Source organism: Leuciscus leuciscus, assembly GCF_965113295.1.
Source record: "Leuciscus leuciscus genome assembly, chromosome: 3".
Taxonomy (NCBI): Eukaryota; Metazoa; Chordata; class Actinopteri; order Cypriniformes; family Leuciscidae; genus Leuciscus; species Leuciscus leuciscus.
The window spans coordinates 17,223,548-17,278,612 of NC_138727.1; the positions used below are offsets into that span (position 1 = coordinate 17,223,548).

The 55,065-nt window shown below is 37.5% G+C and overlaps 1 protein-coding gene across 4 annotated transcripts; it reads right to left on the reverse strand.

Annotated features, from left to right (window-relative positions):
- Window positions 1-378: 378 nt before the first annotated feature.
- On the reverse strand, window positions 379-48,955 carry tll1 (tolloid-like 1). 4 transcript variants are annotated; one of them, XM_082164660.1, is made up of 22 exons: window positions 48,538-48,951; window positions 46,939-47,357; window positions 32,840-32,950; window positions 30,489-30,569; window positions 28,678-28,848; window positions 28,488-28,605; window positions 23,594-23,772; window positions 21,882-21,987; window positions 21,666-21,790; window positions 18,596-18,711; window positions 18,294-18,396; window positions 18,046-18,162; window positions 17,025-17,170; window positions 15,454-15,649; window positions 15,234-15,359; window positions 14,702-14,862; window positions 14,413-14,593; window positions 10,822-10,947; window positions 6,360-6,487; window positions 3,904-4,117; window positions 3,282-3,532; window positions 379-3,191 (listed from the first exon to the last, which is right to left on the reverse strand). In XM_082164660.1, exons 2-22 carry the CDS (start codon window positions 47,114-47,116, stop codon window positions 3,057-3,059), a joined length of 3,069 nt encoding a protein of 1,022 aa, XP_082020786.1. In that variant the 5' UTR covers window positions 47,117-47,357; window positions 48,538-48,951; the 3' UTR covers window positions 379-3,056. The 4 variants fall into 4 exon arrangements, with proteins under 4 accessions (XP_082020786.1, XP_082020785.1, XP_082020784.1 ...); XM_082164659.1 differs by having other exon boundaries at window positions 14,413-14,862; window positions 46,939-47,326; window positions 48,538-48,955; XM_082164658.1 differs by having other exon boundaries at window positions 14,413-14,862; window positions 46,939-47,340; window positions 48,538-48,955.
- Window positions 48,956-55,065: the final 6,110 nt, after the last annotated feature.

The window sequence follows — 55,065 nt, forward strand, 5'->3', positions numbered from 1 at the left end:
CAAGGGGATTAAATAGGGAGAAACTAATGAGGGAAACAGGTGACGGCGATGATACAATAATGATAACAAGATGAGATAACAAGGGGGCGGGGTTACATGACGAGACAACGCAAGCACACAGCCAAACAAATGGCCATGTGCTTACACACAAAACATGGGCCTGTCATGATCCTGCCTCAAGACCAGGGAAAATCAGAGACAAGGCAGAATCATGACACATACAAACATTATACTATATTATCCATCAGCCTTTGAAATAATAATAATAATAATTGTTATCCACGTAAGCACCCACATAAGAACAGAGCAAAGAACACACTAATGTGTCTAATGTACAAGTAGAGAGGAGGAGAGATAAAGAACAAATGAGACAGCACATTTAATTGACCTGACATGAGTTTAATCACTGTTGAGAGTGAAGAGTCCTCCATCATTAGGCTGATGATGAAACATTTTTTCACATTATCATACGTCATAGTTCATCAAGAGTGGAATCAACAGGAGCTTGGCACATACAGAAATACTCACATGAGTCAGAACAGTCACATGACCTGTGACCAATAGATGCACACATACATATGTCACAGTTCACACAGTCTTACTGCCGACTTTAAAGCATTAAGATTAATGTAAGATTATTTTGTGTGTGTGTGTGTGTGTGTGTGTGTGTGTTTGCACATGATCATATATAAGCATATATGCAGATATGTGTGCACGTGTTAGTGTAACTGAACAGAATGGGACGGCTTCAGGTCAGTCCATTTAAATTTCTTTTTTTAACATAAAGGTTCAAGTTCTTTAAACTTAATATCAAATAAAATATAATAATAATAATTTGAGGGGAAAAAAACAATTATCTACAGAAACATCATCATGTGCAAGAATGTACATTTTGGTTCTAAGGCAATAATCGTTCCTCCACAACACTAGTGCTGTCAATGCTGTGAGTTTATGTTCTGTGTTGATAAGCAACATAATTTTAACGTTGCCTCTCCGTTGCACCAACACATTCACTGAATGGCAGGAGCATTGCCTCATGGGACCTGTCGTTTTTTTGAGACATTGAATAGCACCTTAAGAATTCCCTTCAACAGCGATTTTTCTTTTTTTCCAAGCAGGGAAAACTCATCATTGGGGGTATAGCAACTGAGAACGTTCCCTTGCGATGAGTCTAGTTTCCGTTGAGATTACGTGAGTTTTTCAGCTTCATTGGTACTGCTCATGGGTTCATTTCCACGACTGGAGAGCACACAGTTCCATACAGTCTCTTGTGTTAAGTGCATATAAAGCGCACAGGGTGAAGGTGGTTGTAGTCAGTTGTCACAGCTGTAACAGACATATTATGCAAGGCTTTATGACATCGTTTCCTGTTCACATTATGTTCACTGTTCACTTCTTCAGGAGGCGTTACTGGAAGAGTGAGAAAACCACTGGTTTCTTCAACAGGCAAATAATAGAATTATATATCCTATCAGTTTTCTCTCTCACACACACAAAAACAATTCAAACTCAAACAACTTCACATGGTTTCTGCAACTCATGAGAAGGCCCAAATGAAATCTGCAGACAATTTTTTTTAACATTTTAAGAAAAAGATCTATAAAAATCTTCAGAATAGATATGGTATTCAGTAAATGAACACAAGAGGTGTGGAGGATCTTTGTAAATGACAATTGCACGCAGATTCCTTGTGGGCCTGCTCACGAATGAAGCACAACTGGGTCTCATTCACTAACAAATTGTGTGGATTATTTTGAATTTGTACGCACAAGAGAACTTCTCATGAAAAATGAATGCCTAATTCACAACGTGCACACTCATGCGTACACAACCTCATTGTAATGTTAATGAATTTGGAATATTTTAAATGAGCGGCAGCCCAAGGTTAGTCGTTTGCATAAAACATGCCAAAACTCCATATAAAGGTGTTCCAATCAAAACCAGTTCAAACACAATAAACACCTTTAAGACATGCATATCTGTGTTGTTATACAGGGAAACCTTGCAGCCCAAACTATAATGGAGTTTTTCACTGTATGATGAAATAGATGAGATATCTATGTATAAAATCTAATCTTAACACAATTACAGTATAAGGCCACCCAGAGCATGTGATTTCTGTGTATGTGTGGTTTAAGTTGTTCCAAATTTCGCAGATTTGTTCGCAGATTTCAGACACAAACTCGTGTGTGCAAGCTTATTGAATGAGACCCACTGTCTTAAAACGTCTTTGTAGTCATAAACGCTTGTGTTGAATTGCTATGTCTGTCACAGCAGACATAAGCAATGGGCTACATATACTGTATTTAAGTAAGCTTATTGTTGAATAGGGCTACATATTTACTTTTGCACTTTTGATGGAAAGAAAATAGGTTTTACCATAAAGCTAACAGAATAAATGTAAAATTACAAACACATAATTGTAAAAACATTTGAATGAGTTCAGGCTGGTATTTGAAGGCCTCACTCTCTCTCAAACACATACATCCACACACACACACACACACACACACACACACACACACACACACACACACACACACACACACACACACACACACACACACATTTTAGCTGAGGTACAGTGTGGTGTGGCATCAGCAGCCAAACTGTCCATGCTGTCCAGAGCGACATGCACACACACACTCAAGTTCAATAGCAGTTACTTAATTGTCTTATTGTCATTGTCTCTTCGTTTCAGTTATTTTACATGACTATCACTGTCTTATCTGAACAACAGAGAGCCAACAAAACGTTTTTGTGTGTGAGTGTGTGTGTTTGTCCAGGGGTCCAGTCAAAGAGCGCAGGACAGCACTCCAGTGGGCAGAGCTTTCCCACACATAAGAGCAGCTGATCAGTGTCAAAGGTCAATATGACAGCACTTCCACAGTGGCTGAACATAAAGAGGCAAATCCAATGCAGGAAACCCATCTCCACAGGGTCTTTGATTGAAATAAATCAATCTCAATCTTTTTCTGGAGTCCGTTTCTCCTTGTTGTAGCATTTCATCCCTGTGCTCAGTCTCTCTGGAGTCTCTCTCACCTCTAGGGGAGACGTTACTTGCGTGTGTGTAGCGCCTCCTGGAACTTTGTACTAGTGTAGTGGATGTGGAAGCCTTTCTTACTGATCGTGTCATCAGAGTGGAAATGGATCAACACGGCATCGCCAGCAGAGTAAAGCTCCTCACGAGGCTAAACACAGGAGAGAGGGGTCAGTAGAAGAAATACAACAAGCTGTATAACATAAGAATATATTAAGCTCATAGCACACACAGCTCGTACCCCAGATCCACAAAAGCGTCCGAGTTTGTGCGCTCCGGTGTCGTAGCCATCGTAAAGTTCGATGTAGTCATACCCGCAATCGGCCTCCTCCTCTACCTCAAAGGTGGTGAAAGTGAGCTCGATGCCATAACCCGACTCTGCTGTTATGAGCCACTCGCAGTCGGTGTGGCCGGGGTAGTTATTATCCCCAAACTGAGCATGAGAATACAGGTTCTTCTGACGCACCTCTGCTTTCAGCCTCCCACCACACTCTACAGACAAACACACATATATACTGTTAATAATGATCATCATTGATTTACTTAAAAATTCTTTACCCCATCAGAAATGGTTCTGTTCACTTCCACTAATGTTATTATACTAATGTCATAATGTTGTAGGCTGTAATAGCTAACAAGTGTCTTTTCTCTTTTCTGTTGACTGTAATAAGCAACAGTAAGAGCTTAGCAGCAAGTCAAATGATGGAAGGCAACACTTCAGGGACTCTAATCAACATGTAATGCAGGATTGATACACTAGAGGGCTCTGTTAAACTGTAAGCATGAAATGAGAATGGCTTCTATGAACACTTGAATCACATCAGATCCAAGTGCTATACATGCAAATAATCAATGGTAGTTACCAGTGGAGTGAGTGGCCTGAAAGCCTTTCCGCTGCACTGAGGCGTCAGAGATGAATCGCAGGTACATCTTGTTGCCTGTGGAGATGAGCGGTTCTGGAATCTTACTGCCGCACAGACGGCTCAGGATGGGCGTCTTGTCCGAGTCACCGTCAAAGGCCTCCAGGTGATCATACGCGCATTCCTGGTGCTGCTCAATCTCAAACTCATTAAAAGACTAGAAACAGAAGGAGACAACACAGAAAAAATTAAGTCAGACACAATCATTCTAGCCGAACAACAGTGATAAAAGATTTCTCTTCTTTAACCTCCTGAGCTAAAAGTTGAACACGTCTGGCATAAACATTTTTGGCTGTGACAACCCAATTGTTTACAGAGGGGTGCAGGGATGACATCAAAACCTCACCCCCTTGTTCTCTTGAGATTTTCCTATGGGACCCGCTGTTGAAGGGTTTTTCAATTTATGAGTAAAATAAAGCCTAGGGTAAACATAACTTGACGATACTTCGTTTTGTTCTACAACGTAAATTACACACACCCATACCAAAAACATGAATTTTTAAGCAGTTATGTTCATTTATTAAATAAGTAACTAGAGAAGACAGTTTGGGGTGTGAGTGTGCAGCCAGTTTACGCTGTAGAACAAAACGTCAATTTTGTTTGACATCATTTTACTAAAAAATTGAAAACCCCCATTATAAAACCCAATAGGAAAATCTTGAGGGAACCAGTGGTGAATTAGTCTTCAGGGTTCTGACGTCATCCCTGCACCACTCTATGTGGTGGCTATAGGAATGGAAATCTCAACTGTCAGTTAAAAGACACAATTGCCCTTTTTTTTTATTCTAAATTATTCATGCACATTAGCAGGACCATCCTAAAAAATATATTTTTAGTGTGATTTGAGCTAAAGACGGAAAATTTTAATAAAATGAATAAATGTTAAACAATACTTTAATTGCAGTCAGACTGTAACTGTTACTGAAACTAAAACATTACTGATAATGATACAATACTGTACAAAAGTGTTGTAAAATTAATACTTAAATTCAGCAAAGATGCAATAAATTGGTCAAAATTGAAAGTAAAGATGACATTTACATTGTTACAAATATTTATATTTCAAATAAATGCTTTTCATTAAAGAATCCTGAAAAATACTTCACTAAGCAGCACAACTTTTTTTTTACATTGCTAAATGTTTTTTGAGATTATTAGAATGATTTCTGAAGGATCATGTGACACTGAAGAGTAATGGCTGCTGGAAATTCAGCTTTGACAAAACATGAATAAATGTTGTTTTAAAATATATCAAAAATAGAAAACTGTTATTTTCAGTTGTTAAAATATTTCACACTATTAATGTTTTACTGTAATTGTAATCAAATAAATGCCGCCTTAGTGAGCATAAGATACTTCTTTAAGCAAAATATTTAATAAACAAATATACAATATATGAATGATTGGTGTTTCAATTCTACATCTGCAGAGCTTTCTGTAAGTGGAGGTTCCTTTCCTACATGGAAAATTGCTGCTTGAGGGTGTTGCCTAGATGACCACTGAGTGGCCTGCCTTAATAAAATTTAAAACTGGGTTATGTATGTTGAACCATCCGCAAATCCCTGAACCATTGCATGAGATTGAATTACATGTTTTTAAGTCATTGTACCTTTTGTGCTCACAACATTAGCATTGCGTAAAAAGCCAGCTGTTGCCGCTACACACAGAGACAGCAATGAAAGCAAAGCCGTGGTGATAAAGTTACTCTACAAATGTATTATGAGAACTTCAAACGTTAATGTCGAAATGATATATTAATTCTAATGGACCCTAAAACGATCAATCCCCCAAAACACTTGTACCTCATCCAAACAAACAATAAAATTCTCCTTTTTGTGACATCACTTGTGTTCTGAGAGATCAGGGCCATTTAGAATCACTTTAGGTCTAAAACGAAACACTTAGATGTCCGATCCAGACAGCAGTGGGAGACACTGAGGTCATCCTTTAAACCCCTTGCATAGCGGTCTGCTAACATATTTGCTTTCACACACTAGTATGTTAAAATCCTAACTGAATTGAAATATGAGCAAGAGGACACAACTGCTCAAGCCTTATTTATTATGAATTATTAAATATCTTGGGTTACTTTTATCTTGTGCTTGTTTGTGAGAGTGTGTATAGGTCTACGTGCTGGGGCAGAGAGGTATTTGCATGGCCACGTGTTTGTTTAAGAGGAGATTATACATGTGTGCATTTTAATGTGAGCATGTGTGAGTGGGAATGTGTGTGATGTGAGATTGTCTTTAAACGTGAGAGGACCACAATAGGATTACATGTATGTTTGTGTCTCTGCTCAGGTCAATGAAATCTGTGTGCTTGTTTTATAATGTAAAGGTGTGTTTAACAGAAGCAAACGTATAGTATTATAGTATTACAGATGTATTATAAAAACTCACAATTTTGACCCGGTGGCCGGGTGTGGCGCTGATGTCCCACGTGCACTCCTTTCTGCTGGGGTACTTGTCAGGCCAGTTGGGACTGCTGATGGTTCCACTCGTGCTGTGGATCTTGTGCTCACACTCAGCTGATAAACAGGTATGGGGTGAAGAGGGTAAAGATCATTAGAAACACTGATGCGGCACAATAATAACATGTGAGTAATAAAGTTTAGATAACAATGACCCATGAGTACTCCCAGGCAGAATATTGAGGGAACAGTTTTGGAATTCTGTGGAATGGATTTTAATAAACCTATCTTTGAAGCTTTTTGCTACATCATTTTAGTGTCAAAACCCACAATCTTTTAGCAGCACTGATTGACACTTTTCACATTTCCGGGGTTCTCAGAAGCGGAAGTCGTCATAGTTGGGTAAACTACTATAGTGGTGAATGGAAACTACAACAAATATATTTTGCATTCTCTCATTTGCTCCAACAGCAAACGAAATATCCATGATAGTATTTCTATGACTTTCCAAAAGAGGAAAAAAAATATCATTTTAGAAGAAAAAAAGATGTCAAATTTGCTGTCACTCCCAAACACCCACAAAGCAGCGTTAACTATACAAAGTATAGTTATAAATGTACATAATATTTTTAAATATAAAAACTGCTAAATTTATAATGTTAGTAATAGTTAACAAGGGTCGACTGTAAGTCAAAACACTGTTATGTCACATAACAGTAAACCAAAAGCAATACAATTCTCATTTATGTGACTTCACTTGCTTTCTGAGAGAAGTCTGACATCACTTTTCTCCAAATGAAGAGTAGCAACTCAAACTTTGAACTTTGCCCTGGTTGTGAGGTGTGCACATCCCAGAAAAACTATTACAGAATGCTTAACCTTTAGTATGTTCACCTGATACTTCCCTTTCTAATGAACAAGAGTAAATATCTCTTACAAAAGACTAGCCTTCTTTAACCTATACTCGACCATCCTCACTAGAAAATATTCAAAATATTCCTTTGAAATTTTTTGCCAAACCCTGTCTGTGAGTGTGCTTATGTGTGTGCACAAGGTCAAGTGATTACAGCTAGATCCACGCCGTCAGTTAACCTGCTGTGACCCGGAGAAACCAGGTCAGAAAAACAGTTTCACCAAAACCCTGCTGAGTGTGTATATGTGTGTTGGAGTGGGTGTTATCCAATACTGTATGAAAGAATGAGAACAATCCGACCTGCTGTGTCTTTCTCTGTATTCAAATAAGAGTGGGGGCCGAAAGTTTGAGACCACTAGTGAAAATTCTTTTATTTTACATGACACATTGTGTAGATTGTGAAAAGTTGAATTGATGAATGTGCATGAGTATATTTGAGCCTTTTGTCTTTTTTGGCTCATATTTAGTTAAATGTATACTGTTCTTTTAATTTATTTATTCATTCTTTTCTGTTTAACCTTTTTTATCACCATTTTTCGTTACTATTTTTTTATTTTTATGTAAAGCACTTTGTGTATGAAATATTACTATATAAATGAACTTGCCTTGCCTTATGTCTCCCTTCTGCTTCAGTGACAGAACCACTTGAGCTGCATGAACTTTACAAATTTGTGTAAAACCTGATGATCATCTTATCAAGCATGATTTGAGAATGTTCCAAAATATTGTGCTTCAATAGAAGCTGACAATTTGACCTTTTGTACAAAGGTGTTCACATGGTCAGTCACACAAATATGCTTATTTGAAGATGTTCTGAACTCTACTTGAATTCTTCTTCACTTTATATCATAACTGATATTTTTTTATTTTTCTAATCTAATGTGGCATTAGACTTTTGGACCCCACTGTATCATCTACAGTATTACCAGTTACCACTATCACACTACACACACACACACACACACACACACACGCGCGCACACACACACACACACACACACACACACACACACACACACACACACACACACACACACACACACACACACACACACACACACACACACACACACACACACACACACACACTAAGTCTGGATAAGCCTCTATTAATACATAAGGTGACTTGAAAGGAGTTTGAGTGTGTTTCTAGGTCAAACTTTAAGTGTGTTATATCATTCCATAGGCTACACACATGCTCTCTCTCTACACATGACAAAATAATACATTTTACAGTACCATAATTAAAGGCACAATATACCAGACAGCCCTCTTGACTTTGTTATGATAATATTCTTGTGTAAATGGTAATACACAAGTAATACTTGTATAAGCAACTAGTAAAGCTGGTCTAGTGTTTCTACTTATAAGAGATACACATCTTACACACATACATGCACATGCACAAAGGAAAATGAAAACAGAAGCAGGATTAAGACTTTGAAGCTTTGTGAAACTCCAGATGTTTAAAATCAGAGTCAGTGATCTAGCCTTGAAGAGACAGTAAAGACTGAGTGTGTGTGTGTGTGAGTGTGTGTGTGTGTGTGTGTGTGTGTGCGTGCGTGCGTGTGTGTGTGTGTGTGTGTGTGTGTGTGTGTGTGTGTGTATTCCAGGATGCCGCTGGTTTAACTTCTTGACCCTGACTCTGGAGCTTAAAGGGTAATATCTCTATCCTCCTCTCCTCAGGTCTAACTGTTTTTCTTTTCAAAGAGAAACACACACACTGCTTTAAACTTTCCAAAGCCCACAAAAATGTTAAAAGGCCTGCAGGGCAGAGCTGCACTGGAGGTTGACAGTGCTTGTATGAAAGGCGAGGTTTAGTGGGAGACACTGTTTGACTATAACAGACCATCTAAATGCTTCAACATGTGTGGAGATCTGGAGGATAACTGTTTCAACGTTTACTTTAATGCTTTAAGTTCAGTCACCTCATTTATTGTATTTATAATGTAGCTCTAACTATTAATAGCACATTTGTTATTTTATTTACACTGCTTTATTATTAGATTATTTAATTATCAAATGGTTTTAAAAGTTTTGTCTGTCATCATTTTATCTGACCTCACTCTCACTGTATTAACAGGGTAGTTTTGCTTCTATGCCTTTAAGACATGGCCTCTTCGCATGTGAAATGATCATCCATGCTTTGTTGTGTACTCCATTGTATTGGCTTCAGTGGAGTTTTTATTTATACAATAACTACCCCATCCTTCATAACAAAGTTACTTTAAAGCCTGCAAAGAATCCATGCTGAAATGTGCTACAACTGTTAAAGCTACAGTCCGTATCTTTTTCCCTCTTTGTCGCCATCTCTGTTCGAAATCTGCAATTGCAGTTATTCGCGGAATTATCAACTTTACGTGGGTTGTGCCTCGGCATGGCACAGCGCGGATGAATCCAATGTTTTGAGGAGTTGCGGCTGTCAGTCACCGCGCCGGTGTGGATACTGTCATTTGGAATCACAAATTCTGCTTTTTGGAAGTATGACCAACATAATAATTTTCACCGGAAAATGTCATCTGAACAAGTAAGTAACATCCACTTTTGTTCTGACCAACTAAGGGAAAAAAAGCATTGCAGTAAATCATGCTGATTAAATCTAACGATCGCTCATCATATCATGTCAAACCGTGCAAATTATACTTTGTTCTCAAATTGTTAATGTTAACAACATCAGCATTGCGTGACTACATTTAATACCTTTCCGATATTTATCCTTGTTTTCGCATGGGCCGGTTGCTGTCTCTTTTTTTCTGTAGCCACTCCGAAGTCTGAAGTCTTTTGCATTTTACAACGGGTGAATCTCCAGTTGTCACTGGTGATTGTCGTTTAAACCTTTCTGGATCCGCCATCAAATTGATAAGTTTAATTATATCAAGTGCTGTGAGAAAAGACTATAAATCTCCACCTCCAACATCCTCACACGCAACATAGCCTACTAGCCGAGACACCTTCTTTATGTGTACAGATGTGACGCAATGATGCAAAGACATGCTCGAATTTCCCACGGAAATCCACCAGTACCACTGGAATTAAAAACATTATTACAAGCTTACCGTTTTGAATCGAGTTAAGGCAAGCACATAATTTTGAACACTGGCTGGTTATGTACTTGCTCAAAAAATTTAGTTTGGATCATTTTTAACCCAAAAAAGTTACGGAATGCAGCTTTAAGGTCAGATTGAAATTGAAATCAGACTCCTCATAATACGGCCCCACTGAAAAATATGAAAAACATTGGATTGTTTATAAGTGGAATCTTAATTGTAATTTATATTTAAAAGCCTGAATACAGGCAAAAAGAAAAAAAGAAGAAAAAAAAACGGGCAGAAAACCAGCAGGAAAATGATTTAATCTGCGTCTTAAATGCTGAGAAGAAGTTTTTTTTTTCTTTGTCGTTTGTGGGTTTTTGCTCGTCTTCAGCAGAATGTAGTATAAACCAACATGCTTACACATGCTAGATGTGACACTGCCAGATGAATACCCTCACTTATCCTCTTCTAGCCACTATTATTCTTTTGCGAGTGCCTGTACATACCTTCCTTGCAGTCGTGTTTGTTCTCATGCAGAATAAAGCCGTTGCGGCACTGGCACACATAGCTGCCAATAGTGTTGATACACTCATGCTGGCATCCACCGTTATCCTTTGAACATTCATCTTTATCTGTAACAGAAAAAGAAGAGAGTGACGAACAGTGAAGAGAGTGAGATCCAACCAGATCCTTTTGATTTCTCATCTTATTTTTATATCCTTTGATTGAGACATTTTGAAATCTGCATGAGAGATGATGGCCTGCAATTGTTGAGAGAAATACAACACTTCAGCGTAATAAATTCTGACATCAGGAGTTAGATTTTTCTGTAAAGAGTAATTGCATTGCATTGTGATGAATAATAAATAAATGTCTATACTAGTTAAATAACCAAAGGAGATGGAAGCAAATCTTAAAAATAACAGGGAGAAGAAAACTAAATAATGGGTAAATTCACAGTAATGTCACTTTTATCTGTGATATTTCAATACAGAAATCGGCATCTTATTCGCTAACCACCCAAAATCAATTTAACCACATTCTAAATGCACTGAAACAAGGCAGCACCATATTTAAATTAAGCCACTGGCATTTTTTCTAGCACAAACACACCTTCATTCTATGTAAATTAGGCTAATTATAAATGCATATATTATAGATGTACCATTTTCTGATTTGCATAATCCTTTAGTTAACTGGGCACGAAAACAACTCTTTTGCAAATAAACTGATATATAATTGTGCACAAATGCCCCCTTTAAAACAGAGAAGACAGGAGAGATCATACTGTATGCTGTTGAGGAAGTGCTAAGCGATTAAGAAAAACTGATGGCATATTTAGTCTGTGTATCTGATAGGTGTAAACTAAATGTGTCACTTAAAGGGTTAGTTCACCCAAAAATTAAAATGCTGTCATCAATTGCTCACCCTTATGTCATTCCAAACCCTTAAGAGTTTCGTTCATCTTCGGAACACAAATGAAGATCTTTTTAATGAAATCTGAGAGATTTTTGACCAATTTGACTCTTCAAAAAAATCCATTAAAAGATCGTAAAATGAATCCATATGAATTGAGCGGTTTAGTAAAAATTTTCTGAAGAGACATGGTTAAGATAGATTCCTTTTACGATCTCTTTACGAACATTTTAAAGTGACAAAGTGGTAGTTGCGTAGCTGTCAATGGAAGGACAGGAACCTCTCAGATTTCATTTAAAATATCTTTATTTGTGTATCAAAGATTAACGAAAGTCTTAAGGGTTTGGAACGACATGAGGATGAGTAATTGGTGCAAATTTTTTTTTTTTCATTTTTGGGTCAATGATTCCTTATGTTTTTTTCCGCCCATTGTGCATCTATACGCCGCAGCGTCCCATGAGTCAAAAGCTGTTATTTCCATGGAAGTCTCAGGTTTAGCTAATTATCACACTTCAACCACGGCTCAAAACCACCAGCAAAATCATCAAACCCAATGCATAACAGATGGAGAGAGAGCTAAAGAGACCCAAGTCTTTGTGGGTCACCACACATTTTTCATAATTAATGCTGTTTTCAAGCATGTATTTTGTCTTGAACATTTTCCTGTTGTTTTATTGTGCGAAGCGAGTATAGTTCCCTTTCTGGACAAAAGATCCGTATTTTTCCAATGAAATTAATACTTAATCATAAAATGCCACAGCGGAAGAGATAAGAGTGTGCTGTATTTGTGTCTCACAAAAATCAACCCTACTCTAAAAAATCATTTTACAGGTCAAGCGTATCAGAATCTTGCTTTCTTTCCTGTGCATATACAAGAAATGAATCCCCTCTTTCACTGTTTCCAGTCCGGCGCTCTCGTTCGGCTCAGTACACACTCACACAGATCAGGAGCGTGAGGGAGAGCTCTGGGGACCTCCCTAAGCCTCGCGGCACTGGGCCAGCAAAAATCCAACCTCAGGGACTTCCAGACAATGAGAATGATGCTATTATAACTCATTGAGAATTGAGATTATTCTCTCTCCCACACACACACATTACATATACAGTGGGACTCATTTGCCATGTGTTCGCCCAAAACATTCATTTGAGCATTCCATTTATACACTACAAATCCACCAAGAAGAGCCAAATACAAACAGATGACTCATAAAGTGGCAGACCCTGCTTATGCTTCAGCTTAAAGTAATAAGCTGTGTAATTTTTTTAAACATGAAAATTAGCCAGTCAGAAAAAATGTATATTTCTTATGCATTCGGGTTTATTAGATTGACTGGGTTTCAGAAAAGGTTGTATGGTTGGAAGTAGGCATGAGGGCAAAATGAATAAAATCCCTTACAGCACCTTTAACTATACATAGAATCTAAAATTAATCCTAATAAAATGTAAATAATAAACAAATTATTAAAATGTCAAAAAAGTGGGTTGATTTGAAAAAGGAGGAACACACATTACGGATCTAGTTTGTTTATCTGGTTCATCTTCTTGAATCAGAAAATCTCTCTTTCTCTTTGTAACTTTGCCAACCAATTCGAGTCCTTTCATATCTTCTAGTTCTCATGGGTGTGAGATTATGAAATAATAATAAAAACAGGGATTCACTGCATGGGGGAGGAAATGAACACAACTGATATTCTTGTTTCATGAAGCTGACTAGACTATTCATCTATTATCAGCAGATATTAAAAGTATATTTGTACACAACTCACATCTCATTTTCTCCTGTACAGTCTATAATGCATTATAAGCATTATGAGATTATAATACTGTCATTTGAATCTTCTGCATATATTACCTGCTTTATTTATAATTAGTTTGTTAGCTCTAGTCAGACAAACTGAATCATGTTAATAGTAGAGTACAAATGGATGCAAATAATATTTAACCATTTGTAAAAGTTGCACCATCTTCTTCTTATCATGCGTATTGCATGAACATGCATGTTCAACAAATGCTGCTGACCCAAAAGGCTGGGACATTTGTTGCCATAGAGACAGAGCCCAGTGTCCAATAACATGAATGGATTCTTAAAGGCACCTCAGACATGAGGGTAAATCCATTCCCAATCAGGGGAGAGAAGGCTGTACCTGAAACACGCCTTGACATGACCTGCTGACCAATCATATCTGGCACATCATTATCAATGTCCTGGCAGGACAAAAATATAAAGAGTCTCTCTTTGCAGTGAGCAGGCCTGTCTGTGGAAAAGAATGCCCTGTTTCACACACATTTGAAGTTTTCATTTTACAAATTACATTGTCAGCGCACATTAAATGTCTAAGATTACAGACATTTCCAGATGTTACTCCAAAATGTCTACATTTCACATTTACAAGTGGCAATCGAACATCCAAACAGGTCAGAAACACAATTATGCTAAAGTCCAGGTTTCAGTGTTTGGAGTAATACTTTTGTACAGTCTGTTCCAACAATGAAATTTTTCTAACCAAACCCAGAGAACTTCTCACGATACAGTCACATGAGAGAGAGGGTCTTTCAAAAGCTTTCGAAATTTACACTATGAAATTCATATATACAAGCGAGCTTGGATAAAGGTGTCAAAACATAGCTAAAGACTTCCAAATCTCAATTTCAAATGAAAAGCACTGGCATGGTGGTCTTACCGGAGAAGAAATGAGCTTTGAAGCCTTTCTTGGAGACTGTGTTGTCTGATTTGAACTCGATTCGCATGTTGTTGTACTGGGAGGTGATGACCTCTGGAACCTCTGTTCCGCAGTATTTCCCATGAAGCTTTGAGTCAGAAGACAAGCCGCTCCGCACCTCAACATAGTCATACTTACACACCTGCACATATAAAACAGAGAAATAATACACCGATAAACATCCATCCTTCTTTCTATCTACATAAAACAATACGCACTCTGACACACTGGCACACACACAGTCTCTCACCTCATTTCCCTCAAGTTCAAAGGCTTCAAACTGCATGGATATGCGGTACTGAGTGGGGGCAACCACTTGCCACACACAGTTCTTATTGGGAGGATATTCCTTAGGCCAACCTGGGGTGGTGATTGTGCCGTTCAACTTAGTCAGCAAGCCACCACATGCAGCTGAAAGAGAAAAAGAGTGAGAACAAAGTTTTAAAAACACAAAAGTGAAATATTCTGTCTTCAGTTCTCTCGCAGTAAACAGACTAATAAGCATTTAATTAAATACAAACTAAAGCACAGGTCTTTGATGGTTTGTGTTATTTTAGTGTTGTTGCCGCAACACTTTGTACTTTTTTAATGACAGAAATCATGTGGTTTCTGAGCAGAGTGAGTGTAGCCAAATTGCGGTTTGTTCTTGTTGTTTTCCTGTTGACTGCGGATGTTTTCCTGAACTGTTTAGTTTGGCATGAACATCCGCTGAGCATGTTTGAGTCAAGCAGACGGAAGCACCTGTGTGCAGTGCGTGGACACACAAACACACACTTTCTTACCTTCACAGCTTTTCTTGTCAGGGGCCAGTTCGTATCCAGGATCACAGGCACATTTGAAGCTTCCTAATGTGTTAACACATCTCTGTTCACAGCCGCCATTATCTGGCTTCAGACACTCGTCTTCCTCTGTTTTAATGACACACACAGAGTGACATCAGTTGAACAGACAAGGGCCAACAAATCAGCTTCTGATAGAGCTATTTTGTACATGTGTGTGTACCTTTGAAAAAGTTTGCAGCAAAGCCTGCTTTATTTACAGTCCCATCAGAGACAAATTTCATCCAGAGGGTGTTGGAGGTGGAACGGATATCTTCAGGTTTATCGTAGCCGCAGAATCGACCAATCAGAGGGCTGTTCTCAGACAAACCGTCTCTAACCTCAAGATAGTCATATGCACAGCTGTCATGTCGCTCGATCTGCACAAACACAGGGACAATACAGTATGTGTTAAAGGTGACATATCATGAAAATCTGCATTTTGGGGTTTTTAAGTGCTATATTGGGTCCCCTGTGCATCTACCAACCCAGAAACCGTGAAAAGTGACAACCCAGTAACTTTGTGTTGGTAAGCCTTTCTCTGCAAGCATGTAAAAAAATAAGCCGATCAGATTTCGCTCCCCTTCTGATCTTATCAAAATATTACCGCCCCATAATCTGCACGTTTCCACCCACGGCGCCGCCATTTGGTTTTCGCAAGCGACAACAGTGTAACCAGTTCTAACGCAATGGCAAAAGTTTGAGCAAAGCATGCAAACTGTTCTGTCGTTGGCTGCCCAGACGAGCACAGAACACTATTTAGAGTCCCAGCCTCAGATGAGAAAAGAGAGCAGTGGATTAATTTAATTTTCAACAGAAATCCCCCAGAAACAGATGAATCAATGTAACTCTACAACAACTACATAAATGTATCCACTAACCATTCAGAAACGTCCAGGTGCGTCTTAAAGTCGCAACCTCTTCCTGAGTCTCTCTGTAAGGATGCACTCTGTTACTGGTTATTTCTGAGATTTTGGATGAGTGAAATTTGCGTGTTTTGATATTGTTTGTATCCGAAGCTTGTGTAAAGGATCGGTCATATTCTGAATGGGGGCGGGGAGCAGCAAGTCAACTTTGACAAGCTATAATGAATGATATGGGGGGTATTTTGAGATGAAATTTCACAGACACATTCTGGGGACACCATAGATTTATATTACATGTTGTGAAAAGGGACATAATATGCCACCTATAATGGCATTAGAGTTTATATGGCACCTTACAGTAGGTGTCAGTGCCTAGGAAACCAATCCAATAAAAACAGGATCTCAGGCGTCTCTGTATATATAATATGCCAGGCTCTCAAGTCTTGTACACGTCCTGCTCTTTATACATAGACTGTATACGTGCAAAAGAAAGTGTGAATGTGTGTATGATAAAGGCAGAGAGTGTGTTTTCGTTTCCTCTGAACAATTCAACACCTTTGACCTACTGACACACACAATGGTGCGCATACATACTTAGGACTTGTAACAACATTCTGACATTTTAATGTAAATAATCAAACATGCCTGTCTTTTGGCCTCACACATCTGCAGTCTTACAGGAAAAACACCTTGACAATGTCTATTTGTGTGTGTATATCATAAGCATAAACTAAACAGCCCACATGTCTCTCCTCTTTTCATCTCCTTCTCAGAATGAAAAGACAAAGGAAAAAGAGGAGAATGAAAGAAGAATGCTAAAGTGAAAATAGTACTTGACTGGAAATACATAAACAGAAAACAGCCAAAAAAGAGGAGACAACAACCTCACCTCAAAGACCTGAAAGCTCAAGCCCACGCTGTAGCCCTCGGACACTGTGATCCTCCACACACATTCCTTAGATGGACGGTAGTCATCTGGATAGTTTGGAGACTGAATCTGTCCAGAGTCCTTACTGATCTCCCCTCCGCATATTGCTACCGGACACAAAAAGATATTGGGAAAATTATATTTTTCACTGTCTAAACAATATTATTTATTAAAATAATCATTTAATATGATTTATTTAAACAATTTGCAATGCTATTTCTTAAAATGATATTTGTTAATGTTATACAATTTTTTTCAATGTTATTGTTTTGTAATAGTAGTTTTAAAAAGATACAAAGTTGAAGCTGATGTCATTTGAATTGTTAACATATTTTTATATTTATATATTTAATATGCAGTCAGCTACAAGCAATCTATTTGTAGGTTGATTTGACCAATGGAAGATGGCAGTCATTCGTTTTGCAATCCTGTTTTTGTGTCTCTAATGCCGCACACTTCACCGCTAAGACATTAAATTGCAATGAACAAGAAACTGCTTCATAATAGTTCACACACACTAGGGGTGTCGCAATATACTGGTGTTGACGATAACCTTGATAAATAAAAAAATATGTATACGGATATAATGGTAATACTACACATATGATAATACCACAAGAAATCCAGCACCATTTGGTATTGGTATTTGGTATTGCACCTTAATGCTGGTTTCAACTCATTATACAACAGAAAACAAAGAAAGAAGATTTTTATGGATTACATAAAAGTACCAGGTGTTAGACAATTAAGTCTGCAACCAATCAACAGTAAGTTCTTTTGTACAATTTTGTACAAATGTCTCTCTAGCTGTCTACACTTGTATTTTGAGTGTGATTCATTAGTCAAAAAAAGAAAACACAAAAGCATTTTTTTCTATGGATATCGTTATAATATTTTTTATCACAAATTCGTTTGGACAAAATAACCATGTAGTGAAAATCTGATATTATGACAGCCCTAACACACACACACACACACACACCTTCATAGACTGCTGCAAATCCCTTTCCAACCCAGTTGCTGCTACTGCGGAACTCAATCCACATCCGACTGTCTGTGGAGACCAAAACTTCTGGAATTTTATCACCACAGAAACGACCTGCACAGATACACACACACACACACAATACAATATAAGTAATAGTTCCCTCATAAGCATGCATTGGTGATTCATATGATTGCTTAATAAATTCCAGATTATTCCTGGTGAGTCCACTAGTATGTATGTACCCAGCAATGGCGCTTTCCTCCAGTATCCATCACGAACCTCTATGTAGTCGTACCAGCACAGGCTGCTCTTGTAGAGGTCCATAGTGGTGAAGTTTAACACTATCTGAAATGGGCAGCACACATGCAGCTGTCAAATACGTCAAACTTCACACACTGGATCAAAGTTCTTTATCTACAACCTCATAGTGAAGACAATTACAGGAAAAAAAAGGATTTAAAATCGCAGATACAGATGACTGTGGAACAGTTCAGTGTAATGAACCTTTGTAAAGTCACACACTTAACACACAGAAGTGTCTTACCTTCTCCCCAGGTGTGACGGAGATCCTCCATACACAGTGTGTATATGACGGGTACCCATTAGGATATCCTGGAGATGATAAATTCCCCACTGAGTCCTGTAGTGTTTCACCACATGCTGGAAAGAGACCAACACAATAACATGATTAATGAGTGTACATACAGAAAAACTGTTTTGCATAATATTTCAGTATTTGAACATTTCCACTTATTATAAAAAACTTGAATGCATAACTTCAATTAGACGTTAATTCAGTAGTCGCTCTGAAAGATTCAGTATTCATTAGATGGATTCAAACTGATTATCGAGTCTTTTTGACCAACTAATTAAAAGAACCGACTCGAATAATTCACTCATTAATCAGACGAGCACCACCGCTAAATAGCAGTGCAGGAAACAGATACACACACACACAATGAAGTAACAAAGACCTATTGACGGTTCTAATGAGATCTCAGGAGCCAAACAGTGCAGGATTAGGATGCAGATTCCCTGTTCAAGAGAAGCCAAATCTTCTGCTAATATTTGCCAAATGTTCCTCCCAATTAGCGATGTAGCGGTTGGCCAAACATTAGTCTGAGAGGCCTCTGTTTTTCATCACAGCTCATTGGACAGTGACTGCATATGTAGGTGCTTTTGGGTGTCAATTTCAAGGAAGTATAAAGATGTAGTCACAAGTCACAGAACAATCCGGTGCACAGTCACGCATTAGATAAGCTGTTATCTGTGGCTAAGCTGTTATCTGTTATCTGTCACCCCTATTTCAGACTAAATTTTGGCTGATAACCTGTAACAGCAGAGATATGAACGTTGGACTTACAACAATAGTTTTCAAAACTTTCAAAACTTTAATTGCAATTAAGCATACACCATTTATCTTGTTTAACATGTTCATTTTGTCATCATTTGCTACATCTAGCAAAGTAAACCAACAGATTTAAGGGTGATTCTCAAAAAACTATTATTTTCTGCAAGTTTTTTTCTAGGTAAATTCATATAATTCATAAATTAAAGCGCCCATGAAAAAAAAAAAAAAAAAACATTACAGAAAAAACTTTTCAGAATTCACAGTGTATAGTATGTGTTCAGTGCAACAGCAAAGAGCTTGTTTACATTTTGGACAAGTCAATTTGCGATACTGAACAGGACCACACATGGAGATGCCAAGAAAAAAAAAAACTAAACCAACTGCCTTGACCTGACTGCATATACCTAGTACAGTAAACGGACAAAATTACTAAACACAGTAACATTCAAATGACAAATCAAAACATTATACTGAATGTGTGTGGAAACAACGTGAATGTACTGAAATGTGTCTGTGCATAAATACAATGTGCGATAAGTGCGTTGAGAGCGCACATACCTGTACATGGTTTGTTTGTGCATCAATATAACAGACTCATGCGTGCTTAAGCCCTTGGTTAAGTATACTTCTTTTTTATGTGTACGCTAGCGTATGCGTACAGTAAAACGTATAACCTTTTAAAGTATTCTCCATTGGATTACGTGCACCAACGCAAGCGGTCCACACATGCATTCTAAAAAGTTTCATCTTTGTCCAGTGTCTGCGCTATTTTTCTCCAGAAGTTCTGACCGATAAAATGCATTTTTATTCTTTTAAACTAAAGTTGCGGCTATCTCATAATCCCTTCACACAAGCGCTTGTCAATGTGGGTGTCTGTTGCAGTTGCAGTCTCCGGTATTTTGTTGTTGTTTTTGTTGTTTCTTTACATTAGCTCTGTTTTGGGCAGATTGTTTGAATGAGTTGGTTTACTGGATCATTTGACTGAAAATTTTATATGAGTGGCTTAAAATGATCGGATCGCAAACAGAGAAGTGAAATCGGGTAAAAGGGTTAGAGTAGAACTTTTCGCATACCAGGGTTACAGGTGCTTGCCGCCATTGTAGATGCTCAGTGTGATGATCTCCCGACTTCTAAGATCATCTAACGGCATGACGTAAATTACGTTGATGATGCAATTTCATGTGCTTCAGTCTGTTATTTGCATTCAATTATTTTAACGCGTTAAGGATTTTGAATGAATGCGACAGCCCTAATTTTTTTCTTTCTTCCATAAAACACAAAAGCAGATGTTAGGCAGAATATCCAAGCTGCTCTTTTCCATACAAAGAAAGTCAATGGTGATTTATACAGTCAAGAACCAAAAAGGACAAAAAATGCATCACAAAAATATAATTAAAGACTTGCATGAATTATTCTTTTATTATGCTTTTTGTCCTTTTTGGAGAATTTTCCATTCACATACCTTGAGCAGAAAAGAACAGTTCAGACATTCTACTTAACTTCTCATTTTGTGTTTAAAAGAAAACTGCTCATTCAGGCAAATTGTAAAATGAAAGTGGGCATTCAGTTCACAAATTTAGTCACAGACAGTTAACATGGTGGAAGGGAGAGAGCTTTGTCTTTGTATGTAAGTAGGCCATGCATCACGCATTACACACACCCTCACTAGTGCATGAACTCAAAACAATACAGCAGTAAAGTAACACACTCATATGCCACTCACATAGATACACACACACACACACACACACACACACACACACACACACACACACAGGCAGTTGAGCGAGAGAATCTTATGCTCTTTGTCCCTGAAATGTCAGGGTGGCCCTCTCCTCTTTTCTGAGCAAAAAGCTCACCCATCCATTCAACAAACCACCTGTCCCATGTAGAGTTGCAATTTTATGTCTCCAGTTAGCAGTTTTATGTCACCTATGCGCATGTCTTTAGATTGTGGGGGAAATCGGAGCACCCGGGGAAACCCATGCAAACTCCACATAGAAAGGCCACCTAGTTCAGCTGGAACTTAAACAAGGGACTTTCTTGCTGTGAGGCATTTGTGCTACCCAATGAGACACATATGTGCATCACAAAACTGACAAAACAAATTATCACATGCAAGCTAACACACACACATATATAGCTGGAGACACTTCTCTGCTCATAAAGTGAGGTCATCTTTCTTTAGTTAACACCCTTGATCTTCCTTCATTTCAATTTTCACTTTCTCTCTCACATACACACTTACACACTGTAGGCCTACCTGGGCATCTGTACAACTTCTTAGCTTGCGAAATATCTCCTTTGCTGAGTCTAGTTCTTTGACCGATAGCAGGCCTGACGCCGTTCTCATCACGAGAGGGAAGAATTGTGTCCAAAAACATTCCTCTATGGAAGAGAAAGACAAAAGATGAATGCTTGGAAAGCTGTGTATTAAATTATTGAGTGTGAAATTTCTTGTGTGTGACAGAAGTCTCACCTGGAGAAAGTGTTTCTGGCATAATGCATGATGCTGTCAAAATCATATGGCTCACCAAGAGAGTTGACATCCCCGGGTTCCATCTTAATGAAGTTATACTCCTGACCTGAGTGCACACAGATAAGACTCATTAAAGGATTAGTTCACTTTCAAATAAAAATGTCCTGATAATTGACTCACCCCCATGTCATCCAAGATGTCCATGTCTTTCTTTCTTCAGTCGAAAAGAAATTTAGTTTTTTGAGGAAAACATTCCAGGATTTTTCTCCATATAATGGACTTCAATGGCAACCAACGGTTTGAAGGTTCAAATGCCAGTCTTAATGCAGCTTCAAAGGCTCGACGCGATCCCAGCTGAGAAATAAGGGTCTTATCTAGCGAAACGATTGGACATTTTCTAAAAAAATATTTCATTATATACTTTTTAACCACAAATGGTGGTTAAAATGGTGGTCTTGTACCATCTCTGAGATGTGTCACGCATTGCGTCATCACGTTGGAAAGGTCACCCGTCACGCCATCTGTCTAAGTTATTTGTCTGTGTACTCAAAAAGGTAGGGAGGGGCGAAAAACTCCCTCTCATTTTCTCCTTCAACTTCAAAATCTTAACTTATTTTAATTTATTATTATTTAATTTTTTATTTTTATCGTGACCTTTCCAACGTGATGACGTAATGCGTGACACATCTCAGAGATGGTACAAGACGGGCATTTGTGATTAAAAGTATATATATATTTATATAATTTTTTTTATAAATTGACCGATCGTTTCACTAGATAAGACCCTTATTTCTCGGCTGGGATCGTGTCGAGCCTTTGAAGCTGCATTGAGACTGACATTTGAACCTTCAAACCGTTGGTTGCCACTGAAGTCCATTATATGAAGAAAAACCCTGGAATGCTTTCTTCAAAAACCTTAATTTCTTTTCGACTGAAGAAAGAAAGACATGGACATCTTGGATTACATGGGGATGAGTAAATTATCAGGACTTTTTTTTTTTTTTGTGAACTAATCCTTTAAAACAGATTTTTAGGCTCACAGGCTCAAACAGTGTGTTTAGGCTCGATATACTAACAGTTGAACTCTTGAATTGTTCTGTTCATACAACAACAGCTCAAATACTGTCTGTTCGAACAAATAATTGAAGCCAAGGCCCATTTCCATTCTTGTGATAGCCGTGAAAAATGCCTGTGACCACCGAGAGTGACTAAAATAAATACCAAAAATGGTATTTAAATTCTTAACATACAGTAACTGACACAATGTTATTTAAATGCAAGTCCAACATGCAAATTCATTCATCAAATCTTAATTTAAATGGATAGTTTGTGCTTGCTTGACGTGTGAGAACCACGTATGTTTGTTCTCACACGTCAAGCAACCCCAGTTGAGCTTCCGTGTTTACTATATTTGATGAGCTTTATGTATTTGCATTGATCAATGTGTATGTGTGAATAAAAGCCTTAATTAAATTTGCTTAGTTAAATCATATAAAGCGATCGTCTCTCTTCAGAAGACATGGATTCATAAATTACTTTACAATGTCTTTATGAACGCTTTAAAGCATGCAGATTTTGGTAATGGATGGACACAAAATTATGAGAGCATATTAAAAACATCTTTGATTTTCTAATTTCAGTCATATGCAGCCATATTGATCTAGCAGTTACCTGGTATGATGCAAAGACTTGAGTCATGGGTCATGCAGTACCTGGCTGGATGTTGTCACGGATGATGGTCACATGATCATCACGGTCAGGTCGTGTGTGCTCGTGCCAAAAGCCAATTACGTGTCCAAGTTCGTGAACGACAATGCCAAACTTGTCACAGTTCTTCCCAATGGATATTGCCTGGGGACCATTGCCACGGCGACCGACGTAAGAGCAACACCTTGAGAACCAAAACATAAAAAGTTAAAAGTCTGAAGATCTCTGTTAAATGTCATCATCTTATTGGCTCACCCCACTCTTGAATAACTCAGATTCTGGTTATGTCACAGGAGTGTCATACAGTATAGTGCTACAATGATTGTAATGAGGGGGTGATGGGAGGTGAGCTGGGATAATGCTTAGTTGTTTGGGGTTATGTAGTTTACTGTGGGGTGAGCAGGGGATAGTGTGAAATGATGAGAGCTGATTAACAGTGATTAGGGTGAGTTGAGGTTAGCTTTCAGATTCTTGCTGTGTTGTTTCCTTAACGACAAATAAGCACACATTGTTCACCTCTGACTGAGTGCTACTGCCATGAACCGCAGGAGAGACAAAGAGGAACTAAAGAGAGATAGGTAGGTCCCTAAGTAAGTCCCATAAGACAGTCTAAAGCAGTGGTTTTGTCCAGATTTTAAGTTGGACATCAAGTAAGGAATTTTGGCCACTACAGTACCAAAACTGTCCCCATGATGTTTATTTTTTTATGCAATATTTTGAGAAAAATAATTACGATATATATGATTGTGTCTGCACAGCGCTATTCAACTTGCACTGTATTATGTGTGCAGCATTAAGCAGGCGAGAATATTTGGCACATTAAGGTGAATTGTTTCAATTGCTGGTGTTTGTACAAGCCTGCAAATCCGATTATTATTAACAGCAATATTTCCAGCAGCCTCACAACCCTGCTGACTGTGTGTGTGTGTGTGTGTGTGTGTGTGTTGTGGTCAGCTATGTTTGTATATGCTGACCAGCTCTGTATGCTGTTCTTTTTGATTCTTTTTTTGTTGTTGTTGTTTTTTTCTGAATAACAATAGTATGTTGGCAAGACTCAAGAGAGATGTATTATGCTGTATGAAAGTGAAGACTGAGGGTGCTACAATGTTGTAATTTGATGTATCCTTCAAGTGGAGTCAGAAATATTGTAATTACGAGTTCCAGGCACATGACTGGCCAAGCAAATTCGTATTTAAAACTAGGAAACACAGAATTCTAGATGATACATATGTTGCAACATTGGAAGAGGTGTGTCGATTTGAAAACAATGGGTGGGATCTAATACTTTCAAAGCTAGCTTGCTATTGCCAGCCTCTACGAAATTGCCTACCCCACTTTTAAGATACGTTATTTGTGATACGTATATAAAATGATCAGCACTATAGTGGGAGGGAAGGGTCTCGAAGAAATCCTAATACAGTCTAAATACCAGGTGGAAATAGGGTAAAAAAAACCTGTGAATGAATCCAGATTGAATCTAGTCTACCATTAAGAATGTCTCAGACACAAACAAAGCAGTAATCTCGATTCCAGTCGCTCACTATTTATAACTTGGATTAGAACACCTTAATCCCTCATTTCATAGCCAATGAAAGTGTGGAGTAGACACACACACTATGTTCAAACTAATAAAAGGAAACAGACTCAAAATAAAACACACAGAATGGAATATTGAACCAAAACAACAATAAAAATGTGTCTGTAATTTTCTGTAATGCTGCTTTGGAACCATTTGTATTATATAAAAGAAAGTGCTACACAAATAAATTCAATTGACCTGAACTAAATTTTAAATTTTAACTAGTAACTTGCTTACAATCTACACACAGGTATACAACCTACAAATATCCAACCTTGTAAAATCTTGTCTTTATATTTAATCCATTTTTGATGCAAAAGAGTCAGTCATTAAGCATGCCAACACCTTCTCAACATAAACACATGGGCACAAGCTACATGCCAAATGCTTAAAAGCACATACAGACACGTAGAAGGTTAACGCTCAGTGCTTGTGTTGGTCTGTCAGCAGGTTTATAGTTGAATGAGCTCTGCTGATTATAAGAGATATGACTGCACTGAGATGGATAATATTATGTAATGCTCTCTCTACCTCTCTCCCCTCCGCTAATCTAGTCTTGTCCTTCTGTCAATGGTCATTCTGTCTATTTCTCTGTAATCTGTCTGGATCTGCCTCATTATTTCACCTCACCTTCCATCAACAACATTTCACAGACATTTCGCATCCTCAGTTTCTATTCATAATAATAACTGATATGACATTCATAGACTGATAACACTTCTTTAAGTGGTTAAAAACCTTCTTATCAGGTGTTGTCATTAAACAATGTTCCATGTGATCAAATAATCAATTAAAAGCAAAGTTTTCAGATACGAACAATCGCCAACAATATATTTATCTAGACTTATGTGATTTCCGACTTCCCTTCTCTCTCTCTCTTCCTTGTTAACACACTGTTAGGATTCCATTCCTAAGAACAATGGATGGTTTGCTCACCGTGGTAACGGGAGAGGAAGGAAAGCCAGGCCGACTGTAGTCGTCTCAGCCGACTCTCATTCCCTCGTTCTCGCAAACACACACATACCTTTGTTTCAAACACACATTACAGGATACACTCATAACAATGAGAGCTGAGTATCTGAGTGTTCCTTAATGAACACTGAGTTTCATTTAACCTTTTTACTTTCAATACATGTCAACTATGAACAGCCTGCAGAAGTCAAGAATCAAAACTCTAAACTAGATTTCATATACTGCCAAAGGACTGGTGCTAGAGATGGTAGCCAACCTTGTAGTGTTTCATACATCGAAGAAAATAGGGTTTAGAGCTCTACACTGGTCTCTTCTGGTTTCAGGAACTTTAAAGTCAGCATGAAATAAAAATACACCCTATCTAATGCATGCAATTGATATTATTGTAAACAACTCATCCAAATGCAGATTTCATTTTTTGAACAAAAATTGTATCTTGTAATTTTTTTATTAAAATACATCTAGACCTTCCAGTAAAACCTCAGACTTCTCTCTGGTGATGAATGCCAGATTTCTCCAGTCATTTAGTCGACTTAAACTAGGGCTGGGTAAAATGGCATATCAGTCAATTATAATTTTTTTCAAGTTTAAAGTCAAATTGAAAGTTGTAGAAAAACCAGACAATTAATTGTGGTTTTATCATCAGAACATGACAAACACTTGCCAAGCAGGTGACCATTATTTTGTTTGTCTCTTAGAAATGCACATTTGACAGTAGCTTGAGTTGAGTGACACTAGCAGTAGCTTGAGTTAGGATGCAGCAGTAAATTTATGTTCATTAACAAAAATGGTAACATCTGTACAAATTGTAACATTTTTATAGGGTAAAATTTGGTCTTCCATAGTATTTGGATCATGTCAGCCACACCGAAATCTACACATTGCACCTTACTACCATGGTAAAAAGTAACTATATTATTTCTATGGTATTTGTTATGAAAAACAGTAGCCTAAAGACATTTAGTATAATACAAATACATACAAATGCTAATAGCTTAATAACAAAACAAAAAAACTGTTATAATGTTCCATAACTCCTTTGATACATTTAATGTCTATGTTAATAATATTTAAAAAATCTATACGAATATCCCACATTTCTGCCACAATATCACGGTTTCAGTTACTAACTGTAACTGTATCTCATATCTCAATATTTCTCCTAACTGTAACTGTATCTAACTGTATCTCAATGGTTCTCTTGTTTTTCACATCAGTGTTGGTGAGAATGTCAGCGTTGGTGTGAATGTCAGTGAGAATGAATGTCAGTTTCATCTGGCTTTAATTAGTTTAAATCATAAATCATTTGATTTGTGGTTTCTTCTCACTGGATATTGCAGCGTTGTTTAGTGGATGCATGATTGAGGCGGTCAGCGAGTAAATGCATTCGCTCTAAGCTAACACTGCGATGTGTTTTGTGCCGAGCTGATAAATGTTCCAAGTGGCGCACGGTGCAAACGAGCAGCTCTATTCCATTACGCTTTTGCCGCTTTTGCCATTTAATGTTTCTCATACGCAACAGAAATGGCAGCGCTTATCAGTCAGGCAAATGGCACCAGTGCGAATGTCGCAACAACACGGATGCGCAGCATTATTTGCCTAGTGCATAAACATTATATCAAACACTTATCGAACTTTTGTTATAATTTTACCTCTCCCCGTTTTTACAGTCGTCTGCAAGCTCATATTCAGATCTTTCTCCATCCAATCAACAACCGATGAATAGTCCCAGCCCTACATTTTTTTTCTTTTTCGATAATCCGTCTTAGACGTGCGACACAACACGGAAGAAAAGATCGGTCACTACTTCCATTACATCACAACTTTAAAGTGAAGGTTTTCAAAACAACAAATTAGTTTAGCTGATGACATTTAAAACTAGTTTACACAAATCTATTCACTTGAAAATAATCAACAAAGCTGTAAACACTAGAATCACCCTAGTGGCATGTGCGTTCTGTTGACAGACATTATGTTAAGACATTCAATAAGTCTCACTGCATAAAATGTATTGATTTAATTTGTATCAAATGTACGAATTGATTGATTATGACATGTGATCAATAATTCAAACGTAGCTTCTAGCTTGTTATGTCAAAAAATGCTGAATTAAACTCTGGATGTTTGATTGTGTAAGGGTTATGTAGTAACATTATCAGTTACATTATCATTTGGCTCTAAAGTCAGTGGAAACGCAGGCTGGAGAGAAATTCCACTAGCCGACCACTGAGTGAACATTCAGCAATGTTAATGAGTATATTGGTGCCAAAAACACAAGGACACAGTATAAATGTGTGCACTACTATTCTAAAATGTATTCTGATTATAGTGAAAACAGAAACACGAACCCGCAGGGTCTGTAGGTGAAGACGATGTAGCTCTCCTCGTCAGTTTTCTCAATGAAGGTGACACACGTTTGTTTCTCCCAGTGTCTCATTGCTTGTTTTAACATGGCCCTCTGACTTCCTGAGGAACACACACAGAAATCATTTGTAAATCACACACATTCATATGCTGATGTTAAACAAACACATTTACCGGTGAAGTTGCCTCCTATGACGTAAGGGATGACTCCTCCGGGCCAGATCTTCTCAGCTCGGGATGTGGCAGCACGTGGCGCTCTAGACTTCACACCTCTGCCGCCGTTTACACTCCTCCCTCCAGCCTTGGAGCTCGACACATCTTTACTGCTGTTCACTGGCCACGACTCTGCACCATAGAGAGAGTAGATTGAATGATAGAAAACACCTAACAGTAGGTTTGTGTACTTTTGCGCCCATTCCTTTTTCCTTTTTCTCGAGAATTTAATTTGAGAACCCACTGCTTTCAAATAGAAGACTTCGGTGTCAATAGATTGACTCGCATAAATAATTCTATGATCATAAATATTGTTTCTCAAAATATCTTTATAAATTGGCATGCCTAAAAAAGATGACATTGATTAATTGAATTCTAATTCATAAAATTATATTTTTTACATTTATATTTTTACCCTATACCTGACCATATTTAAACCATATAAAAATTGCCTTTTGTGTAGCACTCCAACACATTATGCTAAGAGTTCCCAACTGTGGTCCTTTCCGATCACGTCCCTTTACTTTTTTCTGTGTTTTATATAAATAAAGGCCAAAACAACAAAACGATTTTATCTGGCCGTTAGGTGTTTTGTATATCGAAATTTTTTTTAGGTATAGAAGTTAGGTTATGCGGGTTATGTGGCTTTTCAAATTGAAAATCATACCCTGACATATGTCACAATGAAAAAAATTATACCCATACCCAATATATAGTTTTCATAAAGACAAAATTCTTTATGAAAGGTTGAAAGTATTGATGAGAAATCAGATTATTTTCCGTGAACTGCTTCTTTCGGAAAGCTTGTTTTAATGAACCAGTTAAAAAAATCAATTCACCAGTTTGTTTACGTAATAACGCGATGACGTCACGTATATGCAATTCTATTATTAATGCACCCAATAATGATGTGAAATGTGGATGTTTCCTCAGTTCCGTGTACTGGTGACTCGAGAACTGTTGTAACCAATAACCGACTCTTGACTCGAGAGAGAACTGCTATTAGTGTACTGCTTTTTAACTCGAGAACTACTGCCATCGGATCACTGTTATATTTCCAGTACATTTTATTTGTTATACTTTATGCTTTCAGCAAAAGACATTAGAAACATAAATTTTGCCCCCTTTATGAAACACTTGGCAGACTGTCCTCAGATCAGTGTACAGTTGGACTAACTGGAGTGCTGAATGAGTTGGAAAAAAAACGGCATCATAGGATCATACTCTTGAATATCTGGCTCGTTTCGACTGTCAGGCACGTCCGAAAGTGTTTCAAATTACAAACATAGGTTCTATAATTCTCAAACTGCATCAAAACACATGGACTATGCAAATACTAAACAATAAAAATCTGTATTAATTAAATGACACAGCATCTCTGAAATATTGTGGAATGAATGAATTCAGTGTTTCTTACGGGTGAATCATTTCATGAAAATTTAAATTGGCAATACAAAATGCTGTGTGTTCAAACTTAAACAAATATGCTGTTAGGTAATGGAGTAACAACTAATATTTTCAGAAGATTCGGAAGATTGAGTTATCAATAATATAAGAATTATAAAATTCTGAGCTCCAAAAAAATTAAAAAATAATCACATGCATGGATAAAATCAATTGTTCACAATAAAATCAATAAGATGCATTTATAAAATATTGTAAATAAATGTTTATGCTAATTTCTAAAGGTCTTGTTGATGGCGCTGTGGGGTAAATAGGACAAAAACATATCCAGTGTTTCAATTTTGTCTATGTTTAAAGGGTGAACTTACCAAAACCTAACCGTCGTATTCTGTCAAGCAACAGATATAACGAACCTCTCTTCTTACTGGGATTATGCTCTCCTAGACCACCTGAGAGAAAGAAACATACAAGGGAGTTATTTGAAGAATGCTGTAAGAAGGATTTCATAATGTTATGAGAACATTGTGTGGGTGTTGTTGTTAAGCATTGAGTAAAAACTACTGCTTATTGCTTCACATGCTATCGGAATTATCAAAAATACGATAATTACCCCTGTGACTGCTGTGACTGGTATTCTTTGTTAGTTTTTTTTCCACAACAGCTACATCGCCTTGTCTTGTCTTTGAAGTCTTGCCTTGCATATTTACATTATATGAAAAATGTGTGATAAGTGTATTGTATGTTTAATAAGTGTTTTGTATGTTTTATACACAGCGAAAATAGTCTGTAATTGACCAAAATTCCTGAATTGTCAGCAATCTGACTATCTAGATAGCGCGGTGAATGTTTATATTGTTGTCAATGAATAGAATGCTGATTATCATTTTGGATTTAATAAGATTTTCCAAATAAATAGGCAAAAATAAATCTGGTGTCCTCCATGATTCCTGTTCTTTCCAACAACAAAGTACCTGAATGCGACAAGCTCGTAATCACAAGTGGGAAGTAGGAAATGTCCAATAGTACAAAAGTTTAAAATTGCATTATAATGTACCATTATAATGTTACATGAACGCAGTCAGTTAGCCGAGAAACTTCCATCACTGTCTCTCTGCCATTATCACACCTATTTTATCCATTTATCCACACCTCTCCTCAGCCTCCATTCGCCACCCTCTTCTCCTTCATTCAACATCTCACCTACTCTGTTCTTTCACTCCCAGGGTTCTCACTGAACATCTCCATTCACACATTTATGTTCCTCTGCTATCTTCCTTTTGCATTTATTCCCTATCTCTCGCTCTCTCTCTCTCTCTCTGGAACTTCTCTGATGCAGACAGGAAAGTGAGGAACAAACAAAACTCTAAATCCAAGACACAGGAAAAGTCTGAGCTTTGTGCGCACAATCTCACACACATTGTACTGGCAGGTATACAAGTGTGTGCTGCTGTCTACATGACAGCATCCTGATAAATTTGGAAATATCCAAAGAGGACCTGTCCTGACTGGTTTGAACATGCATCAGTTCTCCTGCTAATCATGGTCCTGATGCAGTTTGCCCTTTTGCCCCGGTGGCACATCCTGTAACAACCCCACTCAGAACGGAAACGCGAAGCTGAATCCTTATCGTCTTTTTGGTCTCACTTCCGTCTTTGTGCTGCCAAAGACTCAGACAATGATAAAGGTAATGTTGCTGACAATGCCGCTACCAGCAAGGTAAAGTGCTCTTAGTCTGTGGGTAGTCATTACTCATACAAATGATTGTATCATGTTTTAGACAGACTGACAGTTTACCTTAACATGCCATTGGGAAAGACGTACACTACACACACACATGACTGGTCAGTTTAGATAACAGCAAGGAAGGATTTTGTAAACAATTATTCTAACTTACAAAGAAACACACACACACTTCTGCACTTTTCTCATTACATAAGGAGTAAAAGACAAAGACCTTGCTATGCAAACACACACACAGTTGTTTGCTGATGGTGCAGTGGAGTTGAGACAGGAGCATTTATCAAGTCTAATCACTTGAAGCTATAAACTCCCCAATAACTCCTCAATATCCCCACACATTCTTCAACTTCAATATGACTTTAATGACTTTAAATCACCCACAGCCCACAACACAATCATGGACATCTATTCCATCCTTATGACAGCTCAGCATCTCAGACTGATCAAGACATTATCCTAAATCCACAATCCACAGAGGCTACTGACTGAGTGTGTGTGCCTGTTTCTATGTGCTACCCTGCAGTTAAAACTGCACAGAGGCCAGCGCTAGATCAGAGAATTTAACGCCTGGAGGAAGGTCTGACATCAGGATGAAAAAAGCTCACGAGAGGCTTCAAGGACTGAGTCAGACAGAAGCGCAAACCTTGAACTTGACTGTAGAACGAGTCATTGTTATTGTTCTGCACCAGAAACCATCCACAACCCTTAGCAGCTGCTAACTGCAGCTTTAACCTTGTCTACTGTACATCTGCTACTGAACTCAGCTGAAAAAACATGTGCATCAGAATCTTAGGACGTCTCAGTCAGTTGTAAACGCAGTAAGGGCTCAGAACGATTTACAGACCGAGTCTAAATCGCAAGTGTTTCACAAATCTTAAAAAGAACTGGCTCATAAGAGTAACTTCTTTGCAATTTGGCCAATTTTAAACTGTTGTTGACAGGTGGAGTCTGGAGCCCTGTGATATCTGATGTGTCTTACCAGATGTGTGTCCCTGTCTCCCATGTGACTGCTGCGAAAGCTCTATCGTCCCATCGATCTGAAACATTTTCAAGTCCTCTTCATCCAAGGCAATATCTCCCCAAAATACAGCTGGAAAAAAGAAACAGAGAAGGATATTATTAGAGGACACAAACACACACTCTGGCAGCATCATAGATTGATGGTCTAAGTGCTGGCAGACACGATTACGACTCAGATCAGTGTGGCCTGAGCTATTGACTGATGCTAATTTAAGGTCTGCTGCATATGCAATTGATCGACAAGTTAACATGAGAGGAAACATCTTGGGTTGTCAATTTTCCCTTCACTCTCGCACCCTCAAATGCTGATTAAAAATTAACAGGGGAGTGTCAGGACTCAGGGAACACATACATACTTCCTGTTCATATAATGTCTGCATCACGCTTGTCCCAACATTCCTAATGTTCAACTACAGTCATGACTCATGACATCATACATCCTTAAATTAGCCTGTCGCCAAGGAAGTCATAGAGATGGCCATGAAAAAGGAGATAATACGCCATTTGTGTGTGCGAGTAGTTTTGGCAGGCCATTCACTCCTCAACCTTGATATAAAACAATAAACAATGAGGACCATGCTTTAAGCTATCTTGATTGTCCCATATTGGAATATACTTTTCCTTTGTGCATGCATGTGTATGAGCATATGCGTATGTACACGTAACGGTGAACTGCACTATTGTTAGTGAGTGTATGCGCACGTGTGTATACAAGCATCCATCCCTCCCCCATCAATTCCCTGGACATTGTTCAGCCTGAATCGGTGATTGTGTTCCGTATCACATTCATATAAAGCTTGGAGTCTCCTGTGGATCACACCCTTCATAGAGAACTAATATTAGCACTGATCTAACCCCACAACACTTATCTGTGGGACTCTCTGCTACAGTCTAAAACACTTTCACAGCACCTTAAAATAAAATAAATAAAAAAGAGAACATCTTACAGAGAAAATTTGCAGGAAATTATAGAAGCTAGTTGTTATAATTATACAGAAAATTCCAAGAAAAGCGTTTATTTTTTATATATAAAGATGCAATTGCAAAGTTGACTTTTTACAGTAAATCACTGTGTGGTCTTGAATTGTTTTTTCCACATCACACACAGGTATTTGTCCATCAGCACAAGTATACAAATCTAGCCCCTAGACAGCTAAGCATATTTCAGTTTCTGCTGAATAATTTTATATTTAAAAGCTAGCATGAGGTCTCTCTGCAGTTTTCATAATAGCCTTGACAGTGAGAAAGACAGCGTGAAATATGTCTCCATGTTAAGGCAAAGTGCCTTCGACTTGACCGCAGAGGAAAAGGCTTTGTGTTGAATTTGTACATTGATTTGGCAAGTCTGGGAGTGAAGCCCAGTAATGCCTCAGCAATCATGTATTCGTTTAACATCAATGAGTCTTTGACAGCACATCTTAACTTAGCACCAGTCAATAACTTCAGCCGTGATGATCGATAGACACAGAGCAGAGGCTGTCTACTTAACAATCAAACTCTAGGGGGGGAATCAAATGGTTGGTGACTAACATGTAATCATCACAGTCACATGGGATTGTTAATTGTATTGTGTCTCTTTCATTGAAAGTTAAATGTTAAAAGCCGAATCAAACTCATAGATTAACAGCTTTGCATCTGCTCAAATGGGAACAAAGTGTCATCCGGGGTGGGTGGGGGGAGGGGGATAAGTTTTGGCGAATATGAAATGCTAATCTCAATTCCAAGGATATTGTAGCGCGGTGGGAGGTGTGTTTTAATCTGGGTGCAGTGATATCCGCAGATAAAATTGTGAATTAAAAATGGGAGATTATCCTGGAGGTCACACTACAGTTCCAAATGAGATACACCAGGTTATCCCGGAAACATCCAAGTTATTCTCACTGTTTCCTATGAATGATTTAAGAGTTGAAGGAGAGTAGCCTATATCTGTAACTAACTGTGCATCCACTTTGAGTGAACTTGTCTCAGCAAGAACATAGACACTGAGAAATATTTTTTGCATTGCAAAAGTGATACATTCAGTTAACCACTTCGTTTCTCAGATAAAAGCTTTGTTATAAGCGGTGCTCTTCACACAATGCAGCATAATTATCCAACATTGTGGATAAAGCAAGAATATAAATATACTCACATGTAATAAATAAAACATTGGTAAAAACATGGATAAAAAAATTCAATATAATTAAATTTGTTTTATTTTATATAATATTTATGTGTTACACTAAAACTAGTGTAGGATTTACTTTGAAACAGTTTTCACTCAGAAATTGCTAGTAAACTGCACACATAATTACAAGGAAACAAGAAAAAACACATTTAATTAAATGTAGAAATGTAGAAAGACTAAAATAATTATAGTTTGTAATTATTTATATATTTATTTATATAAAATAAAATAAGCTTGTAATTATTTTCTTGTAAAATATACAATAATCTTTATTAAGAATTTCCTAAAATTATTTCACAGTATTTTTTTATGTATAATATCTTATAACTTCAAGCTTTGTTAGGATCAATTGTAAGTTTTTAAATGCAAAAAACACGTTGTGTGTGAATGGCTCCTTAGAAGGCAACTGTCTATGATATCAAGACAGCTCATTAGGCTTTAGAACAGAGCTGACAACTGTATACTTGAATGAATAATGGCCACTGATCACCGTCTCTTGTAGTCACTTTTGACAGACTGTTTTTATGTACACAGTGACAGCAGATGTTGTGGAGAATCCTGGAGGGAGGCTCTGATGAACACACACTATGGGCTCAGAAAGTCTGACCATATGTTGATGCTTCATTACTGTGATGTAAGTTTAATACCAAGAATCCCTTCCTCATTAAACCCACAGAAATACAGCTGAGACTGATGAATGGGTATCATGGGAGCTGAAGGATGAGTGGGGTGTTTCTGTTTGTCAGTGACACGCGTAATCTGCGCCACATGTCAGAGAGACATGACGCAAAGCATTTTGGGTGACAGCCCAAAAAGCATTCCTGCGAGCTTGATCACAGGAAGGATCAGGGACAGACAGACACACTCAAACAAAAAAACACAATTCCAATAACTGCTTGATGTCACCTTGCATCCTCACAATGTTAAAAACAGACGTCTTGCTTTCGTCAGAACAATGACATTTCAGTGGATATTCATGAAACCTGACTAACTGAAAAAGCTACATTTTAAAAGATTTTCACTGGTCCTGAGACTAAACTCTACCAGCTGTGTTATAATCATCAAGGGCCCGTTTACACCTGGTATTAAAATCTGTCTCTGTGAATCTGTGATGAGATCACAAGTGGTCAGCTGAGGCACACTGCAGTTAACACCTGGCAGTGACATGCATCTCAAATGTGTCTCCTGTGATTGGAGGGAAGGGTCACAGATTTTGAGACTACATTAATCACTCACTACGTCAATGTGTTACTGCATGTTTATAAGGTGCAAAAAAGAAATAAAAGCACAAAACGTCCACACATTTGTGTCCAAATATATATTTATGCAAAAACAGTGTGTGATGCAATGGTGGCCAAAGAGCCTGCATGTGTATGGCAGTGGTGCTTTAAAGAGTATTAATTTAAAGATCTTAAAGTCTTATGCATGTAGTAGGGTTGTCACGGTACCAACATGTCAGTAGTCAAATACCGGTAAAATTTCACGGTTCTCTGTACCAATTTCGGTACCAGAGCAAAAACTGTTGAATTAAGTAGAACTTTAAAATTTTGTCCCATTTTTTGTATCATCCGTTAACTATCGCCATCAAACATTGCAGTTTCCAATTCATTATAATACTGTTGTCAATTCAGAAACTTTGCAGTGTACTTAGCAGCATGAAAAACTAAACTTGTATTCAGATTGTGATTGGGTAATAATAAACAGTAAGCAGGAGAAGAGCCCTCCTTTTATAATCACTGAAGCTGTCAATCTCTAAAGCGATTTTACAAAGATGTATCCTTCACTGTCTTTGATATCCCACAATCCTGTGCTTTCTCATCTGTGCCAGTTGAGCTAAAAAATAGAGATGTTGACTAAAAATGTGGGGTTGGTGGTCAGTTTGTGTATAAATGTACGTTTTTGACCAACGTTTTTCACCGTTGATGTCATTTCACGCGAGATATTACTATTGTAGTAATTAAAAATTTGCTTAGTTTTCACCTCTGCTCTCTCTATTTTGCTATAGATCATAACCATTACGCTGCCTCTGAAGTCTGTCCGAATCAGTTTCATGAGAATCCTTCATGTGCAAGCCCTGCCTGCAAAGTCATTGCCTGATGGGGTAGCAAGGCAAAAAGTCAGTTGCCTAAGTTTTCAGATTCAGCCAACATAGCATGAAACGCGTACACAGCCTTTAAAATTAAAGTTAAAATTGAAAAAAAAAAATATATATATTTTTGACTAGCTTGTGTAATGGACACTCTCTGCAAATGCAAACAGGGTTAAATAATGTATTTGTGTATGTGTTTTTCTTAAAATAAAGTTGCCAAGTATCATGTCTTTGTATAATGGAGAAAACAAAAATCAATGTCATACAGAACCACAAACACTATTTAAATCAATGATTCACTTTTCTAAAAACATCCACCATACTGTTTTCTACAATTATTTTTCTTTCTGCAAAATAATGTAGAGATTTTTGTTTTGAGCAATAATTCAAAATGTGCAAGTTTAGATGTTCATGGTCTACCACAGAGTCTTATCCAGTGCTTGCATTTTATTTCGAGATTACTGGCTGGTTTTAGGAACAGAACGTACCATAACAACACCTTTTTACCATAATGTTGGAAATAAAAAATAAATAAAAAAGATTTGCACTGTATGTCATAGTCGGTTCAGTAAGTTTTATGGTCGAAATGGCGAATAACAACAAGGCTTATAAGTGCAACGATTTGATTGAATATTTGCATATTCTGGAGCCAATTTACATCTGTATTTATCAATGACTACTTGTGATTGTCCAAACCTGATGTTAATACTGGTCTGGGAGAGACCACTTAAACAACAGCAATCACTGTCCACACACTCTCAGAAAAAAAACACTGTCAGACAGACAAACTTCAGTCAGTGCCACTGTCGGAGCATCAAAGAACCTTTTCACATGTCAGTATGTGTAAAGCCGTTATTGTTTAATTAGCGAAACACATTCTAGGAGGAAGTGTGTGGATTGCTGACTCATTATTCCCTGCTCCAAAACAAACAGTCCATGGCGAAACAGAGTGCTGACGCTGGGATATTTGGGAATTTTCGGAAGCTGGCTGTCCGGTCAGAGTGCTCCTGGAAAATCCTCTTTTATTAAACTCGACTCCACTGACCATCTCCATTTCACACATATACAACAACTCATCTACTCTGATTATGACAAGCTGATTTCAGAGAAAAGTAAAAGTAAATGCAGTCAAAGAGTCAAGAGCAATCTCATGAGGTCTTGAATGCTTTGAATTTTAATGTGAGTGTGTCAAGACATGTGAAGGCAGGCTGATGTCATGTGTGATGTGCTTTATATTCAAGTAATACTCAGTCAATTTGTCAGTGCAATCAAATTCAGTATATTTGTCCACACAACTCTATACATAAACTTTTGCATTGCAGACACTTACAATACAACAGCAAGTGAAAGTTTTTTTCTCTTGTCACTCACTATCGCTGCTTTGCTGTGTGCACAGTTTTATGAAAAAAACCCTCTTTTGTAAGGGGCATGAATGAAGGTGCCTGTGTGTGTGTGTGTGTGTGTGTGTGTGTGTGTGTGTGTGTGTGTGTGTGTGTGTGTGTGTGTGTGTGTGTGTGTGTGTGTGTGTGTGTGTGTGTGTGTGTGTGTGTGTGTGTGTGTGTGTGTGTGTGTGTGTGTGAGAGAGAGAGAGAGAGAGAGACAGAGAGACAGAGAGAGAGAGAGATTCGTCTCAAGCTAAGTGGCAGGATGCAGGCTACCAGGAAGAGATAAGTGCCTGAATGAAGTGGGCTCCCACATTCGCCACACACACGCGCACATACACACAAAGTGAGGGAAATCAGCATACAAAGAGATGGAAATGTGTTTAGTGCACTCTAATGGCATAAGATAAGCACACGGCCAAATATTCACATTCTGTTTTCCCAAGAACAACAGCAGCAAGATGATCAACCACACAAAGTCATTTCCACTGTACATACACACACATACAAGGTCATAAGCAATATGTAAACAGATGGCCATGAATCTGACACGTATGTAGATGTGGAATTTCACCCAGCTGCACCATGTACTATAATATAAAATAATCACAGTTACACAGACTCAAAGATTAAATGAGAGGGCAGACTCCTGTCAGACTGACACGAGTCCCTCCCACACATTCATCTGACCAGCTGTTCCAGTACTACAGTGTCTGTATGCAGAGTCCAAAATGAATACCAAGTACCAAATGTGGATAAAAATGTGGCTTTGGTTTGTAAATGAAACAGTGTTACTCAAAGTGGCTTTATAAGGGGTTACACTGTAAAAAGCTGATTTGTAAAAATGGTGGTACTCGCTCATGTCAAATCAAGTCAAATATATGTATAGCGCTTTTCATAATACAAAAAGTTTCAAATCAGCTTTACAAAAAATCATGTTTATAATATCTTAATATCTTCACGCCTTAAATGGATAGTTCACAGCACTGAAAATTATGTCATCATTTACTCACCCTCAAGTTGTTCCATCCAAACTTGTATGAATTTCTTTCTTCTGATGAACACAAAAGAAGGTATTTTGAAGAATATGGGTAACTAAAAATGGGGTCCATCAACTGTTTGGTTACTGACATTCTTCAAAAAATCTTCTTTTGTGTTTAGCAGAAGAAATAAATTCATACAAGTTTGGAACAACTTGAGGGTGAGTAAATGATGACAAAATTTCCATTTTGGGGTGAACTATCCCTTTAAAGGCACATTTAGCAGATTAGAACTGGGCGATACTATAGTTTACATTTTGCAACAATACAAGCAATCAAGCAGTTGAGATATGCTGTATGTATAGTACATATTGCTATGACGCATCTTCTAAAAGATTTCTGAATGTTCTGATCAAAACAGATGCGAAGAAGACGCAGAAACAAGCAATCTCATATGTAATCATGCATATGTAAAATAACGTGATCATCAACATTAAAGAGCATATAAATCAGAGCTGCTTAATGTTACTGAATGAAATGTCAATCCAGGATGAGTTACAGGACTGTGCAAGAATTAGGAGTGTTGATGGACTTAATTTACTCTATCTATGTTTAGATCATCTTTCTGAATCCCATCTTGACAAAAACTCTATCAGCTTTTTGCTCAAAATGTTTTTGTTTTTTTTATGAAACTTATACTTAACTAATTCAAGTGTTGATAAAAAAAAAAAAAGAATGCATGAAGCTAGAATAAAACGTGTTTTTTTTTAAAGCAGAAGATCTGTTCTTTCTTTTGATATATTATATGTTTAGATATTCATACAAAAAATAATCCAGGGGTCATGACATTTTTGTGAAATGATCAAAAACGCTGGCGGTGGCTGGCAACTTTTATTTTTAAAACGCTGGCAGGGAAAGAGTCAAAGACAAGCAACTGTCTCCTAAAGAAAACATCTGCCATGATGTGCATATTTTAAAAACTTTTACCTCAATTAAAAAGTCTAGAATCAGATGTCTTTTTTCACCAAAACTCTTTGCATTAAAGGGTTAGCTCTCTCTTTGCTCTCTGGGCCTCGAGTTGGTTCACGTAGTGTTTAAGCGTAGCGCGTCAGTGTTGTACGTCACACGCATCACACACATGACCAGCGTCGGCCAATAGTGAGCCTACGTGGTGACGTGTAACACAGACGCGCTGCGCAAAAACACTACGTTAACCAACTCGGGGCCCAGAGAGAAGGAAATGAATAGTGGAATAAAGTCGTTATTTTTGTTTGTTTTTGTGCACAAAAAGTATTCTCGTCGCTTGATATACTTAAGATTGAGCCACTGTAGTCACTTGGACTATATTAACGATCTCTTTAATAACTTTTCTGGGCCCGCAAGTTTCAGTCACTTAGAAGCCTATGGAGGAGTGAGACAGCTCTCAGATTTCATCAAACATATCTTAATTTGTGTTCCGAAGATGAACGAAGGTCTTACGGGGTTGGAACAACATGAGGGTGAGTAATTACTGACAGAATTTTAATTTTTGGGTGAACTAACCCTTTAAGTTAGCAACACTATTATATTCAGAATGATTTTTAAAATTATTATTCATGTTTTTGTGACAGATAAAACCAGCTAAACAGCATAATTTGCTATATTCATTAAATTTTCTGAAACTACTTGCCATTGTCAGGTATAGTAAAAGTTTTTTTCGTGTGTGTGAAGACACCATCGCTGGAAGTAGTTCTCAGCCATTAGACAGCATAATTCTTCTGTTCACTACTAAACTTGAGGACTATAAACTACAACTCCACAAAATCAAGCACTGCCCTCTATGAAACTAATGGAAAAAATGAATGTGTAGCCAATGAAGATATAGTGAGGAATGAAGTGCAGAAAGTATCTGAGAGGAGCTGCAAACATTACAAGTGAACAATACAAAGGAGAAAAAAAGGGTAATATTACAGTATAGAGTTTTAGTGGGTCTTGTGTAAAGTACACAACACCCACTAAAACTCTATACTATAATATTACAGTATATTCTCTATACTCTATACTATAATATTGGGCGATCCATTACTACAGCTTTTTGTATACCATCCATTGTGAATGTAAATGTATCCCTATAGTATTCTATTTTACACTTGTATTAGTCTTTACTACTTTATTTACCTGACTTCATTTATTTTCTGTATTGTATATTTCACTACTAGTATTGTGTAAACACTTTGGCAATATCCTAAATGCTGACAATAATGCCAATAAAGCTTTGTTGGCTCGATATGAAAACGAACATCAGGTGGGGTTTTTTTTGTGGTTTTTTTGCATGTTTGCCCCTTAAGCTAAGCCTGTCCGCATACACTCCCAGTATACTCCCTCGGGTTTGTTTATGTTTCTCTTGCCTAAACAAGGAGGCGTGGGCTAAATTTGCATAATCAGAAAAGATTGGTTATTCTGTGGCAACAGTGTCGTTAGGTTTACAATGTCTTAAGATAACAGAAACAGATAACATCACCTAATGACTGTATAATGTAACTAGCCCTTTAGTGACCTATTGAAACCAATTGAGCTCCTGGTTTCTGTAAACACGAACCAAAGTCCTAAACAATGCACTTACCTCATTAATGGAGCTAATAGCCTTCTGTTATGTCAACCAAAACAAACCATTACCAGAAACTCATGAAGGTGATACACCTTGAACATACAGAAGAACATTTTGACGTGTTTCAGGTTTTGCAACCCTTTGGCTGAAATTTCTAAATATGTACAATGAACAACTGCAATACTGAACCAACAAAACTTGCCTTACCAAATAGGGCTGCATTATATTGGAACAATTTCAACAGATGACCTAAAAAGCTCTATTTTGGAAAGAATTAATCATTCTAGAATGATTGGGGTGATTTTGTAGAAAGTGAATCTGCATAAAAAATTATAAACACATTACAAGCATTGATAAATACAATAGAACAAAGATACAAATGAAATAAAGAGTGATTTATGTTTTTCAGGTAAGTCTAACAGTATTCAGGTAGAGAAATTGAATAATCAAATGTAAAAATAGCATTGCTTAGTCTTTCAAGTTAAATTAGGGCTGCCCTCGACTAAAGATTTTTGTAGTCGACAATTAGTCGTTCATTTAAGTGATTAAATGAATTTGATTATTCTACTAATCTCTCATAAGCCAAATCATAATAATGAGCCTTTAATTGCCTATACAAAACCTAATCAGCGCTCAAGCTCACGCATAAAGTTTGCCACAGCGCACCGGCACAAGTATAATGATTATGAATGTGTTGTGAAAAAACAGCAGGGAAATTGTCTGAACATTTTAATAATTTATAGATAAACTCGTGTTTTCTTTGTTTTCGGCTGCAGTGATGAAGTTTAAGATGCTGACTCGTCATCTCTGCAGTAGTGCACACACTTATTTGCACGTTTCATAACATAATATGAGATTATTTGTTTTCCATTTGGATCAGTTCATTTCAAAATAGAAATTTCAAGCTTTCAATAGATGTATTTCTCATGTCTTTGAGGAAAGTTCACGCTGAGTTTCGGTTTATTTCTTGACGCGCTCAAGTTCATAGAGACCGAGGCTACAGAAAGCGCATCCTGATTGTTTTCTATATTTTACAAAAGCACAACGTTTAGTTATTGTGAGTGCACACAAAATTTTTTTTGTCAGTTTCGAATGACTTATTAGGCTACTCTTGATGCAAGACCAAAAATGAAAGAGTATTTTAAGTTAAATGAAAAGTGATCAAGTCGGTGCCTACATGTTACGCAAGCACGATAATAGCTTCAACACTCCGCACAAACACTTGAATATGTGCCTAATAATAGCGCACATTTATATAGGTTAACATTAAAGCCAGAAGTCATGTAAAGTTGCTACTACTAACATGTTTCAAATGATAAACCATATTTGGGATCTGTGTTTTCCTGCACATACTGTAATTACCCCAAGGAACCGTCGTTAACAATCTGTCCCTCGCAGACTGGTCGACTAAGCCTCTTCTAGTCAACTAACCATTAGTCGTCTATTAAGGGGAAGCACTAAGTAAAATATATGTAATCATTGTTAAAGCTATTTAAAAGTCATTTTCTTTTTGTATTTTGTTGTATGATTAAAATGAATGACAGACAGCAGCAAGAATTTGCAGCTGTCACTTTAAGAGATAAAGCACAGATCCAATATAATGATACGCATCGTTTTTTTTTTCTCAATTGTTTACGTTCACGTGAGCCATAAACGACTGTGCTAATAACTATCCGAGGCAGGCATCTTGACATAATTTTGCATGCATGCGTCCACTCAAGCACAAACAGATGCGAAAGAGAATGGAATTCAGTGTTCACGTGCTTTGTGCTCGGATCTGTATGTGCAGGCAGAAAACAGCGAGCGGGTTTCGAATTTGCGTCTTCTCGCACTCAAATGATTTAAAGTCGTTTGAATGTTTAAACTGACAGTACCTAAAACACGTGATAAAAAAAGTGATAAAAAATGATAAACTTTCGCTCTATGATGGTTAAACATTTTTGCATTCATGCATTTCGAACTGTGGGGCCTGGTCCGTATGGATCACATATCAACGACGATCCCTATACTTGACATCGCACTTCCTGCAATGTGACTATCACTGATGTGCATTGTGCACATCATGATATCAATGCTAAAAAGGATATATTGTGCAGCCCTAACACAAAACCCTTCCAAATAGTAATTTAGGGAGTGAATTATGTCTTCATTTATATCTACAAGTGCCAAAAAATGAATTTTATTGGTATGGTTAGGCCTAGTCTACACAAACGAGAAAAAGTTATTTAAGCAAAAGTGTGTGTGTGTGTGTGTGTGTGTGTGTGTGTGTGTGTGTGTGTGTGTGTGTGTGTGTGTGTGTGTGTGTGTGTGTGTGTGTGTGTGTGTGTGTGCCTGTAAGCCTGTACACAATTAAGCTAAATTTGGGTCCATTCTTCCCCCATTGACACCTTATATTTAATTAGCATGGCTATTTCTGCTAACACACCAACACAGCACAGATATGCTAATGCAAGGCTACACTGCGAACGCGTAGGTAAAATGCTCCATCAGCTAAGAGAGTGGCGAGAGCTGGATCGAACACGCTCAATGACCTGGACAGTTTTTGGACGGTCAGCATTTCACCTGGTATGATGCAAAGATCTTTAAGCACTGTAACTCAAACTTTTCCACTAATGCATCTCATGACTGTAGCAACTACATATAAAGTTGCGGTTTATGAATTACAACTGTTAAAACTTTCATTTTAATATTAACATCATGATGTTTTAGAGCACTGTTTTATCTTGGGGCCATTGTCAAAAGTAGACTGAATATGAATGGTAGCTTGTGATAGCACATTAACCATATGTGACCCTGGACCACAAAACCAGTCACATGGGTAAATTTTTCAAAATTGAGATTTATACATCACATCAAAGCTGAATATATAAGCTTTCCATTGATGTATTGTTTGTTAAGATAGGACAATATTTGGCCGATTTGAAAATCTGGAATCTGAGGGTGCAAAAAAACAAAATCGAAATATTGAGAAAATAGCCTTTAAAATTGTCCATTTATGTTCGCGATTGAGCTGCATTCACTCACAAAAATAAATATTTGATATATTAACGGTAGGAAATTTACCAAATATCTTCATGGAACATGATCTTTACTTAATACCCAAATTATTTTTGTCATAAAAGAAAAATCTATAATTTTGACCCATACAATGCACTGTTGGCTATTGCCACAAATATACCCGTGCTTGTGACTGGTTTTGTGATCCAGGGTCACATATATGAAATATTATCCTGAGTAGGACATTCAGTCATCTTGAGTGTACACTGGTATTTATAAGGGAGCCAGCTGGGTACATGTTCATATTGTACAGGCTGTCGCGTTTACTAGTACTAACAATATGAATTAAGATCGCCTGAATATGTGACATAAATCTGACAGAATCTCTGTGTAATAGAGATTAAAAGTGTTTTTCTAAGTCTATTTATTTATGCATGTGCTTAAAGGTTGTGTGATGATGTTGTCCACCCTTTCCCTGTAGTACTGCTATCAACTAGCCTGTCAAATTTCTGGGCTGAATATTTCAGTTTGGAAAAACCGAGGTCCTCCCTAAACTGTCAAACAGTCATACTCCTACATGCATACACCCAAACATAGACACATTAATCCAAACAAACATACACTGCACGCATACAAACACTCTTGCAATCCCAAGCTTTTAGTCATTCTAAGTAATCCATATTACTTGTGTGTACAGTACAGTACAGTATGTATGCCCTCTGTGTGTACATGCATCTGTCTCATGAAGGCCTGGAAACAATGCCAACACATTGCAGCGGAGAATTTTTTTTTTCAGATTTATAGTTCCTGAGTAAACATGATATATACACAAAGGAAAATGAGAAAGAGAATGTGGAGAGGGAGATTTGTGAGTGAATCTGTGTGTTTGCATTGGAGAGGGAGAAGAACAGAGCAATTTTACAAAATGTGACTGCAGACAGTGCATTTAAACATCTGCTCTGTCTTAGGCTGAGTTTACTTACACATCCAAAAGAGAACAGGGTGAAAAACAAATCATATTAATGGCCTTCTGATAATCTGTATGAATATGTGTCAACATAAAGATACAAATACATAAACATGCCACCCCTGACTCTATATAACATACATAGCCTACACACTGTCCCTGTAATCTTGTGCGTCTGTAATCTTTACAGTTTAATCCTCCATTAAAATATCTATAGATGTCAATCCCACTAAATCTATAATCATTACACTATATAAATGTAAAATGCAATAATAACATTATTAAACGCATATAAAAGCCACGGATTACTTTTATGTACTCCCTTTTTTCTTACTAAACACAAATATTTATTGCAATAACAGGAGGTCAGTCAATAAGCTTTGCCTGCCAGCTGTCAGCATGATAAATACAGGTTCAGATGGACTGAGTGAACTCAGTTTCACATTCGCTAGATTGGTACAATAATTAAATAAAATATATTGTAAATCGTGCACCCGCGCTCATACCTGCATGGACAAACGTGCGCACGGATAGCACGGGTTTATGACAGAGACGCGCACGTGGCCTCGCGAGCCGCGGGATCATCCCGGGAGAAACCGAATTAAAGCGGGCTAGATAATATCAGCGGAGGAGGAGGGCTCGTGAGAGATATTTCTACGTCAAATGAAAAGAAAAAATAATTAAACAAAAAGAGGCGTCGCTGATGCTCCTGTACCAGAGGACTCTGTGAGACGCGCGTCTCCGCGTAAAGAAAAAAACATCTAAAGTTTGGGAATAACATGCACAGCAACGTCAAGCGCAAATAGGTGTGCTTCATCCCTTTATCACCTCACAAAAAGTGTGAACACATCAAAAGCGATAGGACAAATTGCATAAAAAAGCGTCTTACCGGCTTTGCAGGGATCCTTGTAGTCTATCGTCTCTGTTTTCTCCTCTTCATAATAATCATAACTGTCATCATAATCTAAACAGCTGTGCACGGACACTTTGCCCCAAAAAGTCAAGCCGGCCAGCAGTAGTGTGATCCAATTCATTTTACTGGTCAGTGCAGGGTGAATGTAGTCCATCTGAAGTTTGAATGAGCGCGGATCAAAGTGGAGTGTCTCGTAAGAGTCCGGTAGTGGTGAATTTAGCGCTACACGCGCCGTGTGGACATCATCGAGTTCATTATCATCATTGGTCCGGTTCGACAGACGGGGCAGGGCCGTCAGTGTCGCGGCATCTCAGCTGGACGGCAGATACCAGCTCACTTTTCTTTTCTCTTGCAGTCAGGTTTCCTGAAGAGGGAGAGCTGCAATGAAGGTCAGTCTTTAAATGAAAGGAAGTAAAGTCACTGGAGACAGAGGGTGAGACATGCTATAGCCTACATTTAAATTATTATTTAAATGAGGATGTTTAGTTTAACATATTTAAATTAAACTGAGCAATTTACACACCATCCCCATACAGTAGCTCAAAAAACCTCGATAGATAGATAGATAGATAGATAGATAGATAGATAGATAGATAGATAGATAGATAGATAGATCTATTTTACACATTATCAGACACTTAAAGAACAGACATACATTTTCGTGCATCATAACCACAGGAAACTATCTGCTTTACTTTAACAATGGCAACCGATTTAACCCAAAACGAGCCGGTAGCTGTAAAAGTCACACGTTCACTAAAATTTGAGCAATAATCCGGCAAATGAACTGTTTTTTCCGTCGCCTATACAAAACTTCAGGATGTAACGCAAGTTCCATGTAGGTGAGATCGTCTTTAAAAACTGTTATTATACAATAGTTGCTTTATTAGGAGGTGACCGTAAAAGCGGCTGTGGTGTGACATTTAACAAACCTATTTAACTCCCCTCATAAAGTAGGTCTCTCTCTCTCACACACACACACACACACACACACACACACACACACACACAAGTCTCTGAACTAAAAGCAGTTTCTCAGTGTGTAATTTGCTGCGTGAAGCTGCTTTAATTTGGTCAGTGTACTGACCTCAAAATAGCTGCAGCCAGCTGAAACAAGGAAGCCAAGAAATAGTATACTAGAGGAAATAAGTGAGCGGGTTATAACTTATAGATGATACATTTATTTCATTCAACACATCTTTAGCAGAATGTATAAACTTCTCTGACTTATATGAAGTGACTGTCAAAACGCCGAAAGGACTCCTGAAGACGGCTTTGAACTCGTTTATCCATTCTCAGGTCCTGACTAATACAATTTGCCGGCGATAACCCTGGGGCCTTCAGGTAGGCACTTCTACCGCCTATATTTACCTTAGGAGAGTTAACGGCGAAGCCGGTCCGATTTAAGCGCAATCTTCATATCTGACAGACCAGAGCGCAAGTAGCCTATATGGAGGAGCGCGAAGAGACTCGAACATTTACCGCGCGCTACTTTACAAACATAAAGAATAGACGCGCCGTGGTTTAACACTGTGGCGTAAAACCTTGTTAAAATATGAGAGAGACGGAGCTTACCTCAGAGAATGCCCTCAGGGTCTAGTGTTTTACAGCCTCAAAGCGCAGGCTCATCCTGAGTACTGCCCTCATATTCCCCCTCTCTCTCTCTCTTTCTCTCTCTCCCTCCCTCTCTCTCTCTGGAAACACTTCTCCCACAGCCATTGGAATATTAGAGTGAGCTTGCTGACTGGTACCGCTTATTCCAAACGTGCCCATTTCCCTGGAGATTAACGCGTCTCTCTCCTTCTCTCTCCTGACACACACATACACACAGATTAGTCCCCCTCCCTCCCTCACGGCAAGGTAACTGTGTGTTGACGTCACGCCATCAATCCATCAAGCCATGCCTCATTTGGCAAAAAAAACTCATGCACTGCACGACAAGAGTGTTTGTAAACGAGCTTTACTGTGGTTAAAATGACTACAGCATGCATGATTGGCTGCTAACAGGCCATTTGTGCATCCTGATAAGAAGAGAGAGTAGGTATAGCAAACAACGCAGTGCAAATATGTAGGCTATTTGACAGGAGGGGAATCTCCTGATAAATGGAACAGGGAACATACTCTAAAGCTTTCTCAGTATGTTTGAGTGCATGCGAGTGTAGATACGGCTTTGCCTATATTGTGGGGACCAGAGTTACAAAATAGTAAAATGCAGAAAGGTTTGTGAGATTAGAGTTAGGGGATAAAAAATATCATTAGATCCACCTCAACAAAATTTAATTTTAATTAATAGAAGAAGAAGAAAAATAACATACATAATTGAATACAAATATCAAAATCAGATTATATAAATGAAGACACATTATTAAAAAATATAAATGTCATAAGTAAGAATCAGTTTCTAAAATATTAAAGGAGATAGCCTATATGATATGATCGGTTTGCATTCATGCAGAGTGTTTCTGGAGGACTGAAATATATTACAGTATGAAAGATAAGGATAAATTACATCTAGGCTATATGATGTTTTATTAACAAAGTTCGGGAGGAACACGTTCAAACGATCTATCTGATCAGCACGAGAAAAGGCCAATATATATACACAGTCGACTCACCTATGTTCCTCGACAGTTTTCTGCATGGTTCTTATCCCAGCCAGGGATGCAGGGGGAGTACTCTGGGTTAGGGCCAAATTCCAAGCTCGGAGCCAGCACACCAAATACGCATACTCTCTTACTCTATCCGTTTATTTGTAAGTGTGAAGTCGTGAAGTTTTGTCCGTAATTAGGCTACCAATAGATTGTAAAAGTTTGTGTATGGGTTTGGCTATACTGAATTTTTAAAAATGTCCTCACAAATTGCATGTGAAGCATGTTGAAAGCCATCTTGTGAGGACATCTGAGGTGGTCTTCATTATTTGAAATGCTCATAAATCAGCCAAGAAAAATTTATGTTTATACGACAGTGATGCACTAAAAACGGAAAAGTCTTTCCTTTGCGTTTTTTAAAAGTTTTGCGTCCAGACAACAATGTTGTCAAAATGCTACTAAAAACGCTATATTATGCATGCCACGCCAGAAGTTGGCGATGTCACTTTGTAAAGAAACACTAGTGCCTATAAACTGAACATGTAATACGCATGCGCGTGATGTCACTGTTTTCGCAAATTCACATTTTTTGTAGTTTACACCTAGACTGTAACCATATCGGGTTAGGCACTTTGAAACCCCGTTTTCTGGTCCCCAAAACGCTGTTGTTATGTAAATGAACGACCAAATCACATAAAACGTTTTTTGTTTTTACTTGAAAACGGTGTCGTGTAAATGGCCCCTTAAATCAACAGGGGTCCATTCTTTGTACCCCGCTTAAAGGCCCTTGCACACTGAGTCCGAAATTCGCGTCTGAAATTTTCGCTCGTTAAAAAATAAATACGACCTCACGATATGTCAATCACACTTGTACACTGCCTCCGAAACTTTCATCCGTCAAAAAAAAATCGAATCAGGTTAGATTTTCTGCGTTTTTCGCATCTGTTGCAAGCATTTTGAATGGTGTTTTGACAATTCAGAGCCACCGAATTACGAAAGCGAAAAAACGCATGCGATAATTTCGGACTCAGTGTGCAAGGGCCTTAATACATCTGAGATGATTTGACAGATGCCAGATCTTCTAATCGTGATAAATTTAATATCAATAAATTCAATATTTTGAATTCAATATCGATAAATTCAAATTTGCTGATTTGATTAAAATATCTTGATTAAGTTGTCTGAGATAACTGCCCATTCTTCTGTTCATTGGAAAGAGCAGATACTGTATATTGATACTCAAAACCATGATCTGATCCATGATGAATAATTTCTGCCCAGTGCATGTCAGCTGCTAAATATTGCATTTGATAAGACATTTTCCATTAAAATTAATAACCTAATTAAAGGTGGCCAATCAACTCAGGCTTTTTAAAAATGTGGTATATTTTGAGTCCTTATGGAAATCACCACATCTGACTAAATACACCACTTAGAATAATCATATGTGCCCAGATAAGGTGTAAAAAAAAATATAGATATATAGATATATATATTCATTGATTTGGAGATTCCACTCCATAGAATCCACACATACAGGAAACAAGGTAAATGTGTCACATACTTAAACCTAAAATGTTTGAACGGCTCTACTGGAATCTCAACGCATGCATTGTTATTACAGATCTTACACAGTACTTCAGTACTAATCAGAGGTCTATTCCAGGACTTTAATGGATGACATCTAATCTACAGTAACCTCAGCAGAATTCTCCTGTTCATTGGGATGGAGACATAAGTGAGAAAAATAATTAAATAAAGAGGTTATTAGCATGGAACTATCAGATTGACTAACAAAAAAATGGACTAAAAATGTGAGTTCATATAACAAATTAGAAAACGTTCATACTCGCAATTTGCAAAAAACGCTCTAAGTAGTAGTACATTTAAATAAACAGAGCAACAGTTTTAGGATCAATCGCAAATTAAGTTACAAAAGAGATATACGATAAAGAGATGAATGCATGTTAACTAAACAAAAAAATATTTTCTTGTTTTCTAATCTGTGAAACGCTTTGTAAACTCTTTATATTAAAGCAAAATCACATTAACAAGAATCAGCCATGCTGATATATGGTCATTACACACACTTGCCAATGATATTGTTTTTATACAACAACTAGCCTATATCTTGAACATTGGGGGGATCAAACAATTTTGGGTCTGGAGTCACAAATGTAATGGTCCTTATGGTTCTTAATGTAATAAAGGCCCAAATTTTAACCTTTGGCAACCTCATAGAACACAGGGCTGTAAATGCCATGACATACCAAGCCTCGGTTGGCAAGCCTCAGTTTTTGCTGTGTGTTCCACATAATCAGAACTAGTCGGAGCATTGTGTGTGGCTTTTAGGCCGATTGAGCTTGTTGAATCGATGTCGGAGCCGTTGGTGAGAGACCACTCTGATTGGCAGTTCAGCTTAGCGAACCAGTGCACAAGAAGAAAAACGAAGTGACGAAAAGCAAGCAAATGCTCAAGTCAAGAGGGCACACACAGAAGGCTTTTCTATACATCTTCATCCTACTTGAGCATTCCAATAAATTAATAGGCTATTTTCATGACATAATGGTCGTCTAGAATGAAGAAAGTGAAAACCAACTGATCAACAAGGTCTGTCACAATTGTTTGATTAAAGTTGAGTGCATGCTTAATAGAACTTTCTTTTTCTTTTGAGTTCACCAAACTGACACATCTTAAGTAATCTGAATTGTTTAATTGTTTTGAGTTTTATGAACTAGTTTCTTTTCATTTAGACAAACTTTATAGTTAAAACTAAGTATAGCAAACATCTTCATTGAAAGACTGGGTGATTTATGTAGGCTATTATGTCGTGTAATACTTGGGGGAGCCGTATGCATTTTGATGAAAAAATTAGACACATTCAAGTGTTGTACAATGCAATGGGAATACATGCGTGTGAGCGTCAGGCACAAATTAACATGAGGCCAGCCTTTTCCAGTAATCAGTGGTTCCCAAACTGGGGTACGTGTACCCCTGGAGGAACATGAGGTGACAGAGGGAGTGCGTGAACAAAATTCTCAGTTTTGCCATTCATTTCATTCTGCCCCAATTTGATAAAATCATTAAAACCGAGCATGCATTTATAAAGGACAAAATGCTGCCTCTAATGTAAAAACAGAAAAATCGTAGTGCCGTAAGGTCAAATACAACACATCCAATCAAATATTTTGCGGTCAAAACTGACTGCATCCACACAAGCAGCATGCATATGATGCTGCCACAAAGCGTGATGTAAACAATGATTTGTTTTTTTCAAGCCATCTCAGGGTATTTTCATAAAGTATAAGAACAGTGCAGTGCTAATTGACAGCCTTTATTACAGTGCAGAAATTATAAAAACGTTTTTTTCTGTGATACAATTTATTTATTTATTTTTACATAAAAATCCATGAGGGCTTAATGCACTTGTAGTGCATAAACCAATCATAAAATTGTCATTAGGACAACCCTATAGAATTTTTTGTTATTGTGAAGCAGTTTAGGGTTATTTGATTTATTAGCCAGATAAAAGTAAGGGATAAGAAAATAATAAAACCTGTCAATTACACATAGGTCAGAAAAAACTGGTATTACACTTGACATTTCTGTCCCCCTCACTGAAATGTTGGCTACACCCCTGGGGGTCCCCAATCCTGTTCCTAGAGATTTACCTTCCTGTAAAGTTCAGCTCCAACCCTGATCAAAGACAACTGAAGCAGCCAATTAAGATCTTCAGGAGCACTTAATAATTACAGACAGGTGTGTTGGATGATAACTGTCATGATTCCTGTCTTGTGTTCCCCTTGTCTTGTGTGCACTTTTGTTATTTCCTGTTCTGTGCCATGTTTTGTAGTCCTTTGTAGTTTTTCTTGTTTATTAGTCTCCCCATGTGTTTCTGATTAACCACGCCCCCTTGTTATCTTGTTTAGCTTGTTTGCCTGTGTATTTAAACCTCTGTGCTTCAGTTGTTGGTTGTCGGTTGTTGTTCCATGTTCCATGTTCCGTATTCTGTATTCTGTTGTTTGCCCTGGATTACCTGTTTACTTTATTAAAGTAGTGCTTGCATGTGGATTCTCTCTCCGCTTAATTCCTGCCTCATCGTTACAATAACGTTCATCTGGAAATGCAACATGCGCCATTTCAACAGATTTGTAATGTAAATCATTCATAAGCCTATGCCAACACAGGAGAATACATCAATATGTTTCTAAATATGCGCACTGCAGCTCGTGATTTCAAAAATAAATTTATGCGAATTGTAGTTCACGATTTCAAAATAAAAGCTTGCATGTTTTGATGTCCACATGTTCTTGTTCAAGAAATGACAGTTATCTGTAGCATTTCTATTGTAAAGAAGTGGCCAAATATTAAAGATTAAGTGTACATTTGAATTAAATGTTATTTTACCAATGTTAAACAACGATTTGTTCATGCTGTAAAGTGTAAAAACAACAATCAGTGGCACACTCTGCAGGCATTTTTTATAATATGTAATGTACACAATGTTTTTTTATATTATATTATGTATTACACAGTGTTTTTACCAATAAATAAACCAATTATTATTGCCTCATAGTAATTATATATGTATTTTAAGTCATTTTAATGGCTATTTGTTCACCTAGATCTATTTTTATTACCTCAAAATAAATATTATCCGATTACTCAATTAATTGTTAAAATAATTGACCGATTACTCTATTACCAAAATAATTTGTCACATTAGTGACAGCCCTATTCAGAATCAAAATGATAAGCAAAGCTATGCTTTGTTTACGGTTTGTATATCCACAGTCCCAGTTCCGGTGTCCGGTGTATTAAATGCATAAATACAGTGGAACAGAGTGAACTTTTTTTTTTTTTACATTATTTTCACAAAAGATAACAGCATTTGGGTTTGGAATGACATAAGTAAATTATTACTATTATTACTTATTTAAAAAATAAGAGAAGCACAGACCTGACAGGAACATCCTGTATCAAGAAGACACTTTGGGGTTTCTAGTCCAAAAAGAGAGCCTTAAAGGAATAGAGAAAAAGAAAGACAGACATGTCAACTAGAATTTATTGAAATGATTTTGAACTATTTACTAATTATATTTGTATTGTAGTAATTAATTGACTGTCCTAAGTCCTAACCACAACCTAAAAACACACTTAAGTCAAAGAATTATACTTTATTGTATTTGAAATATATTCACTTTTTCAATAGTACACTGCAAATATACTAACAAAAAAATCTTACTATCTTTAAATATATTAAAAGTATATTAGCATCATGCTTTACCTATTTTCACATTACAACTTTTAACACACTTTAAAATAATTGCACTTTAGTTTATTTTCTAAAAATATATTTTGGGTATATTTTAACTGTGTGCTGGAAATGATCATTGTAAATGCATCATAGTATAGCCTACATAATATGTTGTACAATGTATTGCTGTTTTATTTGTCTATTAATGTACATTTGTTATTGAAGACAAAGTATGCAATTTGTAGTATTTGGAATAAG

Coding starts and splice junctions, on each gene's coding strand:
- tll1 (XM_082164659.1), bottom strand. CDS start 47,116: ATGGACTACATTCACCCTGCACTGACCAGTAAAATGAATTGGATCACA. Junction 18,397..18,595: donor CCGTCACACCTGGGGAGAAG/GTAAGACACTTC, acceptor TGCCCATTTCAG/ATAGTGTTAAACTTCACCAC. Junction 18,163..18,293: donor GAGGAAAGCGCCATTGCTGG/GTACATACATAC, acceptor GTATCTGTGCAG/GTCGTTTCTGTGGTGATAAA.